Raw genomic sequence first — 72,089 nt, 5'->3', positions numbered from 1 at the left:
AAGTTATTTCTTGTCTCTTTGTTATGGAACTTGCACGATAACTAGTTGTATTCTCGTAGGACCATGATCCGAATGGTGAACTAAATCATCACAAGAAATGGAAAGATGCTGTAAGTGCTATGAAAGAGCAGTCCGTACAACAGCCAAACTCAAATTGTACACAGAGAATCTTAAAAAAGGTCGTTATCACACAGGATGATTTGAATGATTGGGTTTTGGTATGTGCATCTATGTTTCCCATCAATAACGTGTTAAATTAATAATGAAATTTCTTTTTAGAATTGTTTGATTGTTGATGTGATGCCTCTTCACTCCGTAGAAAAACCAGGATTTAAAACCCTTGTCACACAATTGGCTCCAAATCTCCAGCTATTTTGTCGTACGTTCTTCACTCAGGTACTTCATGAGAAATTTCAGTACCGTAAGCAGGAGTTAATTGGTGAGCTAGAAAAAAGCACTGACGCAAGTACAACAATCAACGCATGGACTTGTCGAAGAAGGGGTTACCTTGGTGAAACTATACACTGGTATGAAAAAGGCAGCCTGCAATGCAAAAATGCCTGTCTGGCCATTCGTCGAGTGAAGGGAAGTCATACATTTGACGTGCTAGCGAAACTTATAGAGGACATTCATGTCGAATTCTCAGTAACTAGTAAGCTACGTGCCTCAACAACTGACAATGGATCAAATTTTTGCAAATGCTTTCGTGAAAGAGGTAAACACCACATCATTTGTGTACAATTCATGTTGTGAATTTCATTAACTTTCATTTCGCCGTTATAGGTGCAACATCACAATTATCAGATGACTATGACGACTTTTCTGAGGCCGAAATGACGACGACGATGACGACATGATATTTATTGATTTAGGGGAACTATTAGATTCCCGCTCCCGGTTCACAGGCAGTCGTCAAGTTACTCTTCTTTTCCATCGAAGATGCGTCTGTCACCTATTGAATTTGGTGTCGAAAGCTGATGTGGAGAAAATCATCGACGAAGCTTTTAACAGTTTACGAATGAATGTTGAAGACAAGCTTGATATTCTTTGGAACAAGCAAACAAGCAGTTTGAACAATTCTGATACAATAAAACGGCACTTAGGCCAACTGTTCGTGTTGAAGAATGACACTCGCTGGACTACGAGATACTATGCCACAGCGTGCGTAGTAAGGTTGATACCGAAAAAAGAAAAAGCTTTAAGAAAACTTATGGAAGAGTTGAAAATCCCTTATTTTCCCCCCAGCGAAGAACAGTACATGAAAGAGTACGTAAAAGTAATGCGGTCTGTTGTAGACGCACTAAACATTCTACAAGGAGAAAAGAATGTCGGCTTAGGCTATCTTCTACCAACCTTAACGGTTCTAAAATTCAATCTACGATTACTGCAAGATGACCCGAGCGTTGTTCATTGGCAACCACTCATCGCTGGTCTTTTGACTTCAGTCAATATTCGGTACTGCCAAATTTAATTTTTAAATTTTTATGGTGAAACAATGCTTTATTTACAGGTTTTACGACATTTTCCAAGATAAGGAATACTGGTTGGTGGCAATTTTGAATCCTATGTTAAAACTCTCATGGCTTGACGAAGAAGGTGATTTAAGAAAAGCACGGACATACATTAATTCAGCATTTGAGCGGAAACCTCAGCAGCAGAAACCGACCAGCAGGACGAGGATTCAAATACGTACAGCATAATTGTTTGAATTTTATCTCTCTTCTTTATTTAACGTGTCTTCCCGTAGTTCTGATGTGGATATTGACGGAATTACTTCGTCGAAATCAAATAAAAGTCCTGCTAAACGCCACAAATGTTGTAGAAACTTCTTTGCCAAACTTAAAAAAAAACTGCCGGAAGAAAACGTTTGACGAACTTGACAGATATTTTAAACATTGTAGTGGTTTGGAGGAGGTGTGTAATTATCCAACAGTGCAAAAAATTTACAAGTTCTTTTCCTTTTTTTATCATATTGCGAATTTAACCAGAAATGTCTTTTTGCTTTTACATTCTTTTTTTTTAACTTACAACGCTTTGTGTTTTTCAAACGATTCAATGTCGCGCTGCCGTCATCGGCTTCCGTGGAAAGGCTTTTCAGCCAGGGAGGCTTGATCTATGTTCCGAAAAGGACTAATCTTATTGACCAACATTTTGAGATGCTTTTATTTTTAAAAGTTAATGACCCAGCGTTTACCGTGTGGTAATCCTAATAAAATCTTTTCACAACACGATTCGTTTTATTTTCATTCTCAATTCATATATATTTTTTCCTTTGTCAATTTAAGCGTAGATGGTTAATTTACGTGAAACTATTCATCGATTCATTGAGGATAAGGAATCTCACTTACACAGATTTTGCCTTTTGGTGCTTCAATTAACGGGGATTGATAAAATTCTCATAACTTCCATGAACAGTATGTGTTAGAAAAGGGAAAACACCTGTCTAAAAATAAAAAATTCTTACCGCTAGATGGCGCAAACCATGATAACAGACGTGATAAGGAGGGCGCGAAAGCAATAACACTAGCTCTCTGTGGAACTGCTCCATCTAAATGAAATGTATGTAAATTATGATGTAAATTGAAACATGTAATGTAAACAAACTATACATGTTATTACTTGTCGTTGGCATCGTCGGCGTTACAGGAAAACACGAACCGACGGATGACGAGGCCGATAAAGATGCACGAATTCCGGATGATGAGGCCGCAACATGAACCGCTGGTGTTGCTGCTGTTTGGGGACCAATCGGTTTTTTGCTAGCCTTACCCCGAGTTGAAGTCATTTCATTCTCATATTTAGGTATTCGAGCTAATTTTCCAAAGTATATCTTTTCCAACTCCTTGCCCATCTTCACCACATCTTCGGTGGGGTCGTTGTAGGTGTAGCAGTTTTTGAACATCTTGTCGATGTGTCGAATGCCTCGTGCACATTATGCGTTGTCGAGGCGCCACATTATGCGATGTGTGACGACGACGTTGCAACGTCGTTCGTCAGTGGGACTGCTTTGTTACCTTCTCCTCAACTCTAGAGCCCTGATACCTTGCGACAACGCTGAGCCGAGACATTTCGTAAATCAGATGGAGCGTGTTTTTGGGAGAGACATAATTTTTGCTTACAATCTAAAAGTGGAATGAACAATGTTTGACTTAACTTAAGGAAAAATCACTTAACTTTTGTTAAACTATAAAGTACTTACATATGACGATCACTTTCTAGCTGCAAATGGGCAATGGAATACCAGTTAAAGAAAAAAGATTACTGATGTCATTCAATTTCACATGTAAAAGAGTAAACGTTATAACCTCATAAAAGATATTTTGCGTAAATGGCGGCATCTCCTTGAATCTACCGTGTTTTTCGACAAACAGTGACAATTGTATCAATAGTACAAAAAAAAAAATAATAGCTGCTGCAACAACTCTCCCCCCTTTTCTGCACTTCTTGATAAACATGTAAAGAAAAGTCGACACGATGTAACACTGGTGTACCTATTGTGTAACAATAACTCCAATTTGCAACTAACCGAAAAACAGCCATTGTACGAGTTATCCCAGAAATGTTGTAGTGATTCCACTATACAATATCAGTATGGTACATGTTTTCACAAAATATCTGCATTTTCTGACCATTTAGTAAAAATTGGAATTACATTAAACGTTTTCTAACCCTTTACAAAAAAAGAAGGGGGGAAAAAGGTTGGCCTCCAAGGAAGTTTTGAAGAATCTTTCACTGCGCCTACCACTACGTACACTCGCTTCCATAAATATGTAGGCCACCGCCCGCGGGTTGTACCGCTTCAAAAATACCTTTATGCGCGCCTTTATGGTATATTCGACAATAGAGTAGGAAGGGGTTACATATGAAACCAAAATAATGATGGGATGAATATGAAAACCAAAAAAGCTATTATTTCAAGGCTTTTTTCCTTAAAATTTGTCTTTCAAATATGAAAAGCTACACTGTGTTAAAAATGGCAAGAGTAGATGGGCGAGTTTGTGGTCCGCATGAAGAATTTCAACGTGAATCTTACAGATTGACTGATGCAATTCGTATTGAAAAATTTAGACTTAATAAAAACGGCATAGGGCAGCGCACAATCGCGCGTAGATTACAAATTAATCGAAAATCAGTGGAATTGTGGATCAAAAGATATAACGAAGACAGAAATCTGAAGGTTTATGCTAATGATGAAGGGGCTCCAAGATTGACTTCAGAAAATGAAGATTTTTTGTTGGCATGTTCAGGTGTGTGATCGTCTTAATGAATTATTTTAATTTTTTACTAAATTTTATTAATAATTACCATTTTATTTTTAGCCACTATAAATAATTTTGATAATTCTTCTGACGTCGCGGCTAAATCCGGCATTAATTTCTTATCGATTCAATCTATTTCAAGACGATTGAATGAATTGGGTTTACAATATAGAATCGCCGCAATAAAAGACATTCTAACTCATAGAGCAAAATAGCTGAACATAGAGCCGGAAGACTACATTTTGCTAGGCGCTACGTTGACTATCCCGTGGAATTTTGGAGGTGGGTTCTTTTTACTGATGAAAAATCGTGGTCATCGGCAGCACACGGTCAGATCCGCATTCGGCGACATCAGAATGAGAGATTCAAGAAAAAGAATATCTATTCTATTAAAAGAAGCGGACGAACAACTGTAAGCGTGTGGGGTGGTGTGTGGTTGGGTGGCTTAACGCCACTGTATCGCGTTCAAAATAATTTAACTTCAGCGCAATACATAACGAATGTTTTAGAAGGAACTCTACTTCCTTACATTCGCCAAGCATATCCACATGGGGAGCCTGTCGTTTTTGTTCAGGACAAGTATTTATAACAACAATAATAATCATAATGCAGATAACTTTATTTTCTTATATTTTATTAGTTCTTCTGTCCATAATTCGCGCACTACCCGACAATGGTTAGTTGAACACCCGGAAATTGTTGCTCTCGATTGGCCCGTGAAAGGAGCTGATATGAATCCCATCGAAAATTTGAGGGGTCATCTTGTTGTCGCCCTCAACAAATCAAGAAATGAACAGGGATTGCTCTTTCACGCGCGCGACGCAAATGGAGCTGACGAGTTATACGCCCTATTAAATTCTGAACGACAAAAGTTAATGCGTAATGAAACGTATATCGAAAGCCTGATAGAAAGTATGCCACGGCGACTTCAAGAAGTAATAAATGAAGAAGGGGGGTGGACGAAATATTTATCTTTGCCTAAAACACAGAAATTTTCCGCTAAAATAAAAAACTTTGTTTTGCTGACCCATCCCTCAAGTTTATTTTCTTCCTTTCACAAGCTTAAGTAAACATACCGTAAAGGTATATTTGAAGCGGTACAACCAACGGGCGGTGGCCTACATATTTATGGAAGCGAGTGTACAACGAACACAGCCCACACAAAGTGTTTTAGAGAAACATCCGTAAAAACGACAAACGCCATGTAGATAACGTCCTTAAACAAATATGTAGTTATTGCGTCAAAGGGAATAGAGGTCGTTGAGCGTGTCCATTTACATTGCGTTCGTCCAGTCGTCCAGGAGAGACCAATCGGGTTGCCAACTATGATAGCTAAATCGTGCTCGACTTCGACAAATTTTACGGTATATTCCTCCAGCGTCAACAGCCGAAATCTCCAAATTGTAGTGCTGGGTGCTACAGTGACTCCTCTTTCCCCACAAAATTTTGACAACACTTTCCAGTCATCATTTCGTAATCGTCACTTTAATTAGCTTCCCTTAACCCGTCAACCCATATCAAGCCTTAACGACAATTTCATCACCAAACTAAAACTGCCATCTTCAAAGTGCTTCCATCAATGGCCATTGTTACGTCTTGAATATTTATTTTAAAATAAACGTGAAAGAAAACGGGATGATCGTCCATGTAGGGTAAGATGAAAGGCAAAGACAAATTGTGACACAAACAGATACTTTTGGCACGACACTTCTTCAAATTGTGTGGTATCGCCCGTCTTCTAGGTACTTCCGCCTTGCCGGTGGGCTCGTCCATTTCCCACTGGAAGAACAAAATTACTTATGCCAAACCCTTGCTTTTATAACAAACCATCATTCAACCAAACAGCAGTCTTATATGTCAAACACCACAGTCATCACCATGTGGTCGTCGTAGGCGCTCTCCGTTTCTTCGTTATGACGAAAGCGTGCCTCGTAAACCGTCACTCTTGCGACCTTCTTGTGCATAACTTATTTCTCGTACGAAACGGCTGCGGTGTTTCAGGCCACTTTTTAAAACTGCCCCGGTGGCACGTTGGCTCGGCATACAGGTAACTCTCTTAGGGATCTCTTCGAAATCGGGGAGCAGGGTGTACTTTCCATTGCCGAATTCACTACCGTTTCCATAAGACTTTGAGGTAGTTGCTCTGAATGTATGTTTCGCAGACGTCGCCCTTGGCCATAAAAAATAACTCGGTTAACTCGACATTACAATTAATAATTAGCGAATCAAAATGACAACAAATAATAAGTGTTTCAGCGATACTGTTAGAGCACGCCTCGTTAGGTATTCAATGCAATATGTATTACAAACAACTTACTTTGAGAAAGCACTTGTGGAAATACCGTCCGAGTCACCACGTAGGGATACATTAGGCACGGTTCAAAACTTATTCATTTTTCCGGTTTTCACCAGTCCCCTTTTTAGAAGACAGGAGCCAAGCTGAAGGAATTGGACGTTTCTCTTTAATTTCTACGAATTTTAGAAAAAAAAAATTAAAATCACTCCGCCGACAGTTTTCGGTGATTATTTCAACCACATTATTTCTTTTTCCGGCACTGGTAGAATGTCTTCTCTTAGTCGTTTTCTTAAAGCTTTATATTCTCTAGTCAACTGCTCTATATTTAAATCAAGCAACTTTTTTGTAGATGAGGCGTTCCATTGACTAGCTTCTACATGTGAAGCATCTACCACTGCGTTGGATTCTTGTTTGTAGTTGGTTCAACTTTCTAACATTCAGCAAGTGTATTAACTGCCATTTGAATTTGCCCGTGACAATGGATAGAAGCCCCACACCAACTACAGTTCTTATGAGTGTGTCTGTAACAGCAATTCCAAACTAACGTTACAGTGAGGGATTTCCTACCACACTGCCCACTAGCTAAACCGGTACTACGGCGATCGTCCACTCGTCTTGCACATCATCCAGCGTTGACCAAGTCTTTGGAAAAATCTTTTGTTATCATGCTGCACTAGAGTACAGATATGTTTTTTACAAGTTCACTTGCCTCGACTAATTTAACGCAAATTTCCTTGTTATCAGTTAGATTGGTGACATGACTCTTTTTGGATTGCTACTTTGAGATGCCTGTCGTCATGTGTGGGCGATGAAGGAGCATTACTACATGAGACGGTCATTAGAGCGCGGCCAGGTTTTCTTTGTGGACTCTTCGTGGATGAAATGTACACCGTACGTTGCTTTATGCAATTCGCTTCTGGCTTCGCTTCTCATAAATTGAGTATAATAGTGGCTTCACGTGGAGTATTAATAATATAAATGAGAGAAAGAGTATAAATAAAAAATAAATGAAAATGGAACAACAACAAGAATTGGTTGACAATCCAACTCACTGTTTCATATCTGTTCATAGTGTAGTGATAAGCGCACTTGATCGGGGAATGATTGCCGTGCACTCATCCCCGTCGTGGATTCAAAACCTTGGTTTAAACCCAGCACTCGCCAAGAAATTTAATACAGGACATTAAAACTTCAATAGTTCTTTGAAAATTCAACAGAAAACATTTTTTACTTGGTTTGACATACGCATTATTTCTGTATGACAAAAAATGATTTTCTGGAACGGAAGACAATGGAAGACAGTGTTATACCTCACTTTTAGTATTAGTTGCAAATATTTTTTTCCACTTATTTACCTATATTTCGGTAAAGCTTCGAAGATTTTCGTCTGATGAATGAGTAAATGCTAATCGCTCGGGTTAAGCCATTGTTAGTTTACCGTAATTATAAAAGATTATTGTTTATTGTCAATTTTCCTATACTTTACAGAGTTTAGTTACGTAGTTCCGTAATAGTGTATTTTAACATTGCGTTAGACCATCTCAATTTTCAATTTGGTTTTTGTTTTTATGTTTAGTCTAAGTGTGCGTTTTATCGTAAAATTTTGAGCTCAACCTCAGCCGAAAATTGGACTCAGCCAACATTCAATCTTCAACCTAGACTTCATGGTTCAGCTCAACGTTTTATGGTTTACCAAAAGTTCAACGAAGATTAATCTTAAACAAATAAGGCTCTATATTTTCCAAAAGTTGAACCAAATTCCAGACTACGGTAGATCTTTTTTCCAGTTCCGTTGACATTTCCTATTTTATAAAAAGCAGAACGTTTCATATCTGGTATTATCGATTGTCTTTGAATTGCTCTCAGTGTAGACTAGCAGTAATCGCGTCTTTTAAATCTTAAACAGATTTTAGCCATGAGTGAAGAAGCACCAAGACTTCTTTTAAATGACCAGAAAGAAACGTAAACCGTGGATGAATTCCTTAAATTCCAGCCAATTTATGACAGTTCTACCATTTAGTTCGCTTGGTGTCTCCTGCAAAAAAATACAAACGTTCAAATAGCTTCTATGCTGGAATAGTGTGAGATCCACTACTTAACTGAGGTTTCATATCAGTTCATGTTTATCTCGAATCCTTGGTGTTATATAATGCTTCCATTCTTCAATAACTAAAAACAAAGATCTGTTTTCCAGAAATATTAAACAGTGAATTTAAATAAGCAGTATTTCAGCTATTGAAAAAGGTTTTGGACCCCATGTTAATATATCTCACTTATAAATTCTTCAACGTTTAAGTATAATGAACATGTTTGTTTCATTTTTTATCAACCTGATAACTGATATTTCGTCTTTGTCGCTTTCTAATGAATATTCGACGGAACTGACTTCACTTCTAGATGGATCAAAAAATAGATCATCGGCCACTTATTAGCTGCGGTAGTAGCAATATAGACATACAAAAAATGTGCCACAAATGAACCAGAAGCTAATTAAAAATTATTAGAAATTTTTAAAATGTAAAGTACAATTTCAGAATGCCAATAAGAAAGATTTTATGGAAATTTAAAATTTAGGCTGGACTTATGTAAAATACTGACCTCTATTTTGCGTCTGATGCAGCAAACCATTCAAAATTTTACAAAATTCATTTATATTTTATTAGGTAGCTTAAAAAAACTTTAATGATATTATTGAAAATATAAATTTAATTTCCATAGACGTTCAAGAAAGTCTAGGGAGAGGAGGAGGAACTATCTGTAAGACCAGATCAATTGTCGTCATATATGGCTAATCTAGTAGTTGAATTAAAAAGTTCAACCCAACAATCGACAAAAAATCATTTTATGATAAACGAAATAGTTAGCTGCTCAACTACAAGTTCACTAAAACAACGTTGGTCTATCCTATTCACTTCAGCTATTTGCCTGGTTAACGTAATTCGGCAATAAATTGTCAAGGTAAAAAATTTTATGAATTGTTTGACAAGTCGTTGTGATACTGTCTGATTAATAGCCAAAAGTTGTTATTGAAATCTTTGAATAATCTTTGAATTTTCAGGAGTTTACCAAATGATAACCCTGATTCCAGACGTAGGTGTTGGAAACAATCAGTTAATCTGCAACCAAGAAGGATTAAAGCAAGACTTTCGTGTTTTTGAGAAGCAGTTAAACACAAGTTTAATAGCCCAAAAGTTGACATTGATTCACGTTTCAGTAGATGGGTAGGAATCTAATACTGACTAATAAGAGTCTCGTAAGAAATGAAGAGCGAGATGGAGAGGCGTTCCGACAACGGAGAAAACAATAGCCATTATGACTATGCATTTAATTGGAGAGGAAGAATTGCATATTATCAACCTACAACCAGCAACAACAATCCATGCAATGCTTCAGGTCAGACACGGATCAAATATTATTTATAAACAACTTTACCTGTAACTTTCATTACCTTCCAGACCACAAAAATTAATTTCACAACGACCAAAGAAAACTGGACACAGAGGTGGAGGATATCAGAGCATAAGAGGTGTGAAGAATGGCAGAGTCAGTGACGAAAGAGAACAGCAATCCTCACTTTCTTACTCCGGTGCCAATACTGATAACAACACGAAAAAATGTAAATGCGTCTATTGTGAAGTCAACACACACGAAGCAAGAGACTGTAGAAAATTTGTGAACATTTCACGAGAGTGTAATTTCTCATCGGCGTATGCTGCCTTTAATGCAAAAGACAGGGAGGAACAGGATGGAGATCAATAAGATAAGACGGGTGAAGGTTTCTCTGCCTCCCAACGCTTTGCCGTCAGAAGTATGGCCGATCAATTAACGGAAACTCCTTATTGATTAAGAAGCTATTAAACCAGGAACTTGATCAGTATCTGGCATTTGAGGAACGTCTTTTCATGGAAGAGAAACGTCCGAATTATTAAAGAAGTTAAAAAAACTTGACTAATACTAAGAAGAAGAAGTAGTTTCCAAAACCATGTATTACCTGAATATAAGATCGCAAGATTGTTCTGCCATTTGAAACACCTTTCTACAATATTCACACTTATCTTTTTCGTTGGCTTCTTCTATCAAGGTCTCAAAATTAATATCCTTACCACCGGGATAAAGTAAAGAGTTTTTGGTAGTTGCTGAAAAACAAGTAAATTCTTATTATGAGCATGATAATGTCCATTAAAAATGGATAGAAAATTACCGTAAATGTTTTTCCCTAATGCTAGTCCCACAATCACCATTCAGAGCTCCTGGCTTCGTTCTCCTCTTCATACACAAAATTTATATTCTTTTTGACACTCGCGGGGACTTGGGTAGAGCTGCTTGAGCTTTTCATTGACGCTTTCTTTTGTCTTAAAATAATTGATATCAGGAAATTGTTCCATACCAGATTTCATAATAGTTATTAACGAATGATCATAACATATTATATTCTATATTATAGCCAGCTTGGTTCCACTAAATATTAAGGCCGATATGACTTCTGTGGGTCTAAAATTAAGGCCAACAGATAAAACCTTGTGCCGGCTTCCGCAAGAGGCGCGACGGAGAGTACAAAAAAATGGCTGCCAGGCAGAGAGGGAAAAGGGAAAAATGATCCTCTCAGTAATGTAGTGGAAACTTGGCAAAAACAGATCAGGGAGATAGAGCCGGGCTGCCCGTAGTTTTCTCTTGGAGATGGATAGCCAACGGTGCAGTCGTTGTTCTCGACTATATCGTCTTCAAACAGGTAAATTGCATCGAGAGAACAAGATTCAAGACTCAAGACAGTATACAATTGTAAAAATTTGACTGAGAAGTGAGAAACTGAGGACACCAACTAGACAAGCTATTTTTTGAAATGTTTTCACGAGAAAAACGCCATAAGGCAGCAAAAAAATTTAAACACGCCGAACACGTGCTAACCTCGTCGCTATTGAAATGGTTGTCACTGTATGTCTAACTTGCCTGCAAGAGGATCTGACTCTAGAAAGTGTTTTTCCTCTTTGAGTACGGTCTGCTATATTTTGCTATTTTGAATCATTCTGCGGCATGCACGTGTAATTCAGCATTATTGCTTTTAGAGTTTGTCGTTTGCGTGGTGTGAATTACACAGTCTTATTAGACATTTTTAAATCTTAAAATCACCTCCACTGCATTCTAATACATGTGTGGGAAGCCTGAATGTTGAAACTTTCTTTGGTTAGGAACATAGAGATTTCTTTGGAGTGTGGTGTCGAAGTTCGGGTACGTAAACTCGGTCAGCGTGCAGAGGGATTTTCGCAATCGGATTGCAGTGGCCTGTGCTATTTCGCCAAAGATGTGTAAGTCTATTCATTTGCACCGTAAAGTGTGGATAAATTTGGCAATCCTTGACTCTTGTATTTATGTTTGAAGTGATTCGCGACTCACCGTGGAAGCCCTTGACAACAACGTTATTCTTGGTAGCAAAGCTGTACTATTGACGGAAACGGTTTTTTTCCATCCGAGCATTATATTTCGGTCGACGCACGCCTTCCAATACACAAACGGTAGCATATTTGAGTTTTCATGGTCTTGCGTCTTTCCCAACTCTTATAGTGAACCATATGTTAACTTTAATTTTTCTGTTTACTTGCTGTTTTAGCCAACTCGCAGGGCTACTGCCGCATATGTGAAACTAATGAGAAACTCTTGTGTGACAATTGCATGATTTGCGTTCGTTGCAAGACCATGTTTCCGGTACTGCCCATTAATTGTTGTTTGTTTGAGGGAAATATTGCCAAAGGCATTGAGTTGTTTGGGGAGGAAATTGGTGCTTCTTCGGATCCACAAGCACCTATTGTTCCACTTTGGATCACGCCATTGGTTCCCGTCAACATTGGCCACTTTCAGCAGATGATTGAAGCAGATGACAGTTTCGGTTGAAGTGACTCGTCACGGGGTTGCGTTTAATAGCAGAACGGCGATTTGCTTGGCTACAAGATCTTTTATTTGGCAACGAGTCAAACCATTGACAAAGAAGAGATGGAGGTTGTGCCGGCTTCTCACGTAGCACACTCGTTGCCGTTCATGGACATGTTCACTGAATATCGTATACAAATCGTGGCCTTCAATCCAGCAGGCGACGGTCTACGATCTGTTCCAGTTACTGTTCGCACCTTACAGGGAATTCCTGGGAGCCCTGGATCTTTAAAGTGAATATCTTGTTGCACTACCTTACTTGTTATACAGCGATAACTAATTTATAATCTCCACATTTTTCAACAGATTTAGCGACATTACGATGAACAGTTTGAAGGTGAGCTGGGAAGAACCCAAACAGCCCAATGGAGAAATCACTGGCTATGTAGTGACTTACGAAACGGCCCAACAAGATGAGTCTTTCAGCAAGCAAGTCAAACAGAAAGTCACAACTACCTGGCTAGTGGTGGCCAATCTAGAAGAAGAGGTCACCTACTACTTTTCCGTCCGAGCATCCACCTTTGATTTGGGACCACCGGCCACTGGTAATGTAACTACTGGACCACAAGAAGGCTCACCTGGACGGCTGAAAGATCTTTTAATCGCTCGAACTACTTCGTCCATCAATTTGCAATGGGAAAATGGGCCAGCCGGTAAAGTACCCACTACTGGACTAAGTCATCCTCAAATTGAAGTCATTGATATATCAGATGATGACACGGCTCCTTCGGCCACATCAAACACCAACACGACCAATCTTCGTCAGCAAGATCTTAACCGCGGCACCGGTGACGTGTCATTTCAGTCCTATAGTCAATCCGCACAATGCGATGAATTTGCAGAATACGAAAACCAATTTAGATCACCCAGCGGTGGATCACTTGTGGTGCCTAATCAGAAACCGGCTTTTGGCGACGTTGACCCAGATCAACCGTTGATGCGATTTGACGAGTCTCACATACGGAACACGAATGACAACGCCGCCAAAGCGCCAGTAACTTTCGACAACGCGGAAGCTGTTTCATTTCCAACGTCAAGTGCACCTAGATGGGCAGAAGGTTTTGACTGCCCCTCTCATGAGACGCCATGTCACCTTGGTTGTTGGGAAGGTATGTTGGCCAACTTCAATGACTCAGGGGTGGCTGACATGCACGACAGTTTTTCACTATCGTCACACACTCTCTATCGGAGGGCGTTGTAGAATATCTCTCGCATTGCAAATACGACGCAGTGTACTCCGATACCCTGGCGGCCATGGAGGCACCGGCTACCTGGAATGCGCGTACGGTTGTCAAGATATGCTACTTGAAAACGCCTTGTTTGATGTTTCTCCGGCAAGCAGAAGACGAATAAGCTATTTCACAGTTATCAACAACTGTTGACGAGGCCGCTTGGACTTCACCTCCTCTCGATACGCCTACAGTGGGTCAACCATGTCTTGTTTTTGTCACAAACTTTGGCAGTGCCCTCTTTGAGGAGTGGACTTCTCGGTGGTGCAGGGCAATCGTAGACGCCGTGGTTCTGCCAAACCTCACCGTTACACTATTGGATAACGGAAAAGATCTCTCTATACAACATTGTTTGTGGAGTGTCAGAAGAATGAGCAAGGTATTTTTGCCGGATTCCGCCAAGCATTAGGAGACTCACGCCCCTAGTTTCATACCGGTCAGTGGGAGTACGTGGTCGGCAGACGTCATTGCTTTTGCGAGGAAGTTTTCTCGTGGGAAAACTATGACGTTAACGAGTACACGAGACGTCAGCCTATGTATAAAGAATGGTGTCGATTGGTTCGTGACCATGGCGAACTTTGAGCAGATATCACTTACGGTGCCCCGAATTTCACATGTTGTTTTTTTCCCTTCAGACAGTTAGTGTATGGGAAATTGAATTTGTGTAAAGTTGCACGTTCCTGTTTCTTTTGTGAAGTAAATATAATTTTCAAGATTGCTTTACATTGGGCGGGACTCTTAATGCATGTAATTTCGCTGCAAAATTTTTGAAACAGGTACCGGGAAAAAAGTCACCAAAATTTACGGAAAATTATCTGTTGGTGCCAATTCGCCCACCGGTGAGGTTGATTGTGTTTTTTAAGAAAAAAATAACTGATATTTTTAATTTTTGTTTAATTTTTTTTAGTATTGTGTCTTTGAAGGAGGAATATGTTGCCCATAAAAAGAAAAAACCACGTCTCGAATATAACAGCGACATGGATTTCGTGGAGACGTTTTAAAGAAACACTTGATAATTAGTGTAAAATTCAACTGCAGTTTGGTTTCACGTCTGAAACGCAAAATACCGTTTTTTTCTTTAATTTTGCAGTTTTTATTGGAGAGATGCTCTAGTCCCTAATTTTTTTTATTATTATTTTTATTTTCGAAGTTTTTATAGCAGAAGTACTCTAGTCATAAAGTTTTTTTCTAAGCCCGCCTCATTCGCATCCAAAAATTAGTCAAGAGGCTGAAGTTTTCCAAAGTAGGAGTGAAAAAAGTATTTAAGGCTGGGAAGAAGATTAAGAAGGCCAACAAAAACAAGCGAGGCAAGAAAAACAGAAAGAAGTTCTAAATTGGATCGCTTTTGATGGACATTGCTACCTCTTGCTTTGATTGCTAGAAGATGGAAGGAAAATTTTTTATTGTTCTATACTTCCCTTTTTGAACTCGTCAACATTTCAAATTTTTATCGGCATTGCCTTTGTAAACAGGAAATGCAAAGACTTGATGAAATATCTGAAATAGCATTGTACGGAATAGGATTCAACAGAGTCCAAGAGGACACAATTTGGCTCTGTGTTACTCATTTCCTGTACCCCTTATTAATTTTGTTGTATTTAATTTCACAGTTTAATCGAAAGGATGTCAGACTAGAACCATCAAGGATCATGGATCATGCATCATGCACGTTTAATACGAAATTTGGCCGAGACGGGTCGTCCAATCCAGAAGAACCAGCGAACCAGAAGATATGATCAGCCCGTCAACAGACGAGTGGACCAAATCGAAGCCTGGACGACGACCGTCGTCATTGACCTGGACGAGGACGATAAATTAATAATTTAAAAAATAATAATATAATATAAGATTTAATTTAAAGATTTTAAATGAAATAAAACGCAAAAATAATTTAATAATAATGTAATTATATTTCCTAACAAATCACTTGAAATGTTAAGATTAATCATGGAGCAAATCAAGGCAGCAGAGCACGTGAGACTAAACTGACATTCGGATTTAGTTGTGTTCAGCCGACAGCCGTTCAGACGTTGCTGGAGTCGACACTGATCAAATCTTTTCTTACTATTTTCACTATTTCTGTGACTACATTGTAACTGTTTACAAGTCATTGTTTCAACTATTCAATTGTGAGTTTGTCATCTATTCTAACGGGATGCAATTAATGCAAGTTTTGCCTTATCTGTTTTTTCTTTAGATGATTCTGACGCCAGCTGAAATATTCCTCGCTTCTAGTATGATTGGAGTATCTGATGAGGATCTTTTGATTCAAGGATATCTGGCTGAAGCCAAGAACACTGGCATTTTTTTACAACAAGTGGCTACTTGTCGTGAAATATTGAACATCATTAGTTGGAAATTCTCCACTTACAAAAAAGGCACTTCAAAAACATACAAGCAGTTGTGTTGCATTTTGCACAATTCTCTGCCGTTTAAAGGGGTAATTTAGCAATTTAGAAGATTCACGTAAGCTCTTTTATAAAATTGAAAAATTCTGCAGGAACTCCCTGTAACCTTTGTGATGTGGGATGTTGCCCAAGCTCGCCTTATTCGCATCCACAATTCAGTCAAAAGATTAAAGTTTTCTAAAGGAGGAGTGAAAAAAGGATGTAAGGAGGGGAAGAAAATGAAGAAAGCGAACAAAAATAAGAATGTGAAGAGGAACAGAAAGAAGTTCTAAATTGGATTGGTTTTGATGGATATTGCTGCTTATTCCTTTGATTGCCACGAATATGGAAGGCAAAATTTTAATAGTTCCATACTGCCTTTTTTGGACTCTTAACCTTCTAATTTTTATCGGCATAGCCTTTTGTAAATTCATTATATTTTGTCGAATAGATTCCATCTACTATGGGAATTGTGTCAATAATTTAAATTGGAACAGGAAATGCAAAGACTTGATGAAATATCTATATATATTGATAAATATATATTAATAATTAAAATCTTTAAACTATTTTTGCGTTTTATTTAATTTAAAATCTCGTCCAATCCAGAAGAACCAGCGAACCAGAAGAAGTGATCGGCCCGTCAACGGACGAGTGGACCAAATCGAAGCCACGACAACTTGGACGAGGACGAGATAGACGACGAGCCCAGCAAGGGGGTCAACAAGGAGCAGTACAACATCAACCACATGGACGGCCCGGAAAACCTGTCCGGCAGTCGCTCGGCTTCCCCTTTATTGGGCGGAGTGGGCGGTACTTCTGCACCAGTGAGACACGGGTCGCTCCTTTTCCAGCCGCACTCGAGTAACAATTCAGAGCTAGTTCAGAGTAGCATTTGACGAGCCAATAGCTATCATTATCGCGTCTTCATTTAATGTAATTTAACACTCAATCGGCCAAAATAGATTTCCACAAACTACGATACTCATAAATGTTCTGCTGAAAATATGTCTTCGTATGATTAAGATATATTTTTATTCTTCGATGGATTCAATATTCAAGTAGAATGAGGACATCGCATATCACCGACGTTACATCCACCTTCAAAGACCCCCTCTCTCCAAACAAAACAACAACAAAAAACAAAAAACACGGTAGACATGACATCCCCGTCTTTAAAGAGGTTCAAAGAAGTAAAGGATTATACTGAAGAGTTTCAGAGAAGTAAAGGCGAAGTTTCAAAGGTGGTCTGACAGATTTTATAAATATGGTCTGACAGATTTTCATTAAAATATTCCAACTAGATAGAGTTATGATTTTGACGCACAGGCGTCATATACGATGCATAGACAGTGACGCTGAAAATAAACCAAATACGACAGCTAGAATGCAGCATTGCAAAATTTGCTGTATGTTGAGCTCCAGCACATTCCTAAAACTGAAGGTGGGTCAACTCATAGCCTTCTCTATTTAGGAAGTCGAAACAAATGATATCCCTCCCGTGTGGGAAAAGTGAATCACATTTTACTCACCTTTCCTCCAAGTGGACCCAGGGGCCACCTGGTGTTAGGCGGATTAAATGAATCGAACTTTTTTAAAATTATGAAGATGAACATTCAGTTTTTTTCCTGAAGGGTTTTCATGTATGCATGTACTTTGATTGTTTATTGAAGGTGCATTTCTATCATTTTGCACGAAACACCATGAAAGAAAAACTTGTTTCATTACATGTGTTATTGAAGGCTACATTACAAATACAGGAATACTACCCGTTCTTCTAATATAACATTCAAGGCGTGAATTAAAGTTCTCTCAGAACAAAACAAAACATACAAACATATCTTAAATGAGATCTTGCGAATTGTTACGTGCCAGGATTTTGAACACATTTTAGTTAATAGGAGAACTGAACTCTACCCTATAAGTGCACCGTTTACGAAACGGCGATTACTTATCCGACTCACCTACCCGTTCCACACTCCAGAAGACGTGACACGACAGTTTCCATAATTGGCCCCTGGCAACGGTTTTTCCTTTCTTTCCTATTCCCTTTCTTTTTACTTTTGAACATTTACCTTTTTCTCTGCTGCCATCTCTTAGAAGACATTTAAATTATTAATTGGATTTTTCTAGCGAGTTGCAAGTTTTTGGAAGGCTATGGCGTCATGACCCTTCCAAAGTCTTGGAAATAAACTTTGAAGCCTACCATTGAAGGGCAAAATGGAAGAATAGACAGTGGAAATTAGTAACAGGCAATATCCAAATGAAACAAACGTTAACGCTATGTGGTGTCCACTTTTTGGATGAGGAAATAATCAAAGGAAGCTTTTTCCATGGCAACAAGGTCAAGAGTTATTGTTTATTAGTTTTTCGCAACACTACATACACGGGTAGAGCTTATGTAACACGTACCAGAACTGTATGTATTGATGGAACAATAAACATATGAAGAGCAATAAGTAGAAGATCTGAACAGAAATTTGCCATTTACTTGGAATGCTGGAATGAAAAAAAATTAACAAAATAAAGAAACCATAAAAAACTTCGTTGAATTTATGCCACTAACCGGATACTTTTTCTGGAAGTTTTTTTTATGGCACGAAATATTTCTTTTTAGTCGCACCAACAGATGGACGTCTTCTCCTTGTAGAATAACAACTCCTTTGCACACAAATCACAAACATCACAAATTAAAATTCTGATGGGAAAGTAATAACTAAGTACTCTCCCGCCGACTGTTTGAAGGTGTGGAATGGGATATGTGGCTTCTGAGCAAGCACAGCTAATGTTATGAATAATGGATTAATGGACACCGACAGGACGCTACCGACTTGAAACTCATATATTTTTTTATTTATTTCTATCCACATAAAAAAAAACAATTAACAAGGAACCCTTGCTACCGCTGTTATTTTTCATACAAGTCATAGAGCTATATACCTCAAACATTTCCCGTAGGAAATGTTTGAGGTGTCTCGGGGTCGTTTTCAATAACGGCTGGTTTTCATTTTTCACCCGTCTGCTTGTTGGAAAATGTTTTTTTTTAATAGCAAAGGACGCCTGGCTACTGTCGTTTTGTTCTATAGAAAAAGTAGAGCTATGTAGAGCTATAATTTCTGCTCTCCGCTGTCGTTATATAATTGCGCCTGTCAATGAAAGTTGAAATTGAAAAAAATTACAGTGAAAATTAAGTTAAGTAATGTACGAACCGTTACATTCATCCACAATACGATATTTCACTTCGTGATTGCTGGTTGAATATTTATCAAAGGCCACATTTACACCACTTTTACTTGTAATAGCATCAAACATTATTACATAACGTAGTAATTACCAAAACAATTTAATACCTAGACAGCTGTGGTATGACTTTTCTTCTTCGGCAACGGCCCTCTCATATAGGCATCTGCCTCTCGTTCGTACAGGTTTTGCAGATGATGAACAAGACCGTACAATGATACCTGACGAATGACGCTTAGAACTGGAACGGGAAGTGGAACTTGCGACGGACTACTTACCATTGGTGTTGTTTGGAGATTAAGTTGACCAATGTTAGAATCAACATCATATATTGAGCTTCCATATCAACGGTTTGTTCCCACGGTCTAAAAAACTGGATTGGGCGGCAAATCAGGTGGAAAAATGGGCACATTGCCGGAACACGGTTGTTGCCGAGTTCTTGCAATGGTTGTTGGTTCGTTTGTTTCTGATTTTACCCCGCGCGCAAAAAAAATTTCGACTCCTTGGAGATTTTAAAACGATCAAGCACAACCACGAAATAGGGCTAGCACTGGCGACACGAGCAATGACGATTAATGGTATTGGACCGTTGTCGGGAATGTTTGCTTCTCGCCACTCTTCTCCGCCTATGGTAACCCTCTAGATATGTGACCATATATTGTCTAATGGTCGCTGCTTGAAACCGTCGGATAATCCATTGCTGCTGCTAACTTCATTGTTTTTTAAATAAATTATTCGGAAATTGAAATGTGCAGAAGTATTCTATACAAAATACAGTTATCTTACCTTCAACATCAAAAGAATTTTCCAAATCCGCGTCCGCGTCCAAGTCCAAGTCAGACGCCATTTTCACGTCATGTTTTGATGATTAGATTCCCAAGATGTGGACTTAGATTGTTTAAATTCTAAAAAGTTGCTCATGTCAGGACTGGAAGTACCCAATTCTACGAATGTTGAACAACTAGAAGACGGTTCAACTGAGCTCAATTCCCTTGTTGGCAGCTGGTTTTCGATCGATTGACTGCTAACCAAAGGGCAAGAGACAGAAACGTATGGCGTACGTTACGTAAGCGTATGGCGTCAGCCTCGAACCCAACACTACCGGTCGTGGTACTGTAGTTTGGCGTGGTGTCGTATGGCAGTGTCGTGATGGAGCCGGGCGAGTAATCAAGGTTTCCCAATCCAAAATCTGGAAAATTTTTGACGTTAAAAACAATTCTTTGGCTTAAATTTATCCAAACGCCAAGTGCGACCTTTCACGGGAGATGGACGGCAGAAAATATATACATGTTAATAGGCTTTCCCGCAGCATGTTTGTTACACATTTGTTTGGTTTACATTAAATTTGTTTGCAAGCTATATTGCTTTATAGAAAGTGAAAGAAATGAACTCATGTTGGGTTAAAAATTTATTATTTCTGTGTGCTTGGTTTATTATTCCATGTAATACAAACACGATATAATAAAAACCATATCTCACAAAACCATATGACATACGCAAAACACACACACACAAACACGATAAAAAAAAGATAGTCTAGACCTGTAATGAGGGAGAAGGTGATACTAGATGCAACGTGTAAGTAGACTTCCTCACCACCACTTGGAAAGCTGAAATAGAAAAATAAGAAAACAAAACAAATGTAAGACACCATCAAGATAACAACGTAAATTGTTTAGACTTACCATTACTATTTCTTGAATTATTTCTAATGAAACTAAATGTCTCTTATAACATTAAACCATGCGTACACTTTGAAATCACCGACTTGAATATAAGACGGGATGGCGGAGCTCAAGGTCATCCGGACTGTAATTTTTCCAGTAAGGCAAGGGATCATGACAGCAATAGCCCCTGCGTACCGATCTTAGTGGAGATCAAGCAAAGAGCCAAACTCACGAAGCTTGACCTTCAGGGCGTCCATGTTGGCATTGGGCGGGTAGTCGGAGATTCGAAAAAATTTCTCATCGACATTTGATGAGGACCTGGATCGTTCGACCTTGAAGGACATGTTGTAGAGGCTCGACATGTTTGCCCAGAATTTCCTTTACATCTACAGACTTGAAACGGGTGATCCGCACGAATGGATCACTGATCAAAAGGACTGGAGTGATTACCAAGATTTGCGTGTCTTGGAGGCCACACTGAAAAAGTGGGTCGTTGAATATTTCCAAAAAGTAAAGGATAATGCCGAATCAAATTTAAAACAAGTAAAGAACTACTTTGTGACCATGGACATATGGAGCCAACCCAGCATGGATCAGTTGTATCTTGGAGTTGTTGTTAAATTAATTAAAAATCGTCTGTAATCTTAGTTGCCGAATTGTCTTGTCCAAATTTCTCTCATCTTTATACAGGAATTGGGATTCATTAGCTTTTGGAACAAATTTGCGGGGAATATGAATTGGATATGAAGAAAGTGACACGGTTTATTAAGCTTATTAGAATTTTAACCGTACAGAGTTATTCAGTGAGTGAAAAAACGCCGTCACTCGACCAATTGTTAGAATATTGTGACCGTCCAAAATCAAATGACCCTTGATGAGTACGTCGAAATTGGACATCGAAATAGAGGACGAAGATAGCGATGACGAACAATTGGAATCTGAAAATCAATCGGACGAAGACCACACGCCTGAATCTGGAAACATTCAAGAATATGTTGTTCCTGACTAAGATGCTATCTTAGTTGACCAAGAAATAAAAAAAAATTATGCTTGTCTTAAAGTGATGGCCATGGCAACACCTACCTCGAGGGCGAAAAATATCCAACAGCTGCATGTGCCTTCCCCTAATTTTGTCACTACAAGAACACTTCACAATAACTAAAGAAGAGTACCCGATGTTGAGATGTTTATGTGATCTTCGGCTTTATGCAATATAATAAAAATTTGAGAATTTTATGGATATAACAGCTCATCCTCAATTTGATCAAACGTACTTGATGTGCGGTTTACTACATCCGAGTAAAAGTTTGGAATTTAACAGTGAGTTATTTGAAGAAAGTAAGCGATTACTTTACGATTTTATAAAACAAGAAGTAGTCGAAGGACTTTGTTTGATGACTATTTCAAATTTAGATGAGGAAGAAGCTCCTATACCTAATAACACTTCTCCTCAAACCTGCAAAGGTAATATTTTATTTTTAACGATTTTTCAATTCCTTAATGTTTTTTTTTTTATTCAGAGCATACGCTCCCGGACAAAAAAAAAACAATTTTTGCCAATGTCAAACCTATGTTCATTTTGGGTCAGTTTGCATTGGTTAATCTTTAAAAATAAATCGAAATCGGGCCATTTCTGGAAAAAAATGGAATTTCGTTTTCAAAAAGCCAAGTCAATATGAAATTGGTGCCAAGTTTAGAAATTAAGTTTTGACCACTGTAAATACCCCTATACTAAGCCAATGCTTATGCAAATTGAGTTTTCGATGGTCGTTGTGGAGACATTCGAAAATTCGCTTGTCACAAGCTTGTTAGCACAAGATATATTCGTCCCTAGTAGCCAATGGACGATGACCTCAAGTTGGAACTAACATAAGATGACCATACCAGCCAATAAACGATGACCTGGATAAGGTTAATACAGCAAGCACCAAAATTTAAACATTGCATCATTCATATTAACTTATTTTCAAATTTTTTCATCACTTGCCAAAAGTACAGTCAAAAGCAGAGCAAAAAAATAACAAGAAAATTTATATGTCAACACATGAAGCCTCAACACAAAATGGAAACATTACATCGTTTATATGAACGAAAATTTTTAAAAACTTATCACCTGCCAGCAAAGAGAAACTGAGTGTTAATTTTCTACATGAAACACTAATAGGAATGAAGAAAGAAAGAGAAAAGGAAGATGGGGAACCAGAATTTAAGTTTAATGGCAAAAGGATATTGCTCAACGTGAAGATTATTGTCGTGGCGATGTGGACTTCAGAGACCAATCTTTTCTTATTTACTGTCAGAAATGTCAGTTAAATCAGAAATTCGTTGTATCAAATGTCAAAAACGAGAAAAGTTAACATCATGATATTAATTACAAAAAAAGAAAGCGAAAAGGGAATAGGATAGGAGAAGGCAGGAAAAAGCTGTATTGTGGAATTTCAGACTAAAATTAATATTTATTTTAATGACATTTGGTATCAGAAATGGAACAGGCTTTTTTCACGTAGTTTTCGTACTCTGCTCCAATGTCCGTGATAATTTCTTTAAATTCTACATTTTTGGGCAATAACTATTTTGCGCAATTAGCGCGAGACAGACTGTAAGTGAAATTTTTTTTTTCATAATATTCGGTATCAGAAATAGGAATGCGGTTCATCTCACGTAGCTATTTTTGCAAAGTTCTTCGCTTGCAAGTAATATTTATTTCCATATAAACTAGAACTACTGTGACCACACGAAGAAAGTGATGTTATTAAAAAACTACGGACACCATCATCGATAAATTTATTTCGTGGCAATTAAAAAAAAATTAAGGTGACTTATTGCAATAATAAGAAACATCAACAAAAGCTCAACATTCCTTAAAAATGAACTACTCCATTCTATTGTTATACGTAAAAAATCGCGTTACGCCAGAAAAGCTCCCACTTCGTGCCACAACTTGTATGAACATTCCTTCCTTCAAGCTAACATTCTGTGTTCGAAAAATGTTGCTTTTAAGTATTCTTAAGGATTCCACAACAACTGGGAGTGTTGTAATAGCAGTCTGATGTGACCTACCGTTCATCCCTGGCTGACGAGTCATTCATATCATAGAAAATAAAGGAAGCACTCGCTGAAAAAGTTTATGCAAAATTTGCCGTGGTAAGGTTTTGTAGCGATTGTATGATCAGACGACGTGGTTAAAAAATTACGGTTAGTCGTATGTAACAGATTTCTGTTACTACTGAGTAAATAATTTATTAAATAATTTTTTCTATTTGCAGAAAAACCCAAGTTGATGAGATAATTGTAACCAACCTGGTTTTCCAACTTCACTGAAAATAGTCAGGAAGTTCGCTTTAACTGCCTTTTTGCCAAATCATTTCAGTAGCATGCACGAGCGAGTATAAAAACAAGGAGGAGATTTTCTCGCTAGCTTGTTGAACTTGTTACCGGAATTCGTAATAAATCTTTAGAAAACAATTAATAGTGATTTTCTTTATCAGCCTACAATCATAACCATTCGACCACAAAATATGATAAATCCGTGTTTCCTATTAGATCCATCACCTACACGATCGTAGATATCGTAGGAAATTAGTCTTGTATTTATTATCGAAGTAAAATTGCAAATTTATAGAGGTTCTCTGGCAGCCTGTTGAATTGATGTCGATGTACTGTTAGTGATGTAAATTATAGAATGCAAGTTAGAAACGTTAATCTAAGAGCAACAAAAATCCGTGAATGGTTGGTGAGGTGCAAAACGACTACCAACGAAAAACGTAAAGAGCCTTTTGCGTGAAGCGAAATGGAATGTCGCGCGCAGATTAAATACACGACATGGTTTGTCCTTGGGGAAAGCGACTATGCACCAGAAGTAATAAAGCAATGCTTCTTGGCCTCTTTGCCAAAATGGCCACTTATATTTATTTATTTTCAGAATTGGCCTTAACTACGCTTTAGATTTTTATCGTGTCCAACGTTTACTATCATATCAGATAGATTTTAATAATGCTGAATGAACCTGTTGACACCATTGTTTGAAAACGTAAGACTCAAAGACTGTAAGAGACATACGGCCATTTTGTATACCAAATTCCAAACTGGAATGGATTTCAAATAATGGTAATAAAACTTTTACACTAGAAAATTTATAAAAGCATACGTATTATCCAGTCTTCTCTTCAGCTGGAGAAAAAAATCTCGTTTACGCCAATATCTTCATCTACATCCTTTTCCATATCTAGGGAAAGAGTTTTATCATTTCATCAAGTATTTAACATCAAAAAGCTCTCCGCGATAAGTTGAAGGTGAGCAATAACAAATATATAGAAATACTCCCGTCAGAGACAAAGAAAGCAGATGTATTTGGTTTTTGGAACAATGTCTAAAGAGCGTAGCAGCTAAACTGGTGCGTCAATTCAAGACGATGTTCGGGCCAAGTTCCACCTTGCGATTTCGTCTAGTAGTATCTATTCCGATCCCATGATAACGGACGAATTCAAGTAAGCATTGATTTAATATACGTTTACGCTTCTCAAGAATTACATTTTTGAGGTGGCAATAAAAACTTTGAAATGTAATGGTTCCTCTTCCACAGACAAAAACCAACTTAAAATCTCTCACATTTCAATAGATCCCGTCTTTGTGTATAGAAGAACGTCGCGGAATCTTGTAGACACCAAATGTGTTTGATTTATGTTTCCGAAATTCTACGAATTTGCAAGAATAATTAGGAGTCAAAATATCATTCACGTCTTTAAAGATTGAAATAATTATTCTAAGAGAGTAGACGTACCCTCTACGTCTCATGGTATACAACGACAATGTCGTGCTAGTTACTGCTTATAAATAGATTTCAAAACAGTTTCTGGGGATAGATTACGGATTCCAAAAAGCTCAAATTAAACAAACTAGTCCTTTTTCTGCATTTTGACATATCATTCGAAGCTCATTCAAGGATGGCTTTTGATATTTATGTCATGAAGATTCATGAATGAAACTCATTAGTAGAATTGGCTGCAATTCGACGCAAGAAAATGGCTGAATATAGTTGAATAACCAATTTTCCCACATGTTTAACATCGTTTTAAATTTTAACGAACATCAATAGTGGTCAGTGTAAAGAACAAGTGGAGAAGGCTGACCAGCACTTTCGAAATTGACCCGTGGGACCCTGAGCAATTTTTATACCATTTTTATGGTGAAATTGAAAGCAATGCATTAATGCACCAGGATACAGAATTTGCGGAGGCCCCTTATACCATGTTTGGTGATTTTCTTTGAAGAATCGATTATAAGAATTTTGCAATATATATATTCGGGGTCTCTAATCGAGGCTAGACATACCGAATGTAGACGGCCTAGAAACATTTGGGAGTCATTGGGCTCTTGAAAATAGGAGGCGCTTCATACATACAATTGTTTTTCTTTGTGCCATTGACCATCGGGAAAGATTTGATGATAAAATACGGGAAGAAAGGAGGAGGTACGGAGATAAAGGACGCAAAAGTGTTTTGCTGGTGAAGAGAGAAAATGTAACGGCTCTCCGCAATTTACGTAGTTTTCTCTTAAATAACGAAAATTGGTTGTTTTTTTTTTGTCGTTTCTGGAACGTCTGGCAGTTAACTATCGTTCCCGGCCATTGAAAACGCATTTGTGTTTTCTTTCTGTGTTCGTTGAACCCATATACATTACTCAGATTTGTCTTCGAATCACAAAGTAATTTAACTGGTGTGTTATGAACGGAAACAGTGAAAGATGACGTTCACAGGACAATAATACTAGAAATTATGACCACTAGTTGACCCCGCGTAAGATTTATAATAGCTGTTTTTGCCACTGAACTAAAAAGTCTTGGGAGACCTTAATTCAATCTTATGGTAAAGTTATTTTAGCAACAGTCATGAGTTGGAGGAAAAAATTTGGAACAAACTGCTTAAATTTGTTCAAATTTGAACAGTTTTATTTGAGTATTTTTCGAATTCATTAGCCTGTAGTTTATCATCGAAGGGACTGCATTTCTATCTTCGAGCCTATGCTGACATCATGACTTGTCAGGTGTACCCTTTTTGTTGATTCTATTCATTTTAATGAAAACTACCCCATTCACATACATCTTTTATTCGTTAGCTTGTATTGTTTTGTCGAAGAAACTCAGTTAAGTTTTCCAGCTCGGTCCAACACAAAATCCAAAATCTGTATTTTTTGCACCCTTTGCATGATAGGCGAATATCCAAGCAATGTCAGGTTGTTGTCGATTATTGATGGAAGAGTCCACTATGCTTCGAGAGAAGAATCCATACGCCTTGATTTACAAGATGATGCAACGAGTTCTTGAAGAAGAATACGTTCGACGTAAAGCCGTAAATCTTCCTCATTACACTGTCGGCATCATCGCTTTTGATAGAAGAAATGTCGACCACCGGCATTAGAACTTCTTGACAGCCCAAGGGAGAGCTGTAGTTTTCCAATCACAGCCGAAGCACTACCAGCCAACAGAGAAATTGGCCTGGCCATCTCTATATTCCGGTCAAAGGCAGATAATTGATCGTCATTGAAACACAAAAGCCGATGTGTGATCCGATGTGTTATCCTCTGCTATTTCACAACGGTGACGGCGGTGTGCATGCCCTTATGCCTTATACTACCACCAGTGTAGGAAAAGAGATAAAGCGAAAGTAATTGCAAAAATTGTGAGGATGAAACTAGCAGATTGAACCCCTGTGAACTAGATAATCATGTGTTAACTCGTGAAGAAATGGCCGCAGCAGATGGCAATGCTGAGATTGAAAACGAGCAATGTGAAAAAGAGGAACATGGTAGTCGAGCAGAATGACGATCAGCAACCCAACAGAAACAGAAGCCGACGCTCAAGAGTTACGCAAGCCAGAGTTCTATTGCTCGATCGTATATATCTGCGGTTACTTCAATTACGTTTTGGCTAAACAACCCGACTCAACAATCACCAGAAGATGAGGATACTACCATCTGGACTGAAATTTCAGAAAAGACCCTTATCCGAGACTCTTCGGCGCTGCTATTGCTCACATGATCCACGAGCCACGTGGAGCCATCGTCTCAAAGTCTTTCTGCATGAATGTCGAAGGTTGCACAAGATGTTTACGAAATATTTCTCCGCAGGGACCATCATCAATGAAAACGGCTATCCGACTTAAAGAAGGAGACACACTGTAGTTTACATCAATTGAAAAGAGAGACGTTGAATATGAAGCAAACAACCGATGGGTTATTCCTTATAACCCTTTCTATTGAAAAAAGATTGTCACATCGACCTTTAATTCTGCGCTTCAATCACTAGAGTCTAATACATCTTAGAATACGTGTACAAAGGCTATTACAACAAACGAGACATAAAAGGCAACGCAGCTTGTAGAAAATACTGGCCGAGACTAGAGTGGAACACAACTTTTTAAATCCAATAAAACTCAGTTTTTAATAGTGAGAACGGAACATTAAAGTTAGTGATAGAAACATTATTTTCCCAAGTGAAATCTCGATCTTTTAGAACACGCGTTACTTCAGCGCCCCAGAAGCCGACTGAAGAATTTTCAAGTTTCCTCTCAGCGATAGTTTCCATGCATACCAAACGACTAGTGGTAGGTCAGCCGTTTGAACAGTCCGTCTTCAACAACACTGTGTGTGTATTCCAGGAAGCGGACGAATAAAAAAGTACTAAGACTAAACATATGCCTTGTCCAATATTAATTCGACTTCCTCTTACTCGTCAGAAAATGCAGGTGTATCAGGTGGTGTATCATGCCCCATGTCCAATAATAAACTCATGTATTTAAAATAGCCACGTCCAGTTAAGCGTTTTTCTACACTTCCTTTTTAAAACAATAGCAGACTACAAAAAAATTGGTGTTACTACCCCACAATTTCTTCAGAGTAATGTTTGTTTCCAGTTGTTGAAGAAATTTCAATAAAACCATTTTCATCTGAAATCAATATTGTAATTGCATTCATATATTTTTTAAATGTCGTGGGGCTCTGAAGAGAAATTCTTCGTTTTGCTGTGTGTTGACGCCATTGTCTCTTGTTTCTGAGTTTTGGCTTGCCTTCATCATCATTCCTTAATTCTGAAGCCTCTTTTACGGTTGCTTTTGGATAAAAGACTTCACTGCTGATCGGCTTCATTCATTTCGTGCAATTGTAATATTTCTCGATTTCTTCTTTGTTCCAACACCCTTCAGGCTGTCTTCAGACATTCGAGATTAGGCAATTCCAATCCAGGAATTATTTACTATCAAAGCTAATTAAGCAGTATTAAACTTAAACTTCCTCTTTGGCACAATTTACTATGTTACCCTATATCAAATCATCTGCTTGTTGAGTTTGACTCAACGTCACCTTCCTCTATCTCCATGCCTATGGTCATAGATAATTTTTTCGATGAAATCGATCGATTATATAATTAAGAGCACATACTACACGAAGGCATCTTTACTCCTTGTAAATAATGTTGGATCTTCTCAAATCGTGCCTGATATTTTAATCTGGCAAAAAAAAGTTATTTAGAGACTATGATTTAGAGTGGTTAACTAAACAGCAATGTTTACCAAAGACGCCAGGTGGTTTCTTTAATTTGATATAGAGCTAGACCAGCCTGCTCCATTAAAATGGTGCTTTGGATAACTCGGCTTCTAATGACGTTGTACTTTTTAATAATCTGCTTTTTCCTTGATACGTAAGGATCTTTTTTACAAGTGTCGATGAAGTTGAATGCCCTTTGTACAAATTGACTCGATAACGTCGCTCTTACAAGACTGCAAGACAAAACACCAGCTGAGACTAAGCATCTTTGAATCATTGCCTCTTGTCCTACGTGGCCACTCTGATAATTCGTTTATCAAAACTTCATCGAGCTGGATTTATCGTCCGGAAGTAAACAATTTATTTTTTTTTTAATATTCTGACAAAGATTCATGCAACTATGTTTTCTGATTGCGTTTTCGTCAAGCACAATCTTTCTGGTTTCAATAAGGCTGAAGTCAGGCGATGTACTTTGTCCCATCCTTCGATGTTTATCTTTGTTGCTTCGGCCCTGGTCATCGTAACAGTGATTGCTCCCTCACCGAACGTTGTAATCAAGCCAACTGCGATAACAAGCACCAAACGTTACTGCACATTGATCACAAAGCAGCGGAGAGAAAATTCCGTCGCTTTTCCAGATCAACGTCTGCCGAAATTGTAGTAAGTTGCACCTTATTACCTACCGTCCCACTCACACTCAAATTCAATGGGAAGAAAAGTATGCTCTTCGCGCTTCTGGACCATTGAAGTTGAATATCTGTCATAAAATCGACAACCGCAAAATATTTTGGTCTTTAAGGTCCAATCAGGAGAATAACTAGAAAAGAGTGCGGACGGAAGGAGAAAACCGGTCGAAAGAAACATAATAATATTCGACAATGGTTCAATTGACGGCCGTTATTCCTTTAATATTGTCAACATGAACGTCTTGAAGTCATTCAAATACCACAATCGCTCAATTGATCTCACGAATCTCACTTTCTCCACCTCTCGCACGTGCCTATCCATTCATTGAAGGAAGAAGACGTCGTCATCATTATCGGGCAGGATCATCCGGCGGCCATTGACATTTTCGAAACGCGCAAGGATCCTTTCCTTCAACGGGCCCCTGGGCGTACTTAACTGACTTTGGATGGTGCATAGAAGAACAGGTTGCAAGAAATGGCAACGGCAAGAGAGACTGTTTTCACTTCAGCCTGGCGGATGGCAGATGCGACCAACTACATCGAAAATTCATCGAGATTGATACGTTCGGAACCAAACCAAACGTTCCAAAACCGGTGAGCCAAGATGAGAAATGATCCTGCAATATCTTTAAAGAAACGACGAGACACAACGGCAAAAGATATGAGTCTGGCCTCCTATGAAAAACGGACAATCCGAAAATGCCAAATAATTCATTTTCTTCCCAGCGACGTTTAATCAGCCTTGAAGTTATATTTTCTAAAGACGCAAACTTAGCTGGAACTTAAAACAACGTATTTTTTTATTATTTTTGGCTGAAAAATGTCACGGGATATGCCTTAACGATGTTCTTCTAAAAGTCCTAGACCTTTCAACTAGCCTTGTTGGAATACTCCTCCACTTCCGGCAGTATGCTTTACCGGTTGTAACTGACGTGGAGAAAATGTTATCCCCCAGCATTAGTGCAACATTTCGACGGGTCAACTTTCCGTTTTCTCTGGTGGGATCCTGGGTAAAAAATCACACCAGACGTCTATCAAATGGACGTATATTTCTTTGTTACATCTTCATCACCAGTGGTGTGCTCGAACGCTCTACGACAAGCAGCAAGAGAACACCGATGATGAAAATATATTGAAGCAAATCACTGAATATTTCTATGAAGACAATTGGCTGGACTCATTCCCAACAACCACGGAGGCCATCTCCACCAATTATTGGTGGCCCGAAACGCTGAAAAAGGGTGGCATTCCACTCTCCCAATGTTCGACGTCGAATGAAACCGTCCGCTAATCGCTACATAGAAAAAAACTGGAGGGCGCAACCTCCTCATCAACCTGGCCCTCGACGCTAAACCGATTGAAAGGACACTTAGTCTTAGATGTTACTTAAGTCACGACGCCTTCGTGTTAGAAACAACTGTACGAACCGAAGGCTAGACAAAGCGCGAATGAAAGCTATCTTTAGCATATTTGATCTGCTTTGTTTCCTGGTTCCCATTGTGTTCAAGACAAAATTTCTGATGCAGAACATCTGGCGACAAAAAGTGGACTGAGACACCGAGCTAGATCAAGATTTAATCAACCGCATGATTCATTGGGCGAATTAACTTCCATCGCTCAACGGTTTAGTCTTAAGCCGCTGCATTTCTCCAAACAACAACAACACGACATAGATTGAGCTTCATGTTTTTGGTGGGGCCGTTAGTTACATCTGATGCGTCTATTCGGATAGAAAGGCCAACACTCGTTTCTTAATAGCAAAATCCCGGATAGCTACATTAAAATTCATGATTATTCCTCGTCTTGAATTGAACACAGCCATATTAGCAGTTCGTCTAGCAATCCAGGTTCAAGAAGAACACGACATCGTCTTCGGATCTACCATTAATTGGTCTGACTCAACCATGGCATTGAGCTAGATCAATTCCCGCACCTGCCGCTTCAATTGATACGTCAAAAATCACATCGCAGATATTTTAGAGTGTGTCACCAAGTCAATGGAATTATTTTCCCAGTGCCGACAATACAGACGACGATGCTTGTCGCGGGTTACATCCAACTGATTTCACCATTCATCATATATGGTTCGCCGGGCCGAAATTTCTCAAAGGAGCGAAAGATTGGCCAAGGTTGCTGCTACTGACTTTAATAGGCGAGAATAATCAAGAAATTTGTGAACGAACATGGGTCGTTCAAGTCCATTATTTAAAAAAAAAACAAGGATTATTTAGGAATGTCTCCCTAGGCAGTGTTCCTAATTTTGGCCCAAAATCCAAAAAAGTTAGCTGGGCTATATTCCAGAGATATAACGAGATCAATTTTTATGTGTTTGAAAGCACCCTTCTGATGGAGGATACGGGAGTAACTTTGTTCCAGATAATGACATGTCTCTCTAAATACGGTAAAATGTATTACTTCTAACTTATTATCCTGCCTACTAATTGTGTGTTCTTAAAATAATACTTTAAGTGCAAGAGCAGCATTCGAGCGGAAGAGGTTCAAACTTTTCTGTCGGGAAAAGAATTAGTATCCTTGATTTTGATTATACACAACAGCTTTTGTTAGCAACTGTTCGTCCAACGCTGGACATTCTGATCTATTCATCTACCGTCTGCGATTGCTGACAACAAAATGTGATTTAACCCAGTTTTCATCGTACTTCACGAACTGATCTGTATGAGCTAATAAGGTACGAATTATAGTGGAATAATCCATCTAGTTCGCTAATGAAGCTTTCAATTAATTAGAGTCTAGCGGACGCTCATTTAGTGTTATCTTTGAGATAGCTAGTCCCAAGCCTATATCACGGTATGATATTCTGCATCATAGTCGAACTAATCTCAGAAAATGTTTTTTTTAAGACTATAACTAATCAGAAAGTCTATTACTTTTTTCGCTTTCTCGAAGGCTGGAAAGGCTCCCATGACACCTACTTCCTTCAATGGGTAGGGTAAAAACTTTTCGCCATTGAGTTTAACAACTTAAACAGTCGTGATATCCACCTCGCCACTAGTTCCGATTTCAGAGCCACACACCTGCTGATTGGTAATTTTTTCGAAAAACGCTATTCCTGTAGAAGATGTGAGCCTTAAAATTTGATTTTCCAAATAGTACACCTAAAGTAGATCTTATTTCAAAGGGACTCTACAATCAAGCCAGAAATGTGGTTGTTGTTGACATAAAAGATCAGTACTATTTGCTCAAGAAGTACTTGTAGAATGTCACATTGCAAATGACCATTCATTTCGTATAACACACGATGCAGTATTTTTTACACGGGAATTCGAATGCGATTCTGTTTTTGCTATGATGTGGTCAAGAATGTTAGGCAATAGTCAGACAGCCCCATGAAATAATGTTCAAAAATTCCACACCAACGATTGGATTAGACTTTTTAGTTCTATCTTCTTCTTCTTCTTTACTTTTAACCTTCTGCGTCATCTCTACTGGTTCAAGGCAGAGAGCAATTGAGTACAGAGTAGCAGAGTACAATGGATCAGAGATACAATATGCTTTCAATATTTTGAATGGTGAAAACAAAGAACGGTTATCTGAAATGGAAAAATTCTGCGAACATGTAAATGCGGAGGTTATCCAAAATAACTCAATTCTGAAAGAGTTGGACGAGGAAAGAATAGCCCACAGTTAGATAAGGGCACATTTGAAAACTGTTAAGGAACAACTGTGTAACGATGCAGATCAAAATTCCCTCGAAATATCCAAGATAGAAAGTGAGATGACGGTGGTTTGCGAAGCAAACTTATTCCTTGATTCGCAAGTTAATAAATTGAAAGTAAACAACGATGAGGCCGAGCATAAAGTAAAATCAATCGAACGACAATTGAAATGTGAAATAACAGTGCATTTGGAGACTAAAGATGAAATTGCATTCCTACAAGCCAAAGTTGAAGAACTGGAGAGCCAATTATTGGAAAAGATAACTAATCTAGACGCGATTCGAGAGGAACATATCTTGACTATAAACGACAATTGGAATTTTCAGCAGAAGAAATTGCAAATTCGGACGGAGAAGCACAGGAAATCTCGAAGGAGAAAATCAATCTGGAAAATCAGTTAGCTGCTACACATAATCCACCATCCAAGCAGGAAAACGTCCGTAATTTTTTCGAAATTATCACTATGATCTCGTACTGCTAACAAAACATGCCCAAGTCCGCTTGTTCCCCTTTACGCTAAGAAATTGCGTTACGAGTACAAATAGAAGTTTTTTTTTCGAAGAGAGACAAAAAAGTTAGGAAGAAAAAGGAAGAGCAATTGATCCTTTCACATTATAATGTATTGATGGTCTGTGGGTTATGTTTGTGTTTAATGAATAAGAATATAGGCCATGTATTACTTTGTATTAAAAAAAAGAAAAGTAAAGAGTACTGAAGTACCGAGTGGCAGAGTACAATGGACAGAGAGCAATGCACGAATAAATAGAGAATTCGGAAGGAAAGATAAAGAGTATGGACAACACTTCAAATGTCAAAGATAACACATACAAAGATGTCAGGAGGCACGCCTGATCAAAAAATAAACTATTGCATAAAACAGGACAGGTGCTTGAAATGCCTAAACAAAGCACATAATTTTTTTTTGTCATATAATTGCTTCAAATTTCAAATGTGGATACAAAGAAAGTAATGAAGCAGTATGTCCAGACGTCAAAGAGCAAGTAATGAACGAGGAGCATGGGATAAAAGTTTTCTTTTTAATTAAGGTTCGATGTTTAAAACCAAAAATTACCTGAAAAAACAAGTAACTTTATATAGGAAAAAATAACAAATAAAAAAGCAAAATTCCATCTGAAATTATTTCTATAGAGTTGCACTGTTGCCAGACTAATATTTTCAATCTTATTTATTTCTAATCAATTTAAAAAATTTGGATTTAGCCCTAATTCGTGCGAAAGCTTTTTTTTCCATATTTGTTACACCAAGTGATGCCATACAAAACAAAAGTTTGTATGAACAATGAGTAAATGCCGAACTTTCAATTCGAAGGTAAACTTTCACTAAAAAAAAAAGTTCAAGAAACTTATTGTCAGTCAATATGGGATTTTGTGTCCTACATTTTTTTATAACTAGTTTCTACAGATCACTTACGCCATTTTTCGAGCATAAGTTTTATAAACATTATGCTAAGCAAAATCATGTGGCCATTAAAAGGGCGAAGTTTCACGTACTCTCCATTAATTTTTGGCCGAAGTTTCACTCTTATGATGGCCAAAGGATTTTGCTTGGCATAATCAGAAAAATACAGACAGATTGTGAGTAATCTACCTGCTCAATTTCAACATTTTAGAATTGTGTGGGACAAACCCAAAGAATCTGAGTAGACCGTGGAACTGCTCAAATTGCGACTATTGGCTGAAAAACGAAAAGTAACCTGGAGGCAGTGAAAAGAAAAGTTAAGAGTCCAATTTAAACAAACCTTCTGAAGTATTTATCGCTACTTAACACCGCATAGGAAACTATCGTAACGATCGTCAAAATTCGTACAACAGGTTGCAAAATCAACTGCAACAAAACAACAGGACAAAAAGGGAAACACTCTCGTCCTAAGAATGCAAAAATCATCACAGAAAAACAAAACAGAAGGCTCATTATCATGCTAATGTCAGCATTCTCAAGTCAAGAGAACAAGAAGCTCATTATAGTTTCCAAGCTACTGAAGATTCGATGGAAACTACAGAAGTATGAATGGTATGCTGACTCTGGGGCCACACGTCAAATGTACGGCACTGAGAAGATATCTATCAAAATGAAAAATGTAACCAACAGCTGGACTGCGGAATGAGTTTGAGAAAAATGTCCTTATGTCAAAGGGATTGGAGTTGTGTACTTCAAGACCCACGTTGGTGAAAAATCCTCTACAGAAATTCTAAATATGGTTAAAGGCTATTACAATTCAGAGAATTGGAACGAGTAAAAGCTGACACTAACAATGTAGGAGGTGTCTCAACACAATTCGTTACCTATCACCAAAAATTATGAGTTTATTCAAAGAGGCGTAGAATGAATTTGACTTGCATCAACTTACTGATGGACAGTTTTCACACAAAATGTGGTCAAAGGCTAATACACATAAATGGGTTTACTGCTGATGGCACACTTAAGGCGGTAACGTGGTATGCATAGCAAGTAATCCTGAATAATGAAAAGACTCAAATTAAATGAGACAACACAATAAAATTCACTGTAAAATTAAGAATTAACGTCTCCTTTAAATTAATCCGTAAAGTGCCTTTAATTAAGTGTTCTTGACACATGCAAGCAATCAATGTTTTTCACAGTTTTGGGGTTCAGCAAACACCCCTACCCCCAACTCCACACCATAAAATTGTAATAGTCCTTCGGTATACATACACATATATACCCTCAGAGATAATTTCATTTTAGTTTTTTTTTAAATATTGAATAATAAATTAATACTGCACCAGAAATGTTTTATTTTGGCTTCTAGGTTTTCTTACTTACGGTTCTTTGGAATAATAGGATTACGGCAATATTATCACGGCTTGGATAGACCAAACCGTGAAAAAAACTATACGTATCCCAACGGGCTATAATCAGGGTGATATAAGGATTCAAAATATCTACATCAAAACTTATCCTAGATGCAGAGTTGGACACCTCCTCAAAAAGAGATAATACCTGGCCAACCTTAGCCGCAAGGGCTGCAACACGATGTACAACACAGCAAATACGCTATTCTCCGCTAAATTTCGGCCTCAACACTACGCAGATGGGGAAAAATCACAAACGGCTCAAACAATCTCATTTGCAATGTACATCCCCACAAGAAACGTCTCGCAAGCATGGTCCCTCAATAGCCAAGCAAGTATATATTTGACTGAACTTCTAGCCTTCCACCTAGCCTTAAAATAAACGTACAAACTGAACGAATGTCCACCAAAAAAAGTGAATGTGAGTCACCATCCGAAATAACTCAAATCTTTAAAAATAATTGGAAGGAAAATCTCCTACACCACCTCAAAAATTGCCAAAAAACTTGTATTCAAGCAATGCTCAAAACTGGACAAACGAATTAGTTCCACTAAAATAGAGTGATTTCGGTTTGCATATACAGACTAAGGGCAGGGCACAAATAACTCAACTTCTTCAATTATAGAGTAAATAAACAGACAAACCCTAGCTGTGGGAAGGGCTGCGAGGCCCTCAAAAAGCCAAATACATCCTAATTGACTTCCCAGCACCAGAAATATACCGCCAAAAAATCCGCCAGTTGCTAGTTAACCTTAATGTAAAAAAAAATGTGGACACATTACTTGACTGAACCAGGCTCTGGGAGCAGAAACACCAATTTAAAATAAGGGACCCCTTAGCCAGATTCCTTCACAAAACATCCGTAGTAGACTTTATATAAGAGGAAGAGCATATTGCCATCCCAGGAAGGAGCAGCCAGGGAAGTCCACGAAGCTTTGATATGAATTTCAATTACCCAGAAGCCGTGTTGGAGGCCCCCACAATGAAAGAAGCAAATTACCCATTACTAAACATTTTCTGGTCTTGGGGATAGCGCGAGAGTGTACCTTTTGCTATTATGTAGTGGTGTTATGATGGTAAAATTTATACTGGATGGAGGTGCTCAGAAAGAGTTAGAGAAAGTTGAGCCTCAAGTAAGAGAGCAAGGTAGCTTTCAAGATGGACATTCAGCTGGCCTGCAAGATGAAAATCCCCGTGGTCTTCAAGTTGGAGAGCAAGGTGGACATTTTCTTATGCGAATAATTCATATTTGCTTAGTCTTATTTTCTTATTATTGTAAAATTTATATTAGATGGAGTTGCTCAACCAGGGTTACAGCAAGTTCAACGTCAAGTGCAAGTTGTTCAAAGAGGTCGACATCAGTGAGGTGCCCTGTGAGTCGGACAGCAAGGTAGACATTTTCTTATGAAAAAAATTCTTTGGCCCTTATGGATAGCAATCTAATCTGAGACACCAAAATCAAATTTTGAGGGAAATTTGGTTTTTAGTAACCCCAATAGTTTTTAAGAAGTGCTCTAATTTAGACATAATCCCAACCTTAGCCAAAGACGTCCTAGTAGAGGAGACGCCGTTCCCAGTTTTGACAGGAGCTCATAATATTTTCTTTTATCTCTAAAATCAAGCATACAAATTTGTTTCTTAATTTGCATATAATGTTTTCATATACCCCCTAGTACGAATCAATAATAAAGCAGGAAGCAAGACCTTAGAAACAGTATTTACTTCTTTATTATTACTGAATGTCCTTTTGTTCACTTATAACTTCTGCTTCACCAATCTGCGTTGCCAGATAAAACGGCAGAAAAAATAGACCCCGAAGATCCCTAGAGATCTTATCTTTTCCAGGAAGATGTTTTGATTTGGCAACGATGCCCACTGCATCTCTGGTTAAGCTTGGCAGAGGACGTTTCTTAAGTCTAGTGTTTACACGTTTCTGTATATCGCTCTCTGAGTTTTTTTTAAGGGAGGGGGGGGATTTAACTTACCAATTGGATTTAATGAAATTCAGTTTGCATACTCCATGTCAGCAATTGCTTATTGATGCAACTAATAAGAATTATGCCGGTTGACCGTCTGTAACAGAAGGGAAATTTAAACAGCTTTCTTTAATTGTGTTAAGGTTATTTGTTATTAATGATTTTGGAGATACATTATTTACAAGTCTTTGGCACCATTCTTAAGTTCAAGTTTGAGCCACTAACTAGTAAATCCAATTTATCCACGTAACTTCAGGTATCATCTTCAATCGTCCAAGATATTTTTAAGAGGACGAGAGTGTAACGGATGAGATGAGATGAAGAAGATAAAGAGAAAGCAGTGGGTTAGAATGTTCCTTCATCTTCCAAAAATAAGGAAATAAAAATAAAAACAAAAAAAGGGAAGAGACCAATATAAAAAAAATCTGGTTATGGCTTTATGTCGGGAAGTTTTGGAACATTTAATTGGGTACGGCAGACGCCTTTAATCCCTAATTGCTTCCTTGGACATAGTCGGGGGACATTTCCCGTTGACGTTGGCTCGATTTCGTTGTTGGCATGACCGGAAAAAGAAGCCAGTGTTTTGTGAAGTGGACCAATTCGGGTATTGGTTCCCGTTTTACTTGGAGCACCATGGCCTCCAGATCAGCCGGCAGTATCCTTTAGTTCCGGTTATACCTTCACTTCAAGGGATTCCAGGTAGACCTGGGAAGCCTCTTTGTCCTGTGAATCCACGCGGGCCCATTTAGCCCAAAAAGCCTTTCTTGACTGTTTTCCTTTTGGTGCCATCGTAGCTGGCTTCTGGATTCTGGAAAGCATTGAAAATCAGAATAATTGTTTGTTTTAAATTGTACAATAATTCACCCTGTGACCTTAGTAAATGTTTCATTCCATGTTTTGATGCATAATGCATTGCAATGTTATGTTGATGATGTTCCCCGTAACTCAAATTAGGATCAAGAGACTTTCTGAGTTCAGGGGAATTGTGGTAAACCTATTTAATGGATACAAAAAGATAAAAATAACACAACGAATCACCACTGTATGTTTTACCTGAAAGTACATTTATTACAAGACAGATAATTCCGGGTTACAACTCAACTCAAACTTTTCAGCCACTTCGACACTTCTGACAAAGACAACTTGAAAAACTTTTTACTATTCTACTCAAACTTTTCAGCCGCTTAAACACTTAGACAATGACAATTTCACATTTTTACACTTTCTTTGACAAAAACTTGAAATTACCACTTTGACAATGACAACATGAATTTTTCCACTTAAACAGACAATTATTTGACTGACCGATTCGACTTGAATCTTTGACCAATTTTTTGACAATAGCTACTTTGACTGACCAATTCGACTTAACTTTTTTGACCGATTTCTTTACTTGACAATCTATTCTTCACAATTATTTTCGTGCTTTTCCACGTTCCTCCATCTTGCGGGGAAAAACCCCATCTGGCGAGACATTAATTTGGCGGGCAGCGGTAGCTGTATTAACGGGACGCGCATGCACTAGCGGACGTCCACCTGGTGGAAGTTGGACGTTCTGTGCCCCATGTGGCGGGAAAAAGCTCAAGCTGGAAGTTGCGACGGGAGACTGAGCGGAATTTACGCGGCGCGCATTTACCGATAGCGGCACATCTTTGAACGAAAATGGCTTTTCTGCCTAAAATTAAAACAAAAATGTTAATAATTTGTAAATAAAAATTTAATTAGTAAAAACTTACATGTTTACGAAGAGCTAAAGAAACTGATTCCTTCTCCATGAAGTAAACCAGGAAGGATTTCGAATCGAAATCCACCACCATCTCGACATCAATAACGGTGCCGCACTCCCCAAACATTTCCTAAAAAATAAAAAAATTAATAAAATGTTTCACAAAAAAAAGAGAAATTACCCTGATAGTCTTCACATCACACCCTTTCGCCACATGTTTTACGTACAATTGGCGCGTTGAGTCAGGTTTTACAGTCGCGAGGAGTTTGTTTTTGAGACAAGCAAGTTCCTCCTGAACTTCCTCAAGCGCCGAATTTTTTACATTGAGGACTTTTCTCACTTTCAAAGCAACTGCGTTAACCAACGCTTCGTCTTCGGCCACTGCCGGAGCGTACTTCACCTTCTTTGGTGTCAACATTCTTGCTCCTCGAAAGCTCTAAACCAACTGAGCACGTTTCAAACTTTTCTGGTAGATCTAGGAAAGCGTCCTACCCTTCCCCCTCTACAAAGAAGAAGGTTACCCTTGCCAGCCAATGAAGGATGACCTCGGGGGGGGGGGCGAGCAACGAGCTGACCCTATTGCTCCTCCTCCGCGTCCTCGCCCTTGAGGGGGAAAAGGCAATGAGCTGACCCTCCACCTCCTCCACCTCTCGCGCGAGGAGGTGGAGGGTCAGTTTTTTGCTCGTTCCCCCTCGAAGGCGAGGAGGTGGAGGAGGAGCAATAGGGTCATTGCTCGTTCCCCCTCGAGGTCATCCTTCATTGGCTGGATAGGGTTACCACCTTCTTTGTAGAGAGGGAAAGGTAGGACGCTTTCTAGAAATTTCCAGACAGCAAAAAAAGAAAAGATGTCATCCATCTTGGATGCACGTCTTGGAGGGAGGGAGGAGAAAAATATTAAAACTGTGGTATAGATTAAAAAACTTAAAACATTTTAATTAAGTTAAAATACTAACTACTATCTAGTGCCAACTCCTGTGGCTTCATCAGTCGTCGCCAGCAAGGCAGTAACAGAAATATCTGATAATCAGCTGTTAACTTGTAATCATATTTCCCAAGATTATCCAGTTGTTGATCACACCTATGATGCAGGTATTTTGATTACATAACAGTTAAACAAAAATTAGTATTAATTGTTTCTTTTATAGTTGTTGTTGGTGCTGGTGGTGCTGGACTTCGTGCAGCTTTTGTTTTGGTTGAAAAAGGATTCAAAACAGCTGTGATTACAAAGCTGTTTTCCACCCGATCACACACTGTTGCTGCCCAAGGTGGAATTAATACAGCTCTGAGAAATATGGAAAAAGATGACTGGAAGTGGCACATGTATGACACTGTTAAAAGCTCAGATTGGCTTGGAGATCAAGTTGCTATCAATTACATGACCAAAGAAGCTCCTCATGCAGTTGTTGAGTTGGAGAACTATGGTATGTGCCACTTATCAATAATTTCTTCTGCAGTAGACAATTGATCATATTTATTCCCCTTCGCATATCATTAACGTATGCCTTTTAGCCACACCCAAGACTGCAAAATCTACCAGAGGGCTTTTGGTGGACATTCCTACAATTATGGCAAAGGTGGACAAGCTCACAGGTATACCTAAATTATTAAAACTTGAAGGCAGATATTAAAGATCTTTATTTATTCACTAGATGCTGCGTTGCTGATCGTACTGGCTATTCTCTTCTTCACACCTTGTACGGACAGTCTCTTCGCTACGATTGCAATTACTTACGTCGAATACTTTGCTTTGGATCTGTTGATGGAGGAAAGCGAATGCCGTGGTGTGATCGCCCTTTGCCTGGAGGACGGATTTATCAATCGTTTCAGATCAAAGAACGCCGTTCTCGCTTCGGGAGGATATGGTCAAACCTTCTTTTCGTGTACTTCAGCTCACACTTGCACTGGTGACGGTAACGCCATGGTGTCTCGTGCTGGACTTCCTCTTCAAGATTTGGAGTTCGTTCAGTTCCATCCTACTGGTAAAGGAATTGCAAATTAGCCTATTAGATCGTTTGGACTAAATTTGACCATAACAATAGGAATTAACGGAGCTGGATTTCTCATTACCGAGGGTTACCGTTGAGAAGGTGGTTACCTTATCAACAGCGAAGGCGAACGATTTATGGAAAGATACGCTCCAGTGGCTAAGGATTTTGCCTCACGAGACGTCGTATCTCGTGCTATGACTATTGAAATCCGTGAAGGACGTTAATATCTTTGTCAAATCAAAGAAATGTATAAAAATGCTCAAACTTTGATCTTCTTGTAGCGGTTGTGGCCCCCAGAAGGATCATGTATACCTTCACACAACAGTTGGCTGAACGCTTTCCTGGTATTTCTGAAACGGCCATGATTTTTGCAGGTGTTGACGTCACTCGTGAGCCGATCCCGGTGTTGCCTACCGTCCATTACAACATGGGTGGCGATCCCACTAACTTCAAGGGCCAAGTAACATGGCTTCTTGCTTGTAAATGAAACGACTCTTGAAATAATTTTCTTTTCACTCCCAGATTATTACGCACAAAGATGGAGCTGATGTTATTTTACCTGGTTTGTGCGCTGATGGAGAAGCTGCCTGCGCATCCGTGCACGGTGCTAACCGCCTGGGTGCTAATTCTTTGCTCGATTTGGTCGTTTTCGGCCGAGCATGTGCCCTAACTATTGCAGAAGAGAACAAGCCATCCGAAACTATCGGAAAATTGAGTCCGGTAATATTCGTTTACTTCATTGTCCATCAGTTTGTGTTGTTCAATAATTTGTCTTGATAGAACGCTGGCGAAAGTTCCGTGGCAAACTTGGACAAGCTTCGTTTTGCCAATGGTAGTGTCACCACGGCCGAACTTCGTGGAAAGATGCAGAAAACTATGCAGAATCACGCAGCCGTCTTCTGTACTGGAGACGTTTTGGTAGAGGGATGTCAGAAAATGTCTGATCTTTGGTCATCATTGCACGACATTAAGGTGGCCGATCGCGGCCTTGTCTGGAATTCTGATTTGGTTTCCTCAGTGAGGAGGTGAAGACCCCCACAAAAAAAATTTCTTTTTCGAATGCTGCATTTTTATCGTTCTATGGCTCTTTAGGACTACAGCAGTAGAACATATCGCTCAGTTTCTAAACGGTTCCAGTATCTTTATGTGTCAGTGCTGATTATTTAGCCCAGAAAGAAGATTCGAAACAAACGTTCAAGGTAATTTTTATCTCATTTTAAGATAGTTGGTAGCAATATTTGGTGTATGACTCGTGGTTCCAGCTCACACATGCCACTTCCTTTCTATTAATTTATTGGGGTCGTATTTTGCGAGCACTACCAAACATTTATTTTTAATCGGGATATTGACAAAACAAAAGTGCGAAAAGTGGAAAAAGGGATGAAAAAACGCAAGATCGATTGAATGCCTTGGTCGGTTCTTTTTTCTATTGTACGTCATTAGAGAACAATGGTGTTGCTCCTGTTCTTGTCGACCATGTAAAAAAGCAAGTGATATGTGAAATGTGTAAGATAAAAAAACTATAATAATTTTTCAATTAATTTCGGGAATGTAAAATGGGGACGACATCGAATAATATCTGTGTAGTAAAAAATGAAAAGTGATTTAATGGAATTTTCATCTATGGTAGTCTTATTACAATCTCGCACAACTTGTTCTCCTGCAAATTCATATTGGGTTAAAAAGTACGGAACAGAGACAAAAAAATATTTTTTTGATAATTTAACTTGCTATACACTGCTGCCATACAATTACCGATATCTAAAATGGAGATGAAGCGGTTTAAAACACAAAGTTTGATGGGAAATTAATCAGCATAAAGGGAAGGGAGGGGTGGGATACAAGTGCTGTGTAGGATAACCAAATTGCTATGTCAAGAGAGTCCGTGTTTCTAAACATGACAAACGGGAGGGAGAAAAGTTTGATCTAAAAAAAATTTACATTTTATGTGTCTTTAAAAGAGGAAATTTGGAATGCATACAACGTTTTTACTGAAAGTGTAAATAATTTTTAAGCGCATCAATGCAATTAATTTCTATTCTCCAATCGGATGAGCAGCGAAACTCATGGAATATTGCGGAAACAATTATTACAACAAAATCACAATGATGAAGGATGTCCGAGAAGATTATGCGATATTATCCAATTTTCCTACTTTAAAAACTCACCTTGCTCCCAGTGCACATTGTCCATAGACCATTCGACAACCATAGGAATTGATCACTTTCCAGTCACTATTTGCATCAGAGGGCATGAGCCACACCACAAATCCAAGCAAAGAAGAGGTGGAACCTAAAGAAAATAAACTGGGACAGCTTCAACATCCTTAGCGAAAAAGAAAAAGGGAGAAAACGTGAATGAACTCAACCATTAGTTAACTGAGGCCATGTCTTGGGCAGAAAGATTTTCTCCAAGGTACAAGATATGCTACAACCTAAGCTAATCGGAAGGCAATTAATAAAGTACGACGCACGAGGAATCTGGAAGACCTCGCCGCCAACAAAAAAGAGAAAGTGGCGTGAACGAAAACCATGAAGTTAGCAAAGGCAGAACACTGGAAAGTGTACTGCACACAGATAACATAAACCACAACATCCAGATAACTGTGGACCAAAATAAACCTGATGATTAAAATAAGAAAATCCGGCGCACCATCCGTCCTAGTGAGTGAAAATGGCGATATTATTTCCGATGAGGAACAGAAAACAACATGTTTGCCGACGTTTACGTGAAAGTAAGCAGTGATTCAAACCTATCTAGGCAGTTCCTGAATGAAAAAGAGATATTTTGAAAGCAGAATTTTCCAAATAGAAGAGGAAAGCCAAATCCACCCCGACCTCGACGACTTCTTCTCTCCATTAGAGCTAGCGGAGGATTTGAGAGTCGCAAAAGACTCCAGGAGACGATAAAATCACAGTCCCTATGATCCGACATCTATCCCCGGCAGCTAAATCGACACTACTCAAACTAATAAACAAATCAGAAGAAATGTCATAAACCTGCCTAATTGGAAGCACTCGCTGGTCGTCCTGATTGTTAAACCCGGGAAGCCATCCACAGAGCCGTATTTTTACCGAGCGATAGCCCTGACATCCTGCATTTGCAAGCTGATTGAAAGAATGGTACATAGAAGAATATGTCCTCGTACCTAGAACAAAATTACTCCCGGTGGTAAAATAGAGCGGCTTCTGGAGCAAAAGGGGCGCCATCGACAACCTTATATGAATGAAGCACAGCAAGCAAGGAGCTCAATCGAGTGGGCAGTACGTAATGGCGATAACTCTAGACCTAAAAAAGCCTATGACCTTATCTGGACCAACGAGCTTATCTTCAAACTTCATCAGCTGGGCATCAAAGGCAGAACACTGATGGTGGATCTTTGACTTCCTATCGGATAGATCGTTCGAGGTAAAAGCCGGAAAAGGCAGATCAGAGAAAATATTTTTAAGAAACGGCACACCACAGAGGAGCGTGAAGAGAAGTCCCCTTCTCTTCGTCATCATGGTGAATGATCTTCCAAAAACCATTCGCCACAGCTACTCAGGGATGTACGCCGACGACAAGATAATCTGGGATCAAAACCAAAATCTGTCGATCCTCCAAAAAGAAATTGAAGTCGACGCAAGTATGGTTTTAGAGTGGTATGCAAAGTTGGGTTTCAAATTATCGCCCAGCAAAACCACATCAATTGTATTCTTCCTAAGAAAAGTGCCGGAAAAGATGATGGTGACAATTGGAGGGGCCGAAGTGACCGTTCAAATCGACGCAAAAATCCTTGGAGGAAATTTCGATAGAAAAGTGAGCTGGAAGAAACACATGGAAGAAGGGGAGTTAAGCTGCAACAAATCAATCAAAATCCTGAGAACGCTGAGCGGAACAAAATGGGGGCCCATCCAAGTCAGATTATGAGCGTATATTATGGTCTCATCCGCTCAAAATTTGACTACGGGACAGAGTTGTATGAGTAAGCAACTCCAACAACAAAAGCAAATCTGGACTCAATTCAAGCAAGGCCATAAGAGTGTGCCTCGGCTTTCCAAGATTAACTTAAAGTGAAGCTTTTCGAATGGAGAAAGTGTAGATAACCCTTACTCTAAGGAGAAAATTTTGCAGCAGCAAAGTACCTCTTAAGAATCAGTTCCCAAAATGGCTTTCCAATTTCCATTAATTAGAGAGTTAGATAAACCTTGGTTAAAAAGGGAATGGAACCAAGAGTCCTCATTCATCACAAGAGCCTCCTGATTCTTTGAGGTCGCAGGAGTCGACCTAAGAACTACCGACAAACTCCACGTCTACACCAAACCACCGTGGTGGATCATGGCATCCAAAATCGTTATTTTTCCCGCTAAAACAGAAACTCTGAAGCAGCTTATGCAATTCCAGATATGGGATTAAGACAAAAATTTCCACTCGCGAAAATCGAGTCGAAGGAGGAGGGAGAACTTGCAACAATATATATAGCGACTAAGTGGATGGAGACGGCAAAACGACAGATAAATTGCCGCAATACTGCCATATCAAGGCAAGGCCTCAGAAAATCTCGTCTACCACAGCGAAAAAGACTTCCGCATCCGCAAAATGCATCCAGAGCATATGGAAGGAAATAAAGAACAGATACTGCAGCCTAACATTCGCATGGATCGAAGTTCACTCCAGCATCAGAGGTAACAAAGAGACTGACAGAGCAGAAAAACTGCCTGCCGGGCTCCCAGCAATAATGAGCATCAAGCCATCGGTAACTACAAAAAAGGGGCTAGACGAGCACACCAAGAAAATGTGGCAAAGGCAGTATTCATCGCTAAAAACTACCAGCGGCAAGTTCTGCAAAAAACACTCCCCAACCACGCTACTCTGCCCAGCTATCTTTGAGGAATCAAAATCCAAGCAAGTAACACTCTCCAAAGTTCACTTTGACAAACTAAACCTTAACCACAAGAGATTTCAGGAAAACCTACACCCAATGGGCCCAAGCGACACTTGTTATAAGAGTGAATCTACAGACCACGTATTGATGGAATTTCCACGCTATGGAGAAGAAAGTAGAGACATTCACAAGAACATAGTCAGATAACACGCGAGAAGAAAAATCCCCATGTACCCTCAAATCAAAGAAAACCGGAGAGCAGTCCTAATCTTTTTCAAGAAAACGAGCCGCAAAGATAAAAAATAATCTCCTTGTAAAGACCCCTTGCGAGAATAAGCTACACAGTCTGATGTTCGCCTATGACATGGTTGTGGGTTTCAATTCCAGGCCATTTATCGTTTATTTAAACGAAAGAGAATCTGTTACTATTACGGAAAAGAATGGCTGAATGCAAATTTTATATTTGTCAAAAAAGAAATAAACGTAAAATGTAAGAAGCAGAGTGGCAGCCTAATATTCTTCGAGGAGTTATCGCCGTCAAAATGGGAGCGATTGGTGTGGGCCTGTATATTGCTGCTGACAAATACCAGATAATGGAGCTATAAAACTTTTGCGAAAATTATGTGCGGCGTCACATGTCCCCCATATTTGCTTTGTCCTTGTCCTTCACCCATGTAGCCTGAACAATCCGACAGAACTTATTGTGAAAGCCGTCAAGTTCATCCGTGGTTTATTCAGCCAAAATGTCTACCAATAAATAGAATACAGTAAAAATACAAGATTGTGCACTTTTTAAAATATTCAAAAATCAGAGTTCTACCTTTAATATTGATGCCATACAAAAAAGGTCTATTTGAAGGAAATCATATTTCGTGTGTTTCCAAACAAATTTAATATTGGATACAATAAAATACTAAGAAGCAAAATCAACCCGTAAAGGAAATTTTCTCACATTAATTTTTAAGCTTTTCAAGTACTGTTAAAAAAACCTATGAAAATCGCCAATTCACCATGTCTAAAATCGGGTTTTTGACCGAAAAACAAAATTTTATAGGTTTGTTTCTTTTTAACCCCAAAAAATTATTACTTCTAGTTCTAGCTGGAAAGCTTAATTCAGCTTCAAAAATGTCGATATCACCATATTCTAATCCCATATATTGCCAGTGATCAACTTGGTCCCAAATAAAAGATTGGGTAGTATCTTTTTTATAATAAATTGATACACTTTATATTTTTTTCCACCCAAAATTAATTTAAGTGAATATGGATTATAACCAGTGCAATCGCATTAACCGTCTGGATTCCATAAGTAACTGTTAATTACTAAATTTGATTTTGTTGCAATTTCGATTTCTGGAAGATCTTTGATTTTTACTCTAACTTTTTATGGTAGTCCTCGATAAACCACGTTAATTGCTTTACTAAAACCTTACCCAACAAAAACTTTCGGAGTGAGTTCTTTTTTATGGAAGTGTATGTTCCATCGTGTAAATGTTCAACGGGGGTTTATAGATTATCCCTATACAGATAAATTAGTGTGAAGGCGCGATGTCACAATGCCAATTGTGTTTTATTCAGGGAGCTGCGGTAAAACGCAATTTATGACGAATAAATAAGAAAGAAGTACGTCGTCTGCTGCTCTCTTGCCAGATTTGAAAAAAATACTTGTTTTTGTTTATATTTAAAAATTCAATTTTGCTAAAACTATATAAAATTAATTCTTAATTCATGCATAAGTATGTGTTTTAAGAATATACATATGGAACGCCAAATGACCCCCTTAAATAATAGCACTCGACTAGTGCTATTTATTTTAGAAATCACTCAAATAATATACAACTGCGTGGCGCCATCTAGCGGTTTCAATTGGCGGAACCCATTGTATCGATTGTACGCATTCATATCGATTGATAATCGTTTTCACAAGCGAAATGGTGGAAATGTGGATTGTGGAAAGACGTCTGTTGACTCTGTTTACGCCGTTCATGAGAGTGTCAGTTCACGCCGTTCGTGAGTGTTAGTTCACGTTGTTCATGGTAATCCACTTGTGTAGATGCTTATGTACATGCTAATCAAAATATTTATGCCTTAATTTGTTGTATTGCAGGTAAAATTAATCCTTCGCCTTTTTATTGGAGAATCCTCACAACCTGTCATGTTTACAGGATGTAAGAACAACCAAAAGTTAAACAAAGCCAATTCCTCAAGTTAGTAACTATACAGTAAATGTTTTTACTCTTTTAAGCCATTCAATTCTAAATTGTATTTGTGTATACAGGAAGCTATGCTGTTACACACATGTGGTGAGTGGTGCTCGTCAGCTACTTATACGACAAGTTTAATGCTGGACTTACAATGCCTCATCTGACATGCATGCTGATGTGCATGCACCCCTCACCTCCTGTTACTTAACATCTCCCCTTTGATTTGCTCAACTTTCCGTCTACATATTTAGGCACAAGTTGTATTTATTTGATGGTATGGAATGAAGTATTTCATAATACAGTCTTGATATGCCATCTCAGTTTTTATTTCAATTCTAAGTAGATACAAAAGGGCATTTGCAAATTAAGACAACAATTCAGAAAACATTTGATTTCACATTTTACAATTAGACTGAGAAATGTTCTTCACATCTTGGGTAATTTTTCCACGTTTCATAGTAAGGAATTTTTTCTTCTCATACGCAAGACAAATCCGGAAAAAAAGGAAATCAGTACGTTCGTCTTTTCTTGGGTCGGCTGGACTCTTCGGTGCAGTGTTCAACATGATAAGCCCACTGGCGAATCGGGACGCATGATTGGAAAATGTCGCATTCGACCTCTTCGTCTTCAGATTGATAGCTGAGAGATGTCTTAATTGCGACTAAGACGACTAGTTTTCCAGACAATCTCTGAAAAAGGAACACAAATATTGGTTTTTAGTAAGAAGAAAAAATATGTAAGTCTAATAATCAAAAACCTTCAAAACTGGACCCGACGGAGTGATGTAGTGCCGAACAGTTAAGTTCCGGTTAAGCCCTGTTGATTTCGTACAAATGTAGAATCGCTTGACTTGCTCTAAGCGGGGAAACGTCCTTCAAATTAACAGATTACAATGAGTAGTGTAAAATCGTACGTAAACTCATCATAACTTACTTTTTAAAAACTCTTAAACATGTTTGAAGAGCCGTTGCTTTTAAATGCGACGTCGCATCGAAGACCCAATCCATTCCGCTCTAGACTATCATGCTCCACGGTCGGTGAAATTTCTTTAGTATCCGCATCAGCCGCCAAAAACAGATCTTTATAAAAACAATTCTTTCTCTTCTTTTTTTCCTATAATTATAATATAAGCATTCAATGTTAAAATCCAAACACAAATATGATATAATTCAATACGCAAAATTACGCAATGCACCGAAAAAAGGAAAACAAATTGGGAAAATACCTTTCTTCCCATTCGTTAACGCCAATTTCGACTTTCTCATCAATGCATCCATTTCGGACTTTACCGAGGAAAAATTTCTATAGTGACCTTCCTTTTTTTCTTCGGCATTTTTTCCTCAGAAGAATCGACGGAAGAATTGCTGCTTGATGAATCAGACGAATCCCGATATTTACTGGATTTGCTGGATGCCTTCTTCTTCTTCTTCCTATCGTTAACCTTCACTTTCAATGCTTTACCCTTTCTCGAAGTAGTCGGGATCGGTGAGCTTGATAACTCTTCGCTGCTTTCCGATTCCGTCGTTGCCTCTCGCTGAGTAAAAGCGGTATATGGGCGGCTTCACCTAGAAGTTGATGGCTGAGCGACGGGCTGAGCAGCAGAGGATTGCTGGATGTTGATTAAAAGGGCCATGAAATCATGGTCGTTTTTGAGATTTTCATCCAAACTAAGTCGACCGTTCGGCTCGGGAGTATCCATTCGGCAGAGAGGGCACTTGATAAGTTTAAAAACATCATCGAACATATTCTTAAAAAAACAAGGAAAATAAACATTTGAGATGAGCATTATGCGTCACAACACACAGGCCCGACAATGAAATCGCATATAACCGTACACTAATACATGTGAACAAATAAGCAAGCAAACCAAATAAAAAACAAAACCAAAAACGGCTCTCACCATGCAGCATTCAAGACAAAATCTATGGTGGCAATTGAGAAATTTTGGTGGGAGACCGTTAACATCATAGCTATTCTTACACACAGCGCATGTGCTTATGCCAACAATGTCGGACATGGTGACTGAATAAAGAACAACCAACGACTGATTGTTCCAATGTTGTTGTCACTCTTTAAATCAAAAAACACCTACAAGGGGAGGTCTTAAAAACTTAAAACTTCAGACCTTGAAGAATTCCTTACCAAGTCGGCGATCCTTTGGAAGTTCAACGAACTCTGGAGAAGCAAGGTCATATAAGCGGCAAAATAAGACCTTCATAAGAGTGGGTGATGACAGTGGTAGCCCAGCTTCAAATTGCAAACCTGGTTGTTAGTTCACATCTCCTACTTGACCTTGTGTTTGTTTTACAAATTTCAATAACATTAAAAATGAAATCACTTATACCAACGTAACGATCCAAAATGGCCAGGAACATGATAAAGATTACAATGGTGTATGATTTGCCCGTCATGCTGAAGGATAAGAGCAGAAAGGTGACTTGGGCCGGATCGTCGACGTGATCGACAAAAAGTTTGAGGACGGCCATGAAAATGGTCAACAAATTGAGGACGATGATGCCCAGCCAGAAAGTGTTGCGCGGATTGCGGAGGCGGCGGTTGCGGGCGATCACGACGCCAATCAACAGGTTAATGGTGATGCCCTGGGAGATACAAATCAAATGAACGATCGTCTCCACCCGGCTTAGCGTCACTGGGCTCACAGTAGGATCGAACTGGGAAGAATAATTGGAACAGTCTGCGATGCTTTTCATCTTTCATTATTTCTTCAAATGATTTCAATGCGAAATAAACTCGGAAGCACTTGACTGGGCAAATTCTCCATGGCGTCGCGGCGAACGACGCAGGACTGAGCTTCAACTGGGCTCCCGTCCGGTTGGATATAAGTCCGGATGGGATGCGCTTCGAACCGACTGCGCAATTCAAAAAATAAATGATTCTACCGAACGCCAGCTGTTTGTGTGAAAATCTTTTGGAAATCATAAGGGCGAAGTTTCGATTTTTGGCCGAAGTTTCGCCCTTATGATTGCCAAAAGATTTTGCTTTGCATAACGTTTATGAAACTTATGCTTGAAACCTGGCGTATGGTGGGCTGGAGACTCTAGTTATGCAAAACTTATGGCATAAGGGCCCATATTGACTGACAATATGCTTCTTGAAATTTCTGTTTTCAGCGAAAGTTTACTTTCGAATCGAAACCTTACTTTCGGCATTTAAAAATTTTTCAGCGAAACATTTGTTTTCAATGGTAAAACTTGGTGTAAATAAATGTGGAAATTAAACTTTTGCACAAATTAGGGCGAAATCAACTGTTTTTTTTATTAATAAGGAATTAATAGATTGGCAAATATTAGTCTGGCAACACTTTAGAAATAATTGCAGACAACTTATTACTTTCTGTTTGGTTTTTAAAAACAGTGGTTTTAGTGATCGCTAAATTAAAAAATTCATTCACCGTCTTAATCCAGGAGAAAAGACATTGGCTGATAAGGGATACCAGGACCAGCATTACTTTGAAAATCCTGAGGGAGACCAGCGAAAGAAAAGGATCTTAGCGAGACATGAAACGGTTAATGGGTGAATCAAACAGTTTTCTGTATGAAAGATAGATTTCGCCATGCTCTATTTTTAAAACCTTGTTTTTTTCATCCCGTTATTAACTTAACACAATTGATGATTGCAAATGGTGAATCAATGTACGCAATAGACCCATAGTGCGAAAATAATTTTTCTTTTGGATCTTTTAAAACAGAAAGCATTTCTAGGTAGAAATCTCGTAGGTTACATTTTTATTGAAAAAGTTAACATTTACCGCAGCTCCCGGGGCCCGTACTGAATACTCTCTTCTTCTCAATCTCCGATTCACCTGTCTTGAACCAAAAATGAGATTCATGGCCTCACGGACCCTCACCCTATGAACACGATGTCTCATGGCCAAAAGTCTGTTTGCGACCATTTTGATTCCAAGCCGTGGAAAATCGGAGCAAATTTGAAAAATCAGAATTTGAAGAGCATCCGCAGATATCAAACTGTAGAACCCTCTTACAGTAATCTGCCATCTTGCCATGTATCTCCGAAGACTCCTATAAGTCATGTTAAGTTCCTCAGCAATTTCCCACACCAAAAACCCAAGATCTAAAGAAATAGGCTTTAATGACTTGAAATAATTAAACGTTTCACTTAAATATACTTAAATATCTGGTGATTTTGATCTCCAAATCCATTTCGATATTCACCAGGTTTAACAGCAGCAGTCAGCTATGAAAAAAAGCACAACACTTGATGACAGTTTAAAATATAATGAACTTTGCTGGGGCCAATGTTCTCCAACCGTCTATCTGTTGATGACTCAGAAGCGGGGTAGATATTTTCTTACCGTAAAATTCTGTGTATTCTTTGCTAAAATGATGACTTAAATGTTATGGAAGGCAACACAAGGTCAAGTAGCACATGTGAACTAACTACCCAGGTTTGCAATTTGAAGCTGGGCTACCACTGTCATCACCCACTCTTATGAAGGTCTTATTTTGCCGCTTATATGACCTTGCTTCTCCAGAGTTCGTTGAACTTCCAAAGGATCGCCGACTTGGTAAGGAATTCTTCAAGGTCTTAAAGTTTCAAGTTTTTAAGACCTCCCCTTGTAGGTGTTTTTCAATTTAAATAGTGACAACAACATTGGAACAATCAGTCGTTGGTTGTTCTTTATTCAGTCACCATGTCCGACATTGTTGGCATCATAAGAACATGCGCTGTGTGTAAGAATAGCTATGATGTTAACGGTCTCCCACCAAAATTTCTCAATTGCCACCATAGATTTTGTCTTGAATGCTGCATGGTGAGAGCCGTTTTTTGCTTTTTTTTTTATTTGGTTTGCTTGCTTATTTGTTCACATGTATTGGTGTATGGTTACATGTGATTTCATTGTCGGACCTGTGAGTTGTGACGCAAAACGCTCATCTTAAATGTTTATTTCCCTTGTTTGTTTTTTTAAATAAGTTCGATGATGTTTTTAAACTCATCAAGTGCCCTCTCTGCCGAATGGATACTCCCGAGCCGAACGGTCGACTTAGTTTGGATGAAAATCTCAAAAGCGACCATGATTTCATGGCCCTTTTAATCAACATCCAGCAATCCTCTGCTGCTCAGCCCGTCGCTCAGCCGTCAGCTTCAAGGGGAAGCCGCCCATATACCACCCTTACTCAGCGAGAGGCAACGACGGAATCGGAAAGCAGCGAAGAGTCATCAAGCTCACCGATCCCGACTACTTCAAGAAAGGGTAAAGCATTGAAAGTGAAGTTTAAAGATAGGAAGAAGAAAAAGAAGGCATCCAGCAAATCCAGTAAATATCGAGATTCGTCTGATTCATCAAGCAGCAATTCTTCCGTCGATTCTTCTGAGAAAGAAATGCCAAAGAAAAAAAAGGAAGGTCACTATAGAAATTTTTCCTCGGTAAAGTCCGAAATGGATGCATTGATGAGAAAGTCGAAATTGGCGTTAACGAATGGGAAGAAAGGTATTTTCCCAATTTGTCTTCCTTTTTTCGGTGCATTGCGTAATTTTGCGTATTGAATTATATCATATTTGTGTTTGGATTTTAACATTGAATGCTTATATTATAATTATAGGAAAAAAAGAAGAGAAAGAATTGTTTTTATAAAGATCTGTTTTTGGCGGCTGATGCGGATACTAAAGAAATTTCACCGACCGTGGAGCATGATAGTCTAGAGCGGAATGGATTGGGTCTTCGATGCGACGTCGCATTTAAAAGCAACGGCTCTTCAAAACATGTTTTAAGAGTTTTTAAAAAGTAAGTTATGATGAGTTTACGTACGATTTTACACTACTCATTGTAATCTGTTAATTTGAAGGACGTTTCCCCGCTTAGAGCAAGTCAAGCGATTATACATTTGTACGAAATCAACAGGGCTTAGCCGGAACTTAACTGTTCGGCACTACATCACTCCGTCGGGTCCAGTTTTGAAGATTTTTGATTATTAGACTTACATATTTTTTCTTCTTACTAAAAACCAATATTTGTGTTCCTTTTTCAGAGATTGTCTGGAAAACTAGTCGTCTTAGTCGCAATTAAGACATCTCTCAGCTATCAATCTGAAGACGAAGAGGTCGAATGCGACATTTTCCAATCATGCGTCCCGATTCGCCAGTGGGCTTATCATGTTGAACACTGCACCGAAGAGTCCAGCCGACCCAAGAAAAGACGAACGTACTGATTTCCTTTTTTTCCGGATTTGTCTTGCGTATGAGAAGAAAAAATTCCTTACTATGAAACGTGGAAAAATTACCCAAGATGTGAAGAACATTTCTCAGTCTAATTGTAAAATGTGAAATCAAATGTTTTCTGAATTGTTGTCTTAATTTACAAATGCCCTTTTGTATCTACTTAGAATTGAAATAAAAACTGAGATGGTATATCAAGACTGTATTAAGAAATACTTCATTCCGTACCTTCAAATAAATACAACTTGTGCCTAAATATGTAGACGGAAAGTTGAGCAAATCAAAGGGGAGATGTTAAGTAACAGGAGGGGAGGGGTGCATATGCACATCAGCATGCATGTCAGATGAGGCATGGTTGGTCCAGCATGAAACTTGTCGTATAAGTAGCTGACGAGCACCACTCACCACATGTGTGTAACAGCATAGCTTCCTGTAAACACAAATACAATTTAGAATTGAATGGCTTAAAAGAGTAAAAACATTTACTGTATAGTTACTAACTTGAGGACTTGGCTTTGTTTAACTTTTTGTTGTTCTTACATCCTGTAAACATGACAGGTTGTGAGGATTCTCCAATAAAAAGGCGAAGGATTAATTTTACCTGCAATACAACAAATTAAGGCATAAATATTTTGATTAGCATATACATAAGCTTTTAAACAAGTGGATTACCATGAACAGCGTGAACTAACACTCACGAACGGCGTGAACTGACACTCTCATGAACGGCGTAAACAGAGTCAACAGACGTCTTTCCACAATCCACATTTCCACCATTTCGCTTGTGAAAACGATTATCAATCGATATGAATGCGTACAATCGATACAATGGGTTCCGCCGATTGAAACCGCTAGATGGCGCCACGCAGTTGTATATTATTTGAGTGATTTCTAAAATAAATAGCACTAGTCGAGTACTATTATTTTAGGGGGTCATTTGGCGTTCCATATATACATGCACCTATTTATAACATGAGAAGAAACATTTTTTTGTTGTTGTTTCTTTTTGTGGACTTATGAAAAAAAATTTTAATATTTTCTCGACTCCGAAAACTTTGGGATGCGTAAGTTTGGTTAATAAATGTTATCATGGTATAATTTTAGCATAACTTTATTCTCCTGCCCAACTTACGCCCGAGAGCCTAAACTTATGTGTTAAAGTTATCGGACACAAATTTGATGAACCGTGAATCTTAGACTGCTCCATTATTTAAAAAGTAAGTAGAAAAAGTGCTCATTAACAAAATTTCTAATTACATTTTTTCTAGGTATAAATGCTAAAATGACTGGACTATTTCGGCATATCATAATTTAGTAAACTAGAGAAAATTTGGGAAAATTTGATTTATCAGTGCCACCTGACGACAATTCAAACAACTGATAATTGAATTCTTCTAGCCATGGCCTCATCATGCTTAAATGGATATTTACTTACATAAACAAATACCCTTGCTGGAAATCTGGCCGCTAGATGTGCTGTGTGACGACTGGGTTTAAAGAAGGGGATGGGTGGAAAGTTACACTTAGGGGCATATAGCTCGAACGCCGGCCTAGAAGTTAAGTAGGCTATGTTCTAGCAGACTAACTTGGAATTGAATAAGACGGAATGGTGCTGTCTGGGTTTATTTTCAGTTTTTTTCAGGTTTCGTGCTATAGAAAAGTAAGTAAACGAGAGAAATAAAAATGATTTTAGTCAAAATGAGGACTGGTATGAAAACATATCCACTTTTAAAAGCGCCTTTAAAAGGCAGCAATATCTTAAGGAATGGTAGTTCTTTTGGTAACAGAGGTTGGGTACGCAAAATATTTCGATGGTAAATGATTCACGAGATTGTCCAGTTTTATTTCTGCGTTGAACGGTAAAGGTTATCACTTATCACACTCAAAATGTTAATGAATTTCTGACGATATCTGACGAAGATAAGCTGCGGATTAGGGCGTTTCATTCCCGACGAATTTTTTTTGTTCACAACGGCGATTGTGGAACGGGGTTCTTTGATATGTGAAAACTCCGTGTATTTTTTATTTGGAGGGGTAAAAAATATTTAGGGGTCGCGCCGCGGAAGAAAGCGTGAAAAACCTTACTTTTTATTGGTTTTTAGCCCATAGCTCGTCAACCGTATGCATGAAAATTACCGCGTTTTGGGAGATGAAAGATGATGTTATTAGCTAGCTTTTCCTTAGATATCACCCATTTAAAATAAAATTTAGGGGTCGCGCGTTACTCAAATATATGCTAATTTTCAGAAAAAAATCGGAATAATATTAATAAACGGCTTATTATAGCCGAACCATGAGTTTTACTGCATTGATTAGCCAATCGGCATCGTACTGCATACTTTTCTTGTTCAGGCATTTAGCCTTCTTCAAACCATGAATATTGTTCTCTTATCCTATAACATTCAAAATCAGTAGGGAAATACTTTAGATTTGTAATAAACGAAAATAAATGGTCGGTGCATATTGTGGGTGTTTAGTAGTAGATCGCATCGTCCAAACAGATGCGCTTCGCATGTTCAAAAGCGCTTGTTGTTGGTTTATATCGAAAAACTACATCGAGATTACAAAAAGAAACTCAATTCTGATGGATTGAGAGCCTTGTGATTTTCGGTGTTTGCGTCGTTAAGGCCGCCGAATGTAATCACTGTGGGATCAAGCGGTACGCATTCCGTATAAATATGAACGTATATAAGAACGTCAAATTAAGATTGGCTGCAATTCACATAACCGACGAGCGATACTACTTTATAGACAAATTGGTGTGCAACGTTTACAATAAGGTTTATAAATTGTTTTTTAAATTATTGTTTTTAAAGTTCTGTAATTTTTTTTTCTAATAGGACTGTAGCTATGATGAGACGTTGCGTATCTTGTCCTGGGACAAAAATTTTGCGCCAATTTCTCAGTGATTTAGCAGATGAAGAAGAAGAACAAATTACATATAAGAAATGGACAAAGAGAGCAAACTTGAAACGATCACAGAAGAAAAAGAAGAATTCATTGCATCACTCGTTCAATTAATTAGTAATTTAACAAAGCATCACTATATCATGCGCTCTCAGAGCGCTTTTTCCGCTCAGAGCAAGGCAAACGTCAGCATCGATTCTTGCGTACTTTTAAGTGATTTTTCGGAAAATTTTTCATTTATAATTCAAGATGCTTTTCAGGGCTATTATTGGATGAACGATAGCGCAACTTTACTGTCGTTTATGGCATACATGAAAAATGAAAATGGTTCCGCTTTTAACGCGCCTCTTTGCATAATAAGTGAACGCACGACAAGCTTGCCGTTCACGCAATTCTGCAATTCTGCGTAATTGAAAGGAAGATGAGCGTAGTTCAAGGAACCGGAACCCGTTATCTTCATTGCTATGTCCCGCATAAATCCTTCCAGCTTAAAGCTTCTCTTCTTTCTGGAATAGAGTCGGACTTTAAAGTATGTGATGTACTGCCTGATCAAAGCACTTTTACATTTGAAATATGTCATGTTAATGATTTTATTGCTTTCATAAATGAAGATAACGGTATATAGTATATTGCACACATATGTACATTTAATGAAGTAAACCAAGAATTGAAATTGAAATTCATGTCCCCTGTCAGGCTTCATGAGAGGGTACAAACCAACGAAAGATTTTCCATGGTGTCACTCCATAGTGTTCTATTTAAAATTGATTCTCTTCGTCATACTTTTTACAGACAATTTCATACCAACACAATTAATACATTGTTAAAAAAATGGTGGTGTCGAGCGCCAGAATTAATTCGATTTCAGCGGAATGACCCTATCATCAAGCTTCTACTTAATTGAATCTCGAAGCTTAAATGGCACTCGTCTTGGGGGCGCGAACAACTGGCACGTAATTTTCTTTGAGTTTGATATTATGCTCCTCGCAATTTGCTTATACCAGTGAACATATTTTTATACAATTTAAATTCACTAGGCAAGGTGGACTCCACTCCGACACCGTCTCAAATTGCGTCTCCTTTATGACGTGCAGGTATTTGTAAAAGGCCTAGTTCACGGCAGCAATTCTTCATCAATTACTATGATCCGAAGAGTATATCGCTTTTTTTAAACAGACGGTGAAGTCTTGTTTGCCAAGGAAGTTTAATGGTTGACCACTATACGTACGTACTTGCGGGCCTGGCTTCAGCTGAGACTTTGAGTTATTCATTTTTTTCAAACCAATGACGAGAGAACACATTACACGAAGCACCTGTGTCCACTTTGAAAGTGAATGGATTGTCATTGACCACAATTTCAACATTCCACTGCGAGTCTGGTCGATCATTCAACGAGTGAATTACGAACTTGTCCAAACTAGCAACGTTTTCGCCGTTGCTGCAAACTTTCTCAAAATAGTTGGGCTTGCCACTTTTTGTGCACGTTTTCCCGTAAGCTGGACAATGACGTCTAGCATGACTGCCAACGCAAAATTTGTGATCTGTCCACACTCTTTCGATGTTCAGACTTGTCTGCTAAGCCACGTCAATCCGACTGGCCATGCCTCGAGGTTACACTGTTTCAATTTTTCCAAGGGTAATCTGTTAACCAACTCTGATGCCATTTTTTCGGCTATCGATGATGCCGTTTCACACGCTCGAATAATTTCAATCGCCTTAACAAACATTAGTTGAGGGTCGAAAAACAATTTATCGCGAGTTTTAATGTCTTCTACATTGATAAAAATTTGATCACGCAGAATAGAGTATCTTTGCGTATCATATTCACACGTTGAGATGAGGGACTGAAGTTCCAACAAACCGATTCACATGACTCACTATCACGTTGTTGACGAGTGATAAACTAGTAGAGCTCAAAAGTTTTACTTTTCTCGGGTTGAAAATGGGCATCAGATTTAGCCAAGACTGGAGCTATCTTGTTTTCATTACTAGCTGGTATCCACGTAAATTTCTCGTAGATTCTAAATCCTTCATGGCATAGCAAAGTCAGCAATACGCCCACTTAAACATCTTCATCGTCTTTGTTTTTTTTTTGGCCTTTAAGTACCACATAAACTGCTTTTTACAAAGTGCCCACTTAGAAGGCACATCGACATCAAATGAAAATGATGAAGGTGGATGCAACTCACTCGCCATGCTGACTAATTGGATGAATTGATCGACTTTACTTCTGACACCATGTAGTAGACTCAGTTGTCCAAGTTTGACTGAGGCTAGGCCTCTTTGTATTAGATCAGCATTCCACTAGTGCTTGTTGAGACACAATATCTCTCATAACCAAGACTAGCAGCCACAGCAACAATAAAGAGAGTCCCTTATACTTCGAGAGCGACCACCTCCTGGTTATCACTACCCTTAACGCCACCACATCACCCCAAACAAAATAAGTGGCCGCCCACTCACATAGATCCTCAACGACAAAAAAGGGTGGGATGGATTCAAGAAATCGCAGCTTTCCTAGAAAAGTAGAAATTCACAACAAGGACGAACACAGAAGAGGTGATGATAACCTTCATGGAAGACCTAGAAGCGGGGAACGGAAAAAACTGAAAAAAGCCAGCCTGGAAAGAGCAGACAGACTGGACTCCTGTCACAGGAGCCACGAAAACCTTGTTGGAATGAGAAATGCGAAGATCCGTTGAAAAATAAGAAAAAAAATATTCAAAGTATGGATCAAATCACCCCTTTACGCATGAGCAATGGTCGAATGGAACCAAGCGGAGGCGAAAAAAAGGAAGGAAATTTATTAGGCAGCAAAGAAACAAGCATGAACCAACTTCGGAGATCAAACGAAAATGTTGTCCTTTGTCAAGAGCATGACAGGAAAATGATTGTTCCTCTCCCTGGACGGGAAACCATTCAAAAGTAATGGAATAACCACCAACAACCCTAGTGAAAAGGCCGAAGTACAATACTATAATCATGCTCTCTCATTCGGCCACGCCAAACACCCTAAACAACCCAATATAAATTGAAGATATCGAGGGAAAAGGGGCCTACCCAGGTAAAAAAGAAATGCAATAGGAACGGACCTGACCCACAACAAAATGCTAAAAACTATCATCAACCAACAAGAAATCAATCCTACACTTTATGAACGTGCTACTTACATAGAAAATTCTCTTCGAAGATGACATGATCCTAATGGAAACGAAAAATACCCACGAAAAACATCCTGGTATTAATCAAAGAAATGCGATGTATACAGAATAACCGTATAGTCACGAAAGAGACCCCACCACCTACCTGGACGTACTACAACAAGCTCAGTAGCCCAACGCCCTGCAAAACACGATGGTTCCTGATAACGAAAAAGGAAGCGATAGCTAACCCAGGGGCAGCCTCTGACCTCTTCAAAACCATTTGACAAAATATTCCGGCCTCACACTATGCCTATGCCTATGGGGAAAAAATCAGGAACGACTCAAACAATCTCATTCCCAATGTACCTCCCCACAAGAAACGTCTCGCAATCCTGATCCCTCAATAGCCAAGCAAGTATCTACTCGGTTGAACTTCAAGCCATCCACCTAGCCCTAAAATGCGCGTAAAAACTTAACGAAAGCGCAGCGAAAGGGATTATCTTCTGTGACTCAAGCCCAGTTGTAAAATTTATTACCTCCACCACGCCGGGAAATAACGAGGCTACACCGGATCAGGGAAACTGCAGCCTAGACTCCAGTGGCAACCGCACATCACTCAACTCGTTACTAAGCCACGTCGATAAAGAGGGTAATGAAGAAGTGGACAAATGAGCTCAAAGCTAATTCGCCCAGCCTTCAGGAACAAAAGTGGACCACTGTCTCTCACCATCCGAAATAAATCACTTCTTTAAAAATTATCTGGAAGAAAAATCTACTAACCACCTCAAAACATGCCAAAAAACTTGTATTCAGGCAATGCCCAAAACCGGACAAACGAATTACTCTACAAGAAGAATATAGTAATTACGTTTATACAGACTAAGGACAGGAAACAACTACCTCAACTCCTTCAATCATAAAGTGGATAAAATGGGACCTAGCTGTAGAAAGGACTGTGAGGCCATAAAAAAAGCCAAGTACGTCCTAATTCACCGCTTAGCACCGGAAATTCACCGCCAAAAAATACGACAGTTGCTAGCTAATCTTAATGTTAGAAAACGTGGAAACATTACTTGACTAAACCAGGCTCTAGGAGCAGAAAAACAATTTTAAATAAGTGAAGCCTTAGAAAAATTTCTTCACAAAGTATCCCTAGTAGACTTTGTATAAGAAGGAATAGCATATTCCCATCGCAGGAAGGAGCCTGGAAGACAACAAGAAGCCATGAAAGTCCAAGAAGCCTTGACATTAATTCCAATTACCCAAAAGCTGTAGTCCAGGTCACCACAATGGAAGAAGAAAATTCATAAAAACAAAGGAAAAGTCAGGAAGAGTACGAAAAACTAAATATAATAGAGCACCATGAACAATACACAAGCACAAGCAAAATGGGGCACTAGCTGTAAATGATGTCAGCAAATACCAAACACAACTTCAAGATCTTACGTTGACCACTACTTTGGAAGTAAGGACCAACCAACAATTCAAATGAGTTAGTAATCAATACAAGCAAATGTGCGTACCCGCATGAACGCAAGATTCGTGAAAAAGGAGAAAGTTTCAACCTTGCAAGAGCGCAAGTTTGCTTATATTTAACTACTTTTGATAGTTTTATTGCGCACATTGATGAAACTTTACAGAGAGAACATACATTCACAAAAAGGCGAAAGCTGTGCTTATTCTAATTGATCCACTCTACCTGCTTTTCTGTATCGTAGTCGAGTTATTCACATCGAACATCTTTTATTGAGTTGTAATTCCTAATTGTAGATGACACTAGTCATTGACACAAGCTGTCTCAAGATTTTTTAAGGTTGTTCCAATTTAAAAAGACGTATGGCAAATCTGATATACGCAAATATCCAGAATAAGGAACATAACCTAGTAACCCTATGTGGTTTTTGAGAATAGCGCAAAAAGGAGATGGGACGACGTACTGCGACTAGTGCTAACCGATACGATGGCAAGGAAGGATAGAGAATGGGGAAGAGGGGGGGGGATTTTGAAGACAGCATTACGTAACTAACCTAATAAGTATAATGATTACATCCTGAAAGGAATGAATAATGCATGTGATTACTAAAAAAAGGACATCACAGAAGTTATGTGGAATGAAGCGATGATCAGCTATTTCCTCGATAGCATTACATATTTGTCATTTTCTCCACTTTCACAGTGATTTCAAACTTTTTTATGTAAGGTCTCTATTTTTCCCATAAATTCATTTTTTCTAATGCATAATTGGCTTTTGTCAGCACCAAGATCAGTAGAGTGATTCAATAGTAAAAAATAATCCGTCATCTCAACATCATCAAATTGTTAGATATTTACATCAGTATTATTTGGATTAATATTTAACCACCTTTTCGAAATTTGATATACCTTCTATGCAACAATAAATCAGCACTATAATTTTCAGATTCTTTACTGAAAATTTTTTAAGACGAGTGTTGTTTGAAATTTGATTATTTGAAATTTTCATAAAGATAAGCTTCAATGCATTAACCAGAAATAACCCCTTTTGTTTTCCTTTTTCAACATTTTCAGTTGTTGGTGCACAGGGCCAGGCTTTCTCTTAAAGTGGTGTCAACAGTTAGCACTTTAGTGTCAGCATAGACCACTGGTATAAAAATTCCAAAGAAATGAGTGTGGTTTGTAACAATTCGTTACAAAAGCTTCATTGGGAACACTGAACGGTGGCGAGTCCTTAGCTGAAGCCACACTCGGAAGGCCTTTTTCGATACCTTCAACTTCACGATTTCTGTCCTCGCGCTGCAGCCTTCCTGTAGTGTAGTAGTGGAAGTTGTGAATTTCAATACCAGGGAAAAAAGCTCCAGCCATATCTAGGAGGGAATTTTTTCTCTTCGCGTGGTGAAACAGGATCCATCTGCACGATAAACTAAATAAAAATTTAACATTTAACAAACAAAATAAAACAAGACAACGTAGGTTGCAATTACAATCGGTCAATAACAATGAACCTACAATGTCGGTTCATCCACAGTTTGCATCGGAAAATTGAATTCTAATATCCTTCGTACTTCAATTCCTTCCAATCAATTGTGATTGCTCTACGCCCCAATTCTTGAACTACTATGGTTTCTGCTGCAGCACTGTGGTATCCTCCAGGAGAGCTGTTTCTATCAAATTCCACATCCAATACAGCCAAAGGGAAATTTATGACACAACTAAAATGAAAAAAAGAACATTTTCCAATGAGAAAGCCTAGCACCAACTAAATAAGAAAATGTGAAAATACTGAGAAATGTAAAAAGGTGAAAGTAGTCTCGCAGTTATTGTCGAGGTAGTTTCACATTTATTATCAAATAATCTCGCAAATTTGTTGCGGTTTTTTCACAACCTGTTGAAGGAACGTCGAATCAATGTCGAAGTGAAGTTTTGTCGGGTGAACGTCAGCATCCCCCAATTTTTAAAAGAACCCACTCCTAAATAGTTCTTGGCCAGGCCTCGATTAGAGACACTAAAGAAAGTGCCACGTCAATTTATGGCACGATTCTTATGACAAATTCTACAAAGAAAATCACCAAAAAACTACAAGTTGCATCTAAGAATTCTGTATCATGATGCACTAATATTGGAAACACGAAGAGCGTAATGTTGCTTTCAATTTGACCATAAAAATGGCAGAAAATTGGTTCCGGGCCTCACAAGTTGCTATCAAAGTGCTGCTCAACCCACTCTACTTGTATTTTACACCGACCGCGATTGCTGTTCGTCAATATCTAAAACGATGTTCAACTTGTGGGACGATCTGGTTATTCGGCTAGTTTAGTGGCATATTTTATGCGTCGAAGTGTAGCCGCTTCTACCAATTTGTCTCATTCATGATTTTTCATGACGTGCTAATCCATAATATTTCTTTTTTTTGTCGTGGTACCTCACCAATTTGGATGAAAAAAAATACTGTGTGTTAAAAGTCATGATTATATAATACTGTGAAAATTTAAAATTTTGTGCATCAGTTGTTGAGCGGTAATTGTTGTTCCAAATTTTTTTTGTTTTTTTGTTTGTTTTTTGCGGAAGCGTAGTGCGGAATTTTCACTTAAACGTAAATAAAACGGTGGCGGATTGAGAAATTGATATTAACATTAAATTAACATAGACAAATATTTAATCATGTCAGTGATTATAAACACAAATTGTTATAAAATTAAAAACCTTTTCTCCCCATGGCCGTCGGTCTATCGGTCTATTATACAAAGTGATGCCCTGCTACACCAAAACTGACTTAAGCATTTATTTTTCGTCGGTCTTTGCGGTATCTACTGTCTTCTCCAGCAGCAACGGGAACCAAGGTTGGTTGGGCTTCTTCCGGATGCAGTTCCGTATCCGATTGAATAGTGAGAACGCATAGCCCTTGATGTATTTACAATTGAGTGAGAAAGCCTCTATCATACATGCCTCTGGATCGGGGTGCCAGGAAACAAATGACGGCAAATGGGCGTTCAAATGTAACGCAAATAGATCTATTTTCGGGTGCCAGCGCTCTCAGATCTTTTGGAAAGTCTGACTATTCAACTGCCTGTCCCCCTTGTCCTTGAACAATCTCCTGGACTCCATATCTGCCACAATATTAAGAGCCCTCAGTAGATATTTTGGTTTCAAATTAATGTTGCTTAATTCACTTCATTTAGGAATTTTAACGCTATTTCTAAAAGATTAGGCGATATTGTGCTCCCGCTTTTATTAATGTGTGCTAACGCTGTCGTATTGTCAATATTAAGTCTGATGTAGCAATTTCAAGAAGCGCTTGCAAAATATTGGAGCACCAAGAAGGTGCCCGATAATTCTAGTTAATTTATATAGCGCCCGGTATCTTGATTGGAACATTTTCCTCCTGTGCTACAATAGGTGTCAGTCGCACCTCAACCGGCGATGGAAGCGTCCAAGAATAGCACTAAGTCTGGGTCTCCAGTTATAAAATATTTCCCGATTGACTGATCTAAATGTGAAAACCACCAGTTTAAGTCTGCTTTGGCTTTCTCCGGCAGGGTTGTTTTTACTCCCAAATTCTCGAATGCTGTCCTTAAGTGACTAATGCTCAATTCTAAATATTCCATAAGTTAGCTTTGGCAAACGGAAATTGAAGTTACTTGTGGACTATAACGTCTCCTATAGTCCTATTGATGTCGAACTAGTAACGGACCAATTTATCGAGCACTTTTAAGGAAGAAAGAAACAAAAAAGAACGAAATGAAATCATTTCCCACAGAAATAAACAGCAAATGCAGGCACTCACGTTAGTAAGATAAGCGTTGTAATTGGTGGGAGCTGTGCCAGTTCAACGGATCTGGTTGATACAAAAAATTGCATGTCATATGTCACCCGATAAATGTCCTCTCTTCTATCATAAAACATAATTATTTGTTTAATATTGGAATTTTATTAAGTTAAATATTTTCAACTCGATGGAAAATACGGCATCGTGCTGTGACTGGCGGCAACATGACATAGAATTTCTGCAAACCGACAGTTACAACACTGTTACTAATTTCCTATGCTGCTTCAGCCTTGTCCACATCTTGGGATGGTGTTTCGCCATCTTCACCTCGTAATGTCGTTGAAGGCCACATCCCACAGCTGCAGAGCCGTCTACCCCGCTTCCTTACAATCGTGATCATTTAGGCGGGTACCAAGAAATTGTTACGCACGGGTTTCCTAGGCTAAACAAGATGTACAATCACGCAATAAACGTCAATCCCTCTACTGACTCCCTTTACACAAAAGCCAGCACGAAGGGATAGATCACCACTGTTGGTGACTATCTAAGATTTATTATCTCACCAAAAGTACCACTAACTACACCAAAGCAAACAGAAAAATAACAAAGACCAAGCTAGTACCAAAGGCGTCAACAAAAACACCAGAACTTAGGCAAAGACAAAAGCTAGGTTAGGGAAAGGGCAAAAAAAAAACACTATAGAGAGAGGGTTGACCAAGGTTAGGGGGTTTTACAACGCTAGAAAGTGGACGAAATTTTGTAATACAATTCTGGCATCCATGTCGTTAAGGGTCAGAAGTTCCTGAATGGTTATCTCCGATCCGAAATAAAAATACTCGATCCCGAACAACTCTCCGGTGAAAATTGAAGGCGGGTCAATAGGAGATCCTAAAATGTCTTTCGAGAGACAGCACAGTTTTTCTTGGAGCCTTAGGTCAAAGGTCCTGAACTTTGATTGCGCTTCAATGGCTGCTGAAGCCCTTGCCGCATTCCACCTGATGAGCCCGTCCAAAAGGAATGCCTGGAAAAACATGTCATTGGCTGCGGTTTATAAAAAAAAATGAACTATGAATAAGGCGCTCAGGGAATTGTAAACCCTTTATCTTACCAGGAAATTGTTTAAATGTAGAATGAAGCTTTCTAACGACGTTTTTCTCCTGGCACATCGATAAACGGAAAGCTGAATTTTTCCTTTTCTTAAATCACCCGTTTTGGTGTACAATTGAATGTTTTCTGGATCCTAAAGACAACTGGCATGTCTTTTTTCTACTACCTAGACACACAAAGCATAGTTACTAAAGAGAGGTGGTGACACAACACTGAGACTGTCGGTGACACCAGTGAGAGACGTGATTAACTCATCTAAAAATGCTATAGTAGCACTATTCCCCCGAGTCTTGCGGCGATAATGCTTTGCCAGCTCGTTCTTGTTAGTCGCCTTTCTAACTGTTTTACTGGGTTGAAAATTTTGGCAATTTTTAGATAACACATCATCGCTTTGAATAATGGTTTGACGTCAACGTCCAATTTGAAGATCAAGGAAGACACCTCAGCCCTAAAATGGCCGTAGAGAGAGTGCGATTCATTCGTGCACGTTTTTGAAAACCGTCACATAAAGTGCCAACTGTCCATTTGAACGATTAAACTTCTCCTTTTTTTGAACAGATGTTAGAATTTTGAAGGTCCGTCATCCTTGCAGCAATCACGATCGGTGTCGGACTGCGATGTTTTCGATCGATTATACGTTCGGCCAACGTCTTCAGATTTGAAAGGCTTTGGCATGTTCTTAATATGGAGGTGAAAAATTATGGTGCAACACGACACGGTTTTGGTAGCGGTCCCTTGCAACTTTCTTGTTATCTTCTTGGTAGAATCCATTTTCAATATGAAAATTTGAAAATTTCGCGTGATTCCGTGAAAGAGCAGCCCTTCTCAAAAATCTGGCAATATCTTCCCTCTTTTTTGTTTTTTCCCTCTTCACTGTGAGTCAATTTCGTCTGTCAACCACGCTGCATTCTGAGCTTTTACTCTTGAACGAACAATGCTCTTCATTTTCAGATTTTTCGCGTCATAATTAAGGTAGTCAATTTGAAATTTAAAACACCATTTATTTTTTTGCCCCTTAGTCCATTTCTTGCCCCCCCCCCCCCATTTCCACCCCACGCGCCTTTTTTCTCTGTTAAACATAAAAACGTGCGCTTATGAGGGGGCGACAACCCGGCGTGGGTGGAAATGGGGGGGGGGGAGAACGGGACAAACACGGGCTAAAAAATAAAAACTGTTTTCAATTTTAAAATTACTACATTAATTATGACGCAAAAAATCGTTCTCAAACTTAGGGCTCAAGTTAAAAATTAACCTGCCCTTGATTGAAAAAATCTGAAAAAATATCAGCTTATTGTTACACACTATGGCTACGGCCAAAAAAAATTCGTCGCGTTCCCGAAAATTCGATTTTTGGGAACGCCGAGAAAATGCATTTTTTCATAAGGTTTTTCGCGCGTTCCCAAACTTTGGGTAGGTACTGTAAGCGGCTGCCAAGGAAATCAAGAAGAGCCAAAAAAAATTGTGCTATAAAGAGAAGTGCCGTTTCCAAGCCAAAAGAAACTTTTTGGTGGAACTCAAGTGTGCAACTGTGGCTACCACGGTTCTTCTAATTAACCAGTCATTTCGAATGTAGAGAGGATGAAGACCGTTGCCCTTAACAAACCGGTACCATAATTGTCAGATTGTGACGACCAACTCAAGGTTCTTTTTGCTCAGTCCAGCAGTTACTTAGGCAAACAAGAAACTAGTGTCAGTTGACGCTAAACTGAAACGGTTACAGACGATGCAACTAGCAGATGACGCCCATGCTAGATAAAAGGGGTTCCAATGGAATCTGTTTTCGTCGACCGCTAATGCAAGAGGCAACTTTGAAGAGTCGTTTGATCTTTACTACAGTCCTGACTGTAATAACGGCCCGACAACTTATCGCTTGTCTTTTCAACGAATCAGACAAGGGAATCTGTTTGAGATCTATTTTACTTTGAGGTGTTACCTTTGACCGATAATGGCGGACTCTTCATACCAAACATTATTCCGTCTGCCGTTTCTATGGAGTTTGGTGGGCAGCACTTGATCAAGAAACCCCTTCGGCACCAGACTCGTTTGGTGTTTGGATCACGTCCTCCCAGCGCTCCAAAGTTAAACCGAATCTGTTGGTCTACTTGCGCTACGAAATTCATGTTGAACCGCTCTCTCATAAGATGTTTGAGTTGTTTAAAAAGTAAGAGAATTACGACGTCACTTTTACATTTCCCGAGGACCAGACTTACAAGTCGCACTCGACAGTTCTGTGTGGTCACGGTGATCTATTCCCGGCTGCGTTATGCGTTGGCGATCCGTTGAGATCGTCACTGCCAGGAAGTTTCCACGAGGTTGTTGATGCCCCAATTGAGTTTTTTCGCGATCTCATCCGTTTTACGTACGTTGTTGTCATATCCGATGAGTACTGCAAGCAAGGCGGTTTCAAATCTTTGGTCGCCCTCTACAAGGTGGCTCAATGCTACGAGCACAACACCTTTCTCTGTCATTGTTTCATTCGCATCAAAGCTCCGTTAAGTGTTTTCAATGTTTTTGATCTCTACGAGTTGGCACTGGATTCTAGCCTCACCACGTAGGGGGAGGCGGTCGCGCTAGTTCATGGCTCGGAGGTGTGTCGTTTAACCGAAATGTTTACTCTGCATTTGTGATCGTTGCTCTACAAAAATAGCATCAAGTTTGAAAGATGAATAATCACTAAAAGGTGAAATTTATTTTAAGAAAATTGGGGGATGGAATATGGATGTTCAATTGCTGATTAACTCGACAATTTCTAAAAGAGAGAACATTGACGTTGGCGCTTCTCGCGGAAAAGTAAATAATATTGTAATTTGTCCCCAAATAGTTTAAATTGTTCCAATTGTGTCTCAATTTAAAATTTCTTTGAATTGTTTCGTTTCGACAGCAAAGGTCCGTTTCCAAGATGCGCAAATATAACTAGAACAATCGGTAAACGTTCCACAGTATGGTGCTCGATCGATTCGTTTGAGAATCCTGATGTTGAGGATTCAACTGTTTTTCGCGTGAAGAAAACTCGATAAAACGCTCGCAACAGCAAAATTGATACACTGATTTACCTCAGTGGTGTTAAGTTTAACGAAAAAGCAAATGTCAGAATATCAATGCATTGATTAAAAATATAATCTGAGATAACAAAATAACACGTCTGAGTCATGTTCAGCTTTCAAACCAAATGAGGACTGTTTCAAAACGGTAAATCAAGAGTACTACAGATAGGCAGCCTCACCTTCACAATCAGCGCCACTTATTGGCTGTTAAATTACAACCTGTTTGGTAACAGTAATAGCGTAACATTGTGTAGACATGTAAAATCAATATTTTGATTGAAATTTAATTCCAACAAATTTAGAAGAAATCTCACTCAAGGATGAAATTAATAGAACCATTGCAGATCACTTTACTTTAGATATTTAAAGATACGCCACTTCCTGATGACACTTTTCAATCGGGTTTTCTATAAGGGATAATGGCTCGTTGTAAAACTGTAGATTCGTTATCAGAACTAATTCCTCCCGTAAAAATTAAAACAGCGTTGCTAGTTTCTAAAAGAAACAAAGCGCCTGGCAGGGATGGTATTCCAATTATGTTTACATTTTCTTCTGAGATTTGATCGGCTCCCACTTATTGGTTCCTTTTATTCTGTTCGTTCTGTTGGGAAAGTAGAAAGAATAAAAGGAAGGGAAGAAGAGAAAGGAGGAGCGCAAAGCAATTTAAAAATGGGGAAAGGTGTGCTTTTAAGTAAACTTTCCGTCAATTTAATATAAAAACATATAGATCAATTTGGGGTGGGTGACGTTCAGGCCCCTCCCCTTCAGACCCGTACCTTTCAGGCCCTGCAGGACGTCATTCAGGCCCGTGGCCTAAAAGTTAGAATCACTTCAGGCCCGTGGCGCTAGTAGTATCTTGTAGTGAATGCTTTCGATTGAGCTTGCCTAAAATTTGCAGCAAATCTTTAGAACATAATTTTTGTCGTTATATTTTTTCCATGCTGCCGTTAAATGGTG

At 38.8% G+C, this 72,089-nt stretch overlaps 2 long non-coding RNA genes and 1 pseudogene across 2 annotated transcripts; 2 read left to right on the top strand and 1 right to left on the bottom strand.

Moving 5' to 3' along the window:
• Positions 1-41,397: 41,397 nt before the first annotated feature.
• LOC124342145 lies at positions 41,398-43,585 on the top strand (annotated as a pseudogene).
• Positions 43,586-49,239: 5,654 nt separating this feature from the next.
• On the top strand, positions 49,240-49,812 carry LOC124341837. Its single transcript, XR_006918624.1, has 3 exons — positions 49,240-49,326; positions 49,398-49,497; positions 49,569-49,812. It is a non-coding gene; the product is annotated as an uncharacterized LOC124341837 (long non-coding RNA).
• Positions 49,813-55,876: 6,064 nt separating this feature from the next.
• On the bottom strand, positions 55,877-56,287 carry LOC124341843. Its single transcript, XR_006918628.1, has 2 exons — positions 56,191-56,287; positions 55,877-56,119 (listed from the first exon to the last, which is right to left on the bottom strand). It is a non-coding gene; the product is annotated as an uncharacterized LOC124341843 (long non-coding RNA).
• Between the last annotated feature and the right edge of the window lie 15,802 nt (positions 56,288-72,089).

This window comes from Daphnia pulicaria, chromosome 6 (assembly GCF_021234035.1).
Source record: "Daphnia pulicaria isolate SC F1-1A chromosome 6, SC_F0-13Bv2, whole genome shotgun sequence".
Lineage (NCBI taxonomy): Eukaryota > Metazoa > Arthropoda > Branchiopoda > Diplostraca > Daphniidae > Daphnia > Daphnia pulicaria.
This window is presented reverse-complemented; position numbering and strand designations above follow the sequence as displayed.